General features: G+C 45.1%; 9 protein-coding genes; 5 read left to right on the forward strand and 4 right to left on the reverse strand.

Moving 5' to 3' along the window:
• The first annotated feature begins 11,553 nt into the window (after positions 1–11,553).
• On the forward strand, positions 11,554–16,930 carry GSTUM_00012035001 (uncharacterized protein). XM_002842299.2 has 4 exons: positions 11,554–13,037; positions 13,113–15,803; positions 15,855–15,969; positions 16,027–16,930. Exons 1-4 carry the CDS (start codon positions 12,630–12,632, stop codon positions 16,044–16,046), a joined length of 3,234 nt encoding a protein of 1,077 aa, XP_002842345.1. The 5' UTR covers positions 11,554–12,629; the 3' UTR covers positions 16,047–16,930.
• Positions 16,931–17,559: 629 nt separating this feature from the next.
• Positions 17,560–19,061, forward strand: GSTUM_00012036001 (uncharacterized protein). XM_002842300.2 has 2 exons: positions 17,560–18,216; positions 18,335–19,061. Exons 1-2 carry the CDS (start codon positions 17,622–17,624, stop codon positions 18,382–18,384), a joined length of 645 nt encoding a protein of 214 aa, XP_002842346.1. The 5' UTR covers positions 17,560–17,621; the 3' UTR covers positions 18,385–19,061.
• Positions 19,062–19,391: 330 nt separating this feature from the next.
• GSTUM_00012037001 (uncharacterized protein) lies at positions 19,392–21,662 on the reverse strand. XM_002842301.2 has 5 exons: positions 21,233–21,662; positions 21,098–21,169; positions 20,722–21,039; positions 20,124–20,660; positions 19,392–20,069 (listed from the first exon to the last, which is right to left on the reverse strand). Exons 1-5 carry the CDS (start codon positions 21,500–21,502, stop codon positions 19,767–19,769), a joined length of 1,500 nt encoding a protein of 499 aa, XP_002842347.1. The 5' UTR covers positions 21,503–21,662; the 3' UTR covers positions 19,392–19,766.
• Positions 21,663–22,064: 402 nt separating this feature from the next.
• On the reverse strand, positions 22,065–27,312 carry GSTUM_00012038001 (uncharacterized protein). XM_002842302.2 has 9 exons: positions 27,283–27,312; positions 26,597–26,977; positions 26,184–26,515; positions 25,518–26,104; positions 24,416–24,761; positions 23,903–24,353; positions 23,655–23,830; positions 22,928–23,197; positions 22,065–22,850 (listed from the first exon to the last, which is right to left on the reverse strand). Exons 2-9 carry the CDS (start codon positions 26,841–26,843, stop codon positions 22,584–22,586), a joined length of 2,676 nt encoding a protein of 891 aa, XP_002842348.1. The 5' UTR covers positions 26,844–26,977; positions 27,283–27,312; the 3' UTR covers positions 22,065–22,583.
• Positions 27,313–29,588: 2,276 nt separating this feature from the next.
• GSTUM_00012039001 (uncharacterized protein) lies at positions 29,589–30,919 on the forward strand. XM_002842303.2 has 6 exons: positions 29,589–29,741; positions 29,819–29,941; positions 30,021–30,129; positions 30,277–30,357; positions 30,421–30,510; positions 30,565–30,919. The coding sequence occupies exons 1-6, from the start codon at positions 29,676–29,678 to the stop codon at positions 30,744–30,746; spliced, it is 651 nt and encodes a 216-aa protein (XP_002842349.1). The 5' UTR covers positions 29,589–29,675; the 3' UTR covers positions 30,747–30,919.
• A 44-nt stretch (positions 30,920–30,963) lies between these two features.
• On the reverse strand, positions 30,964–33,113 carry GSTUM_00012040001 (uncharacterized protein). XM_002842304.2 has 4 exons: positions 32,790–33,113; positions 32,354–32,726; positions 31,513–32,296; positions 30,964–31,436 (listed from the first exon to the last, which is right to left on the reverse strand). The coding sequence occupies exons 3-4, from the start codon at positions 31,872–31,874 to the stop codon at positions 31,022–31,024; spliced, it is 777 nt and encodes a 258-aa protein (XP_002842350.1). The 5' UTR covers positions 31,875–32,296; positions 32,354–32,726; positions 32,790–33,113; the 3' UTR covers positions 30,964–31,021.
• A 2,536-nt stretch (positions 33,114–35,649) lies between these two features.
• GSTUM_00012042001 (uncharacterized protein) lies at positions 35,650–39,821 on the forward strand. XM_002842305.2 has 9 exons: positions 35,650–35,736; positions 35,809–36,130; positions 36,189–36,427; positions 36,494–36,570; positions 36,635–36,697; positions 36,769–36,876; positions 36,945–37,858; positions 37,908–38,138; positions 38,195–39,821. Exons 2-9 carry the CDS (start codon positions 36,029–36,031, stop codon positions 39,266–39,268), a joined length of 2,808 nt encoding a protein of 935 aa, XP_002842351.1. The 5' UTR covers positions 35,650–35,736; positions 35,809–36,028; the 3' UTR covers positions 39,269–39,821.
• Positions 39,822–41,034: 1,213 nt separating this feature from the next.
• GSTUM_00012043001 (uncharacterized protein) lies at positions 41,035–42,634 on the forward strand. XM_002842306.2 has 6 exons: positions 41,035–41,169; positions 41,253–41,317; positions 41,374–41,408; positions 41,469–41,563; positions 41,669–41,853; positions 41,965–42,634. Exons 1-6 carry the CDS (start codon positions 41,104–41,106, stop codon positions 42,323–42,325), a joined length of 807 nt encoding a protein of 268 aa, XP_002842352.1. The 5' UTR covers positions 41,035–41,103; the 3' UTR covers positions 42,326–42,634.
• Positions 42,635–45,910: 3,276 nt separating this feature from the next.
• GSTUM_00012044001 (uncharacterized protein) lies at positions 45,911–46,980 on the reverse strand (the record flags this gene model as incomplete). XM_002842307.2 has 2 exons in its annotated part: positions 46,203–46,980; positions 45,911–46,117 (listed from the first exon to the last, which is right to left on the reverse strand). Exons 1-2 carry the CDS (start codon positions 46,527–46,529, stop codon positions 45,911–45,913), a joined length of 534 nt encoding a protein of 177 aa, XP_002842353.1. The 5' UTR covers positions 46,530–46,980.
• Positions 46,981–68,752: the final 21,772 nt, after the last annotated feature.

Below are 68,752 nucleotides of genomic sequence, written 5' to 3' on the forward strand. Positions count from 1 at the left end.
TGCCCTCTGGGGGAGGCTACCTGTCTGCCTTATTGAGTACAACCTGTTCACCTTGGCAAACTTGATGAGTCGTTGATTGATGATCCGTTCCGCGATTTTGGAGAATGTCTGCATGAGGGCTATAACTCTGTAGCTTGCAAAAGCATCATAGTCTTCCTTCGCCGGTTTGGGTAGTAGTATCCCTAACGAGTCTTTTAGGGACGGCAGATGTATTGACCATTCAAGCATATGGTTGATCAGTGCAGGGATGACATGGTGATTAATTCCATGTATCCCTTTCCAAACGCCATAAGGAACCTGATCTGGTCCTGGTGCTGAGGTATTGCTGCATTTCTGAAGGGCCTGGGCCACTTCAGATACGTCGACCCTGTCTTTCTCCTCCAATTCCCGAAAGAGCGGTACCTGAGCATCCACTGGGTTGGGGTTTTGCGGGAAGAAATGTTGCATTATAGCTGAGTTCAAGGCCGCTGCGTTCTGGTAACTTTGGCCACCGAGGACTGTTGAACCTAGTTTTTTCTTAGTGAATTGGTGAGCTGTCCAAACATCATTTTTCTTAGCGTTTTCCAAAAAGTTTCTCCAGTGTGCCGCCTTGGCCTTTTTGACTTCGTTATGGTACTTCTTTTTGTTTTGTCTTGCTGTCTCGGCCATGTCGAGATCCCGTCACGCTTGTCTGGTCGCAACGGTGAAATCCTTCCGTAGCTGTATTAGGTCCAGTGTCCACCAAGGTTTGGACCATTTGCATGGTCTCTTCATTGGTGCTAATTTTCTTATCGTATGGACTAAAAGTGCAAGGTTGTGCTCGAGGTCTTCGGTTGCCTTTTCAGGTTCCTCCTGTTTTGTCCATTTGAACGTGTTTCTTTGTCCTTCCATTGAGCCTCCCTCTATCAGAGTTGCCAGTTACTTTTCGATTACCGTGTTGGGTTTCCCTTCAGTTCTCCAAACAATCTTGTTCTAGTTGGGAGATGGCTTCGTTGAGGTGAACATTTCTGACGTGATCGTCGTAATAATGGCGGTGTGGTCAGATCCAGCGTGTGGGTCGTTGGTTTTCCAGGTTTTGACATAATCAGCCATCTGGTGATTCGCAAGGGAGTAATTGTTAACTGAAGGTCTGGTGTTGTCGTTATCCGGTATCCTGGTGTAGAGTCCGGGTTCATTCAGTATGGTGTATCCATGCAGGTTCGCCACTCGGAAATAGTGTTCTCCCTTTCTTTGCTCAGTGCTTGACATGTCTCTCTCAGGGTCCGTGTACATAGTGTGCACGTTCAGGTCGCCCACCACGAGCGTCGGATTCGGGTTATTTGTAAAGAGTTTGTTAGGCGGAGACAACTTGATAGACATCAAGATTGTCTAGGCCAATCAAGATTCGTTTTTGTAGACGGAGATTGTCTAGGAAGGCTCAGACTTGGCTCATTTCGTTTATGACTACTAGGAGCGAAGTAAAGTAGGTAAAGTAGGATAGAATCGTAAAAACAATATTATATTATTAAGGTCTCTTCTCCGTTGCTTGATGATGTCTAAAGCTTGGGGGGTACTTCGATATTTATATTCCGCGTCTGAGTGTTCGCAGACTACATCTATTTATCATACAACTATGTACTTCTTCAATCGTAATTCACAACGTCGAGTTTTCTTCCAAGATGCGAACACCTGTAGACCCTGAAAACTATCACACTCTCTTCGGTAATTATGATATTTCTTTCTTAGGAAACGTACTGTTCCCAATAGTAATATCTCGATTAGCAGAGTCTTTAGACTTATGGCCTAGTTCTTAAGTCTAACTGAGTTGGCTCCAATTGTCTTCGCTATTGATAAAATGATCAGTCTTATCCATAGCTATATCTGCAAAGGTGGTCGTCATTACAACCATCGTAGGTCATTTGATTCCGACCCTTTGTAACTCCATACCCAACTAGTAGATTTTCTTTGAATGACTTCCTATTCACTCGCAGGAAGCCACTCCACTAAACTGATAATTAATTCCTCAGTCGGCAACCTTTGGTTGCTTTCTGGGTAGTAGGTTTCAGTAACCATTATAGTATTTGAGAATCACCCCATGACTACAACGTGTTCTGAAACCCAGTTGCAACACTCTGTGAAGTTCATTGGCTTCTTTGGTAGTGTCTTTTAGAGTTCTAGACTCTTCTGGTGTATGCAATTGTATCGGTCTCTAGTAGAGATCCTTTACTATTTGATACCATCTCATTGTGCGAAATCGTCCCGCTACTTACAGCTCATGCCAAAGGTGTCATATCTTTGAAGCCTAGTAACTCTCTGAGTAGTTGATGGAATTACTCCATTCCACTTCCCAGGCCTAGCCGAAGGTCCCCTCTCATATATCCTGCGAACAGGATCCGGACGGACAGACCGCGGCAACGTATACAGTGTTATTCTATCACCTTCAATTCTGTAGTAATGTAGTCACAGGACGCAACTGAGATTGATATATATGATGACGCGCGGGCCCTGTAAGGGAGCTGGAAGGGGGTGTTGGAGACCAGAGATTCCAATTCCAAGTGGGGTTACCCTACTTAGGGTGGTTCCTAGGTATCAGGTTCAGGTATTCCTAACAGAGTTCATGTGGGGGAACCGTATTGTTGCCGTCCACTTGTCTGTTGTAAGTATTTATCAAAGAAAATTTTTGATGTCTACCCAATGTGCTACCTCCATCGTTCCTTGACACTAACAAATGAAGTATATCCACAGCAGGGGACGTACATAAATAATTAAAAGTTTCAGCCAAAGAAAAGTTAACATAAATCGCTACTCTCTTCTTAAAACTAAAAATATTAGAAGTAAAACATTGATAACCGGGGGCCCTGGGAGGTTCCCCTTGAAACAAAGGAATGTCTTGCAAGCAAACAAAAGAAATATTTCTATTCCTAATGAGTGAAAATAAAGTTATAAACACCAAATTACTTCCCCTGCAATTATGCTGTACTATAGATAAATTTTGTAAAAGAGCGTAAGCAGTTGAACTAGTTCGTTCAGCCATATTTAATTCATGGTATCCATATCTTCCGGAGTTCGGGAAAGTCTCCTTTGGTCCTAGTGAGCCTTGGCATCCACTTTGGCCCTGATTTTGACAGGGCAGTCAGCGTGATATGCCGGGTGAGTCCCGCCACAAGCTACGCACTTGGACAGTGTAACAGGACAACAGTCTGCGACTATCTTCCTGTCCCCTTTCTTGGAGCAGGTAGGCGACGCACATTTGTGCTCCTTAAGTCTGTGTTCACCGGCACAGATTGGACAGGTGTACCTTCGTGTTTTACAGCCTTCTTCTGGATGGCCTAGAGGTAGCATTTCTTGCATTGTTTGGTCGGATTGGAGTGTCACATGACAGCGGAGGTCTTGTGACGTCCATGGACCAGTACGGTAGGGGTTATTCTCTCGACGTCTTCTGTTGGTAGGGATACGACCACAGATGTATAACGTTTCGTTTGTCTGATTTTAGCATACTTTTATAGGAATCTTGCTGAGCTTATGTTCACTTGTTGGCCGACAAACAGCGATTCTTTCATCATGGTGTATAGTGTATCGTCCTCATTGAAAGTAGCTTCGAGGGATATACCATGGATTACCACCTGGGTGTCTGTTGGTGCTCTTCGAAACTCTTTGCAATCTTTTGCATTCTCAGGGAGGGCAGGTGTAAGGGCTGCCATCATCGGTGCAAGGTAGTTAACATATTCAGTCGCCTCTGTGCTGGGTGGGGTTGTCAGAGAGACTGTTCTGTTTGTTGCGTTTATTTGGATTTGTAAGTTGGTGGGCGCAGAGCATCCACACTTCTGTAGTTCCTTAGTGATTGCAATGCTGATTCTCGGTTCCAACTTGGATGAGTCAGCCAGGGGTGCTGGTGTGACTCGAGTGGCGTAGATACGCCTCTTAGTTATCGTAATGTTTTTCAGGGCTGAGGTGGTGGTAATGTTGATCTTGGTGGTTTGAGTCTTTTCCGCGTCTTCGGTTACTCTGACCTCTTTCTGTTGCTTCTGCCCAGGATTCTGGGGCGGTGTGAGTCCTTAGGTAGCTGATCTTTTCCTACCCTTGGTTGGTGTCTTTAGTGGTTGTGCCTCCTTCGGGGCTGTTGCCACTTCCATGTACGAGCGTGTCGGTTGTCTCAGTGCGCTGGGGGCTTGTGTCTGGGTCTTTGCCGCCGCTGCAGCCACATTGGTGGATAAGTCTTTGGCGTTGTTTGAAAGAGTTTTCACAGTTGTCGCAAGGTCTGAGACTGTGTTATTAAGCTCAGCGATCTGCTGTTGCAAGCCTCCAATAATTGCCAGAACTTCCAGCTGGATGGTGACGTTCATGAGTTCTCCATCCGAAATTTCGGATTCTTCGGGGTTAATTATTTTTGCTCTGAGGGCAGATTCGTCCGGCAGAGACATCTTGGGTACCACGCTTCTGATACCTTGAACGAATTCAATGTACCATGGGCTAAAGTTTCTAGGTGTAGGGGAGTCCCTAGTGTCATCCTCCATCTGGGAAGCCATTTCAGGGGGGAATGTTGGTCGCTAACCGGGGGCAAAGGCAATTTGCCACCGGAACCGGTGATGATTTTATGGTGTTGAGGTTGGTTAAGATCTCGATTATGATTGGCCTATTTCTTTGCGCAGGTAAATAGGAGGGAGGGAGCTTGGGCTAAGGACCGGTATGAGTACTCGAGTATCATACTAGACTTGTGCGACCAAAGGCAAACAGCCTACCCAATCGGCAGCGCCCGGGGGCGCAAATACTTGCGCTCCGGGAGTGAAGAGGGAGCAAAGTAAGAGTACGGTATTCGAGTACCGGTATTATGGTATCATATCTGTGTCTCCGCGCCAAGAGCCGGCACTATTCCCGGAATGGCTACTGAAGGTGCCAGAAAGGACAAATGGGTGCACACTCTTGGCTCGGAGACACGAGGACCGTTATTTGAATTAGGGGATACGGCAAATCTTGGGGCTACTGATGGCACTCGCACGATACTCGAGTACCTGTACTCGTGCATGTACTCGTACGGCGTAGCTATGATAGGATGAGGGGCCGGGTTTTGTTTAAGTTGGTGGGCACAGCATCATCAGGCGCTAACTTGGTACTTTCAAATAGGATTTTTCTTCTCGTTCTGTCTCAGAGTCGCAGTGGGGTGCCGCGTCCTACTCGAGTACCGTACTGTACATGTAGCTCTGAGTTGCCAGGACTAGGCCTTCCAGGGCTCAGATCTTGGCGCGATTTTAAATTTCACCTCGGCGGCTCCTCGTTTCAATATGAAAGTGTCTCGCAGTTCTCGCCACATAGTGCGGTGTCCCTCCGAAAGCTATGTTCTTTCGGGTGCGTCCGGGGAGGGAAGTGTCCTATTCCCCGTGCGTGGCGCATGTGGCGCGCTGTGCTCGTGCTATGGGAGTGGCCCTGGTATCATCGGGAATTGTTACTCGTACGCTAAACCTACTCGTAGTTCCCGAGGGCCCCTGTTTTAAACCGTTTATGAAGACATTAAAGTTTCGTGTCAGACCAACCCATAGGGAGCCGAGCAGGAGATGGCAGCGAGCAGTTTGAATGAACCAGTGTCTTTCGTTCAAGTCAAATGTGATATGTCCTGCGGGGGAGGTGGTGGTGCTCGCTGCCCCGCTCGTGCGCCTCTGCCAAGAATACCGCCGGCGCATGGTACCGAATTCTGGTAAGAAACTCGAGGTTTGTTCTCTCACGAAAGTTCGGTAGACTACCCGGCGGTATTCTTGGCAAGGAAGCGCGAGTACCGGTACTGTGCTCGACACTTTATTAGGGGCCGGGGGAACTGGAGCACTTGTAATTGGACCAAGTGCTATGTTGTTGCAGTTGTTTCCTGTGGTAAGGGTTTTGCTGTGCTTTTCGCCCGTTTCCAGAGTGAGGAATCCCCAACTACATAGCGCATGGTCCAATGATTTAGGCTTCTACGGGTGGTCTCCCGGTATTCCTCGGAGGAAAACCCACTCGGGTGAGCGGTACCTGCGTACACGTTATGAGTAATCGCTCTTCCAAGATCAGCAAACCTCCAATTAATCGTTCAATCAACCAACCAAATTTAAGTTTAAAGATAGCTGGGTTTCGCGGATGTAACGGTAACTTATGATACCGACACAAGCAACATCTGGGGAGTGACAAATGATCTAAGTATGGTGCCCAGGAGCCGTGGAGGGGAAGTGTGTAAAACCCCTCCTACTTCGATTCCCTAATTAGCAGAAGGCAGCCGACTACCCGAGCAGACTGCTTCGAAGTTTAGAACCACGATGGATTCAATATTTGCGCGCAAGCCACTCTGTGGCTGGAATGTAACACACTCCCCTATTTCCAGCACTTGGTGTGGCGTGTCCCTATCGATAGGGTCCTACCGGTAGCCCTGTCAGCAGTTGTGGTCCTGGGTGACACAAAGCCAGGGGTATTGGAGAGTCAGGGGTGGATGTTCTGAGGCTCTGATTGTTGCGCTGTTCACCCAATATATACCGTAAAATCTGAATAATTGGCTGGTGTGCTATGTACTTGAGTGCGGTAGTCCAAAATTCCCCCTTCCGAGACGGGAAAAATTCTTGACCTTAGACTTCTGAGAGAGAGGAAAGCTCAATGACAGAGTACTCGTACACCGTCCTATCGTTCAAGTTTTTACGGCAGGACATCCGTTAAGAAACTCGGTACCACCCAATGCTTCCTGGCCACTCGAGAGTAATCGGTGTATCAAAACTGTTTGACCCTTGGTTCAAAAAAAAAAAAAAAATGTGGCATCCGTGAAGAGGTACGATGGATTCACCTCTGGAAAGCGTAAGCACGATGCTGCAGTGGTTAGTGAGGTGAGCAAGATGGTTGGTGAACCCAAGGGGAACAAAAGGGACCAAACTCCAAGTCGGACTGGTTCCAAACACGAAACCAGTTCCGACTTACACACACGTTGTGGTCAACCAATCGCCCAGGGTACTGGGATCCCGAACTCGAAAGGTCAAACCCTCCCTTTTGACAGGACCAATTGCTGCCCACCAGACCCGAGCAATTGGCAGAAAACAAACAAATCCGAGTATCACACACATATATAGGGGTGGGGCGGGACAACTCAGAATGTGGAAATGTAGACTGTGTACCGAAGTGAGATAGCATCATTACACTCGATGTTTATTAATTTTTTACGCTTAGTCATAGAATGTCACTCTGTTTTTTTAATCGTCATCGATAACCGACCTCAAAGCGGAAATGGGGGTTAGACTACGGTAGCTCCCAGCAGCCCCAGTATTCGGGAGCGTAGGGACCCACAGAGCACTGTTTAGTAATCGAAACTAGAGTATGATCCAAGATGTCCAACCGCCTTCCAATTCCGCCATGTTGTGCAGTACATCAGGACCCAGGCACTCTCAATCGTGACCTGGTATGTCCTCACGACTGCAATCACGCGCCTTCGCCGCCAAGAACGCCTTTCTACAGGCAATACGGTAGGTTTTCACCATGCTCTAGCAGCAGCGGTTGCCATCCCATCAATTACCTTCCATCCGACGGCTTCTGTAACCTCTCGGGAACCTTGACGTGCATTAGATGCACCCACACTACACCTGCAAGCTCTCGAGAACCGCCAAAACTAAACTACGGTAGGCGGGCGTAAAAACGAACGGCTTTCTCCCGAGGCAGCTAATGTTGAGTGGCTTGACATCACTGGCCAATTCGAAGTATCATATCCGGACAACTTCGCACGGATCGCGGCAATGTCTACTCGACGCCAAGGCGTCCGGATACTCTATGAATTGGCAGGTGAGTCGGGCAGCAAAGGAGTGAATAGATCCTATTCAGGCACTCCCTTACTTTAGCGCTTACATCCCTTACCGCAAAGACAAATTTCTCACGTCAATATCAGAGAGAAACTAGAAACCCCACAGCGGTCGGTATCTTTCTTTTCGCTCGAGTTTTGGAATAGGCGGGGGTGATTCACCGTTTGATAAAATAAACGGAATGCCCTCTCGGGTAGCGACCAGGGCCTAATCTGCCCTATGCAACCAGGATACCACTCCCACCACATTTCCCTAAGCACCCTAAGCATGATAGCAACCATCCCACAATGTACCCTGTCCGGCAAATACAATTTTTCAGAAATTAATTATACTATGATAAAGCTTTACTGTGTCCCTGGGGGCATATCCAAAGGACATTGTCTGAAAAGATTTAATTCTGTTGTTGATAGGCATAGTTCTTGAAGTATGAGGAAGGGTATGAGAAGTCTGCTTAGAATTAAACATTATTCCTTCCAGCAAGATGTAACATAGCTATTGTTTGGGTATCGGCCAAGGTCCAGAGAGGCTACTGGTACTTGCAACTCCAGTATTGTCCCCCAGAGGCCACCTCTTCTCTCGGGGTTGGATTCTAGGATGCTCAGGCAAATTTTGTCGGGGGGTGGTATTCTGGTCAGGAGGGCAGATTAGTCCCTGGTCACTATGATACCCAAGAGGGCATTCTGAGAGTTTTCTGTAAAATAAACATATAAGAATTCATGTTCTGCTTTCATAAGTAATCACTCGACCAATGTCTTCTGCCCCACCACGAAAATTGCATCCCGCAACTGACCTTGATGGCCCTGGTCTCTCTCCCAGTGCTAGCTACCAATTCTGTCCGAACTTCAGCACTTCTAAAGTTTTCCGTTGGAGACCTTGTTAGATGGATTGAATATTTGGGTCGGTTTCCAAGCGAGACTAGATGGCGGCCATCATCGAGCGGGTCAGCCCCAGGGTGCGGCTGATGGCCCGCGTGAGGATTTCATTACAAAGGGGTTGTCATCCCAATTACTCGAGTACACTTGGGAGGCAACACTTTGAGCAGGTACTGCGATCGCAGCTGTGGCAGGAAGAGACCTGGCTGGAGGCGCCGGAAATACCCCCTTGTTGGTATAGTACTGTACTGGAGATACTATGTCGGTGATACAAAAGGAGAGTTTATGCTTAGTCATCTGGATACGGCTGCTGGCTTGGCACCTTCATCCCTTACCTCCCTTGTCTATCGTTCGATTGGCAACCTGTTTCCTCGCTTTCTTCATACTTACTCTGACACTTACTCTGACACCTCTAGCTATCCCGATGTTTACCTGTTTTCGGACGACAAGAGTGAAACTATCACCTCGGCGACACGAAGTGCGACTGCAGAGGCAGACGTGCCGTTCCGCAGACCCCAGGTGTTCCCTTGATCGAGGGGAGGTATGATCCCTCCTTACTTTAAGCATAGCTGACCATAGTGCCGGTATTTACCTGATATGCGGGGGAAGAAGGGATTGCAAGGGATGGAAGCACAACACTCCAGTTTTCTGGTCGAAGCCTTTCCGATCTCTACATATGTGAAGTTACGACTTGGGGATCCGGGTTTGGGAACACGGTATGGGTGGGACGGCGGTTTTTTCTGCTCTTCTGGATGACTGCCCATTTTCCATTATTTGTGCTTTATCTGTTCTCCTCCCGTAGTTGCACGTGCGTATGTATTATAGCTTCATATCCCGTCACTCGCAGTTCCGCCGCGGAAAAACGAAAATTGTAGAGGTAGTAAGATCATGGGTTGAGGTGGGGATAAGGGTTTAATGGGGTTTAATGCTCCGGTATCTTAAAAGGACTCTAGGGATGGGAGTTGCGGTCGTATTTGCTCTTCTCAGTTCCTGCAAGGGAAGCGCGAGCGAACATATGGTGCTAGACACCTGAGGCCGGCCCTCTTGTTCCCTCATTTTACCCAGTAATAACGCAAGAATCAGTGCCTTGGCATGAATTTGTATGCATCACATGTTCCCCCGCCACAAAATGCACCCCTTAGTATTCTCAACCGGTGCTCACTCAATAAAAGATTGCGGAGTCAATAGAACTGAAGAGGAGCTGATTCTGAGTAGTTTTGTGGAGTTTGTGATTTTCGCTCTGGAGAGGGCCGATTTCAGGCGCCTGGCACCATCCAATCCCATCCCCGCAGAGGCGGGCAACACCGATGAGAGCTGAGAATTTGAAAAAAAGTAAACACAATCTTGCAATGAGAATCAAGGGACACCGCGTCTATTTCGCGAAAGCCGCCGCGTGAGACCATAACTTATTGCTTAGTGGCTGTCTTATAATCCAAACAACCAGGCGAGTGTGAGGTTGGGAGGAATAGGAAGGGTCCAGGCTATTTTTATTCATTCAATTTAAGGATCTTGACTCCCTGGAGTTACCCGTAGAAGACTTGTCGGTGGTCAATGTCGGGGTTCCGTCTCGTGGGAAAAAATTGTATGGTGCCGGTATTTTTAGCGGTGTGTTGAAAGGAGGAGGCTGAGAGGGCAAGCCGAGGTTACGCGATGAGGTTTGGTTTGATTCGGTTTGCGCTACGTGGTGGTGCTGCTGGGATGATAGTGATGGCCCACTTCATGCAGTGGGGTATCATCTTGGGGGCAGAGTGCTTCCGTGCTGTCCTGTTTTGCAAAAGAAGAAAAGAAAAAGTCTGTAAAAGTATTCGACGTGCCTGCGGGGTTTTAACTTACCGTACAGTACTTGTACAGTGTGATGCATTGCTGTGCTCATGCTTTACGAATGTATTTATGTACGAGTATGTATGTAGGTGCTCTTGGCTTATGAGTGTGCTTGAAAGAGGGATGCAAGTGGTGGCTGAGCAGCAACAGCAAGAGCCGGGGCAAAACTGATCACTAGTTCCTTGGTAACTGTCTGTGTACTGTACTAGTACTGTACTCGAAAATTATTGTGTTCATACTCTAAAGTGGGGAAAATGAGGGGTGTGGTGAGAATGAGCGCACAGAATTATCAGTAGTGAAGCGGAGGAGGAAAGTGAAAGGAAGGGAGGGAAAAAGGGAAATAATGTCGATACCCGTGCGCTTACTAACTTACAGTAGTTGCAAAGTTGCTGGGCGGTGGCCCTTTAATAATAGTAGTAGCTGATTGTGCCATATTGCTCTTTGTTACCGAATCTCCCGGGCTGAAGTTCACTCCTACTCGAGTACCGGTAGCCGTAGACTGGACGGGGGGCCCATAAAATGGATTTCTTGAGGACTGGTTCCAGTGTTTGCACCTTGCACCCCTCTTATCTTCACTTTCCCACTTTTCCTAGGATTGACGAGGGGACTTTGTTGCGTCGAACCTGGGCCATAACGGGTCATATTTGATACCAGCCTGCAGCGTCAAGATTGGGAAAGTACAGGTAAATTATAGGACAGCCCCAACGGCGTTCGGTTGCTCGGTTTATCAATGCAAGCCAACTTATTTTTTTCTTCTGCGATAACTCCACCTGCTTACAAGTAGAAGGAAGCCTGTGGGATAGCGAGGGAGGGAGTACCATAGAGCACTAATGACATGTCCATTACAAACGAGAGGCGTAATAATTTCAAGGATACCGGTATCTGCTCCAGTGCGTTAATTTGTCGGAGTATAGAGTGTAGGGTTAGGGGTCTTATACCTTGTTCCGACCGTGTCGCTTGTGGTGGGTTGTTACCGGTTGACGGCGGCGGGGGGCTCATGTTTTCATGTTCATGGGCAGCGGAAACCTTTTTTCTTTTCTTTTCTCCGCCAGTCCTTCTCTTGTTTGTCCCTTCCTTTATGTCTTCCCCAAAACGCTTAAGCCAGTGGCTTTTTGAATCTTGACCAACTGAAAAAAGACGGAGGCCAGGCGAAAATGGGTTAAGGCAGGGATGTTAGAGGCAGAAAAGGCAGTTTAGAGGGCTGGGGTTACCAATTAGGGTTAGCGGAATCCAATTTGAGTTGGCGTCTCCTGCGGTGATGGTCTCAAGTCGCAACCAGAGGCACACCGCTTGCTGCTGGGAGTCTCCTGCTGTTGCCCATTCATTCTGCTTCTGTCAGTTGCTTCTGTCAGTGTTTCCTGGCCACCACGCTTTTTTCGCCCCCTCCCCTCCTTCAGTGGTTGTTGCTGCTTTCTCGCCCGCCTGTTGGTCAGTCGGGAAGACTCGAGTGACTGAGCCTGTCTACCTTTCGAGCCAGTGTTCAAACGGAAAAAAGAGCTAGAGAAAGAGATAGAGGCTTAGTGTTGTGTGAGCCGTTAGTGAGAGTGAGGGAGGTTGAGAACGAGTGAGAGGGTGAGGGAAAAACCAATACAGTGCAAGACGGAGAAGTCCTGGATAGGCAGGATACGGTATTTCTGTTACAGCAGAAGACAGGACTACAGTACGGGTAGTGCAAGGGTCTTGTGGTGAAAGACCGAGAAAAGAGACCAAAGAAGTACAGTACCAACCCACCCTGCACTCGCCGCATTCACTACACTCCCCACCTCTCGCCATCCTCCTTTTCTCCCAGAGTTCATATCCAACTGCAATAGCATCCAGCACTCCCAACGGCTGGGCCCTTCATTACCATCTTTCCTCTTCCTTTCCATCAAAATTATCGGCCCCCCTTTCCTCTTTTTTTCCTCCGACATTAGGGTTGTTATTTTGCTTCCCGTTCCGTTCGTTCGTTAGGATCCTTTAACCCGTGTTTCTCTCCCTGCTTAGGGCATTGCGATACTACATTCTAAGGCGCTCCGCTCTTTCTATACCCCCAACGCCGATACCGTACGTGAGAGATACGCACAGGTTTCCATATACTGTGCGTAAAGATTATCAAATCGATACCTTACTGCTCCTTCACAATTTTTTTATTCGGATCGTTATTCCGGACCTCCGGTCACAGAACATCGACATATAAATTGTTCTCATGGAGCCGCCAACAGCACCTCATGTAAACCTCCCACCCCGAAGGCATCGTTCCCAGCAACAGATCCGTGGTATGGACATATCGACATCAGCATCATCAGGGTCGATGTCACAACCTTCCCATACACGTACTCATCGTGAGAATCGTCTTGCCCCCTATTCTACTATTGGGCAGTTTTCCCTTGCCCCTACTACTCAGACTACTGTGGTTACTACAACTACAACAACTACTACGTCCTTTCCACAACTTCTCATGAGGCCTCCTAGAAATCTAAACGAGTTGGACCCCAAGGAGTTTCCCCTAGCTGCTGTACCAACACCATCGAACCTCAAGAGATTTTGTTTCGATCTGAATGGGAAACCCACCCACTTTCGGGAGACGGATGACCCGGAGCAGTCTTTGAGAGAGGTGAGGAGTGAGATTCCAGCCCAGATTTCGGGTCTTCGGGGCTAACCGTTTGCTAATGGAAATATGTGGATATAGTTGGACATGCTTGTACATGATCTCGATCGGAGCAACGGCCTCATTAGAAAAGTTGTTCGAGGAGAGGAACGCGTGCAGGTCCAGAACCCTTTAACGAGTCCGCCTGCATCAGCCACCCTGCCTACGGCCTCCCATTCTTCATCGAGTCGGAAACGTCCCGCCTCCCCGGTATCGATCTCGGAGGCAGCCGAACGCGTATCCTTGTTACAGAAAGGTAATAAACGCCGACAAACAGGAAGACCGAGGTCAGGTATACCCTCTAGTAAGGCCAATACACCTTCACCCAGAAAGTGTCTTCGTTCAAGTCGTAACACTACTCCAGCCACGCCTGTGGAAATCAATCCTCCTACTACTCACGCTCCTAGGCCTGTCCGTCCTGTTCACCAGCAATTAAGCCAGCTGCAAAATTCTCAATTATTCACCACCGTTAATCTCACACCGAATCAAAATCATCAACAAGAGACCCCACTGACTTTGTCCCCACAGTTGGGGGTAAAACCGTTGGATTTGGAAGCAGAAGACTTGGAGATGGGCTCAACGCCTACCCCACAAGAGGATCTCGAGTTGGATGATGCTGAATCGGATTCAACCATAATACCTACAACCCTGTCACCTGATACCCAACATGCGGCGAACGATAACGTTGCTGTCGGGTCTGCTCAGCCACTGAGTCTTCCAAGTCCAAGTCTAAGTCCTGTGACTGCCGCCTTGACTCATGGAGGTTATTTCTCGGCGATGGATACTGATGAAATCGACTCACCACTTGAGCTGCCGCCCAGCGAGGAGGATGTAACTGACGAGTCAAACCAATTGATGCTGAGTCCGCAAAGACATATCATGCAACCACAGACCCCTCGAGAACAATATACTCCTGGGTTGATGGAAATTCCAAAAATGCTGGATTCCTTTGATGCTATGCCTTCTGCCGTCAAAACTTACGTTATGTATCAGCTTCTCCGCCGATGTTCCAAGAGCACACTTCAAACGGTTGCAGAAGTGGTCAACCCTGCTCTCAAGTGCGACTTCCTTACCCTTCTGCCCCCAGAACTTTCCTTAAACATTATCAAGTATCTAGACATCAGGAGTCTTTGCAATGCTGCTCAAGTATCAAAACGTTGGAGGATCATTATCGATTCTGACGAGTGGACATGGAAGAAACTTTTTGACAACGATGGGTATGTGCTGGGAGACGGTGAATTGGATAGGGCCATACGAGAGGGTTGGGGTTTCCAGGATCCACAAGGTGATGATGACTGCGAGAGAGATGTCAACGCCGGGACCAGATCCAATTGTTGTGCCCCCCCGACTCTTACGACCCCGCCACCGCATGGAAGGCAAAAGAAGAAGTTCAACACCAGAGCGAATTCCAAGAAGCAGCAGAAGAAGCGCGAAGCCGTTGAAACGCTTGGTAAGGAGGAGTTTAACGAGGTTATATTGGAGATTTACTCCAACTCTGTCGGCCCTGTTGCGGCTGCTAACGCTGCGGAAAAAGCTGGCTCCAAGGCTTTGGTGGGGTTACAGTCGCTGAGGAATCTACACCTGTTTAAGTCTATCTATCGAAGACACCACATCATCCGCCGTAGTTGGATACGACCGCAGGTGAAGCCGAGGCATATATCCTTCCGTGGCCATCAGAGACACGTGGTTACTTGTCTGCAGTTTGACACAGATAAAATATTGACGGGCTCTGATGATACCAACATCAACGTGTACGATACCAATACGGGAGCGCTGCGAAACAAGTTGGTGGGGCATGAAGGTGGGGTTTGGGCTTTGCAGTACGAAGGTAATACCTTGGTATCTGGCTCAACAGATAGAACTGTCCGAATTTGGAACATCGCCGCTGGTGAATGCACCCAGATTTTCCATGGACATACTTCGACCGTCCGATGTCTGCAGATTCTCATGCCAACTAAGATTGGCGTTAAGCCAGATGGTAAAGATTTGATCATGCCGAAAGTACCGTTGATAATTACAGGATCTCGGGACTCAACGCTGCGAGTATGGAAACTTCCTATGCGTGGCGATAAGCCCTATCTACCGGGAGCCAGTCGGGATGCGAACGATAACGATCTTTTCCTGAACCCTAACAACAATCCGTACTTCATTCGCACCCTCTCAGGCCATCAGCATTCTGTTCGTGCGATTTCAGCACATGGGGATACGCTTGTGAGTGGCAGTTACGATTATTCTGTCAAGGTCTGGAAAATCTCCACCGGAGAGACTCTGCATACACTGCGGGGTCATGTTCAGAAAGTCTATAGCGTGGTGTTGGACCATAAACGAAACCGCTGTATTAGTGGAAGTATGGATAACTTGGTCAAGGTCTGGTCATTAGAAACTGGATCTGTGATTTACACTCTTGAAGGCCACACCCAACTAGTTGGCCTGCTTGACTTGAGTCATGATAGACTTGTCTCAGCTGCCGCAGACTCAACATTAAGGATTTGGGATCCAGAGACTGGGAACTGCAAGCACACACTCTCAGCGCATACTGGAGCGATCACCTGTTTCCAGCATGATGGGCACAAGGTTATTTCTGGTTCGGATAGGACACTCAAAATGTGGAACGTTCAAACTGGCGAGTTCATTCGTGATTTGCTGACTGACTTGAGTGGTGTATGGCAAGTCAAATTTAATGAAAGGATTTGTGTGGCTGCCGTCCAGCGTGACCAGGTCACTTACATTGAGGTAATTTACTTAGTTTTTTTGTTTTTCTTCAGTGTCTAATTATTTTTTTAGGTGCTCGACTTTGGTGCTGCACGGGACGGTATCCCCGACGACAAGCGCGGCCGTAGAATTGTCGTTGACAGGAGCGGTCGGGAGATACCCGATGGAAACGACACTATGGATGAAGGTAAGACATATATTCATTATATTGGAGATGGGGATAGGTACCTAACTTTATTGCTAGCTGGCGACGATTTTGATTGATTTGCAAGAGTTTCACATCGGTCGTCGTACCTTTTCCTTTTTTCTCTCTCTTTCTCCTATCTCTATTATCAAACGCTTAAATGCAGAGCTGCATAGTGGCTGAGTATGTCGAGGCGTGAATAAGGTTGATAAAAAGCGCCTATCTTGGTTGAGCTTGGGCTACAAAAAAAGCAGGGGTTTAACTGCCGAAGTAGAAGAGCATTGCGGGAATTATTTTTAACAATCCTCCCCTGATTTGGCCCCGTATTAAACAAGTCCCTTTGTATTTCGTTACATTTCGATTGACTTGGTATTTCCTATACCTTTCACGAGCATTGCTATGGCTTTTCCTTGATTCTTTTTCTCTTCTGTTTTTTTTTTTTGGGGGGGGCGATCCGGTAGCTTAGGGCCGTTGATGAATTCCTTTTGTTTTCCCGCCTTTATTATTTCTTCTCTCGTACCTTCTCTACCACGTTTCTTCGGTCTTGCATTTGGTTTTTGCATTTTTTTTTGCACATATACGTCTCGTTCTTGCTCCAAAAAAGGGTTGTAATTTTTGCGCTTCTTTGCTTTTGGGTTAATTTTCTTGCTGGTTCAGACATTTCTTCTTTTGACTTTGAGGCTATAGGGAGATAATGAGTATGAGCTGGGAAAGGATGTATAACTTGTTTGTGTCTGTCTGGCGCACAAGTTTGGAGTTATCTTCTCGCACTCATCTTACACAGTGGGTTGGTTTTTGATACCTGAGAATGGTATTCTCCAATGCACGAGAAACATACATGGGTTGGTGTTCTCTTTTCTTGCCTCTTTTTGTCTATTAGCTTCTGGTTTGGATGGTGGGGTTTCTGGGAGATCAAAATTGTATGTACATGAGTCGGGAAAATGCTTTTTCATTTCCTTTTCCATTTTTTCCTCCCATTATGCTTTCGCTTTTGGGACTTTTCTCTGATCTGCGAGAATTTCGGGTGGTATCCCCTCATTTTTTACTCGATGACCTTTGCTGTTTCAGCTTCTTTGCGTTGGGGGTTGTGGTGGGTGGGACAGGACGGTGGCGGTTGGGATAATCCTTTCTGGACTTTGATATTTGAATTATTGGGAAAGGGCACAAAAAAAAGCGAATAACATCACATTATAGACTTCCATGTGCCAGGATAATATATTTGATTGAACTCGGGTCAGTTTAAATCGGAAATCTATTTCTGCTGGTCCCATAGAAATCTCTACACACCTTAGTATACGGTGGGTAAATTTAACTGTACTCGTACGAGTACATTATGTGCATTGAGATCAAAGTGTAACTCCATAGTCTAAATCCAGAAAAGCTTGGACGTCTTCTGTTACACGGGGTGCCATTAGTCTACTCGTACAGCCCAGAGTCCCGATCCCAGACCAGCAGCCTTGGATTTTTGATGCATCCCGGAATGTTTTCCATGGTGCCCGAGGATAATAGTATGATAGCAAGCACTTCCACGTGCTAACTCAACTAACTTCACAACCTCACAACAAACCCCAAATCGCTAAATCCCCTATCATACCCACAACACAACCACTCCTCCCCCACCACCACCACCACCACAAACACCTAAATTTCCCGAAATGCCACCAATGACCTCCCTCCCGCCTCCTCTCTCAACAATAATCCTAACCCTCCTGGGCGCGCTCACAGGCTACTACATCGGCAAAACCTCGGGTGTCAAAACCGCCGAGCGAATCAAAGAGCTAAAATCCTCCCCACCGGTGTCCCCCGACGACTCATTCACCCCCGCTTCCCCAACCGCCAAACCCCCCTCCGAGGACAACGATGACGACGACGACGACTGGGCAACCACCTCCTCAACAATAAACCCCTACACCAACCTCTCGGAGGACTGCAAGATGGTGTTCGTGGTGCGCACGGACTTATCCATGACGAAGGGGAAGATAGCAGCACAGTGTGGTCACGCGACGCTCATGTGCTATAAGAGCGTGCGGGAGCACGCTCCCGGCATACTGGAACGGTGGGAGAGGCTCGGCCAGGCCAAGATTGCGCTCAAGTGTTCCGGAGGTGAGGAGGGGGGTTTGGATGGGGAGGAGGAGCTGGAGACGTTGGCTGGCGTAGCGGCGAGTTTGGGGGTCGTGGCTAGGATCGTTAGGGATGCTGGTAGGACTCAGATTAAGGCGGGGAGTGCTACGGTTTTGGGGGTTGGGCCCGGTGAGTTTTTTCCCTTTCTTTCTTTCTCTTCCTTTGTCACTTTTGTGGGGAGGGGGGGGGTAGGAGTGGGAGAGATGAGAGGGGGCTAATGAATTGATTTGATCGATGGCGGGGTTAGCGCCTAGAAGTATTGTGGATCAAATCACTGGGCACTTGAAGTTATTGTGATTCTTGGCTAGATTGGGGCTACTGCTAGTAGTGTGATAGAGGGGATTGGAGAGTGGTTGGTGGTATATATCATGATGCACACCACAGGCGCTGCCTTTTTTATTTTCACTTTCTCTTATTTACCGTTCATCACATCGCGGTGCACTTTATCTGGCTTGGCTGTAAATCCACTCTACTCGAGTAGTCCCCCGGAAAACGTCTTCGTGAAACAGAGTTTCTCTTTGGCCACGATTACAGTAGCCTAAGATGGGCAGGCAGTTGCCTGTTCCACTGACAAGGAGAAATTCTGTTTTTCACAAAAAAAAACATTTCGTCGAGTGGCAAGAGCTAGATTAGATGTCTTTCCCTGTGGTTGGCACTAGCAGCGCTATGTGCCATGCCGATGTGCATGGCACGGCACGGGGAAATTCCAGAGGGTGGTGAAATTGATGAAAAGCACAGTTTGGCACAATTATATTGTCAAGAGAAGATGAGCTGTGGCTTTTACCAGTTCCCCTCCCCACACATACTCGAGTAGATAATATCATAGTAACTTACCGGCAATAATGTGTTTACTTGCTTCCAGACTCCACAATATTGTTTTTGTCTTCAAGTTATGATACTATATCTCGACTTTCCTTTCCTTCACTTTTTCCAAATATTTTTTTTTTCAACCCAAAATTCATTCTATTCACTTATGTTCTGCCCGGGCACTACCGTATAGTGTAGTGCCAGGCACATGGATCTGAAGGCTCGTGCCGTGGCAGAAATTCTCTCCAACAACGCTACTCGAGTACTATACCCGTGATATTATGATACCTGTGCTAATACATTCCTGCGCGGCATAACATATAATTGCGTTACGTGCATTGCCGATACCGTACGGAATACATCCCGCTTGTGGAGGGGAGTTATCTTACGGAAATTCCCAGATCTGTGATATCATTCTTGGGATATTTTCGTGAAATAAGGTTTTGGTCGGTAAGGGGTTCCTGGTACTTGCTGCCGGGGTATATCTCGCCTCATTGAACGTGGGATGTATAGTGTGCTACTTAGTGGGTGAGTGCTATGAGTTATGTACAGTACTCTTAGTCAGAGGTTTACACAAAATACTCGTGATAATAGGGTTGTTAGACACAGAATGCGAGAACACCCCAGTCTGCTCTCGCATGTTAGAGTGAAGAGTAGTCGTGACGTTCCAGCATTTCTTTCAATCACATTTGCTCTAAGTAAATGGCCAGAAGAAATGTACAGCAGTTCAATTCGGGTCGGGTGAATGGTGAAGCCTTATAGCAGCAGCAACGCACCAATGCAAAACCCCAAAATTGCACAAGAGGGTGGGGAGAAAGAAGAAAAAAAGAGGAAAAAGGTGGTGCCTTGGGTATTGGTCTATACTGCCTTGTCTACTGTCCAGGCGCAACAAGCTTGCCCTGCACCCGGGCGTTATGTTCCCAACCACCGGCCAGGGCCTCTCCACCCGAAGCCTGGGCGTGCGCCTGCATCCTTGCCTCCAATTCTGGTCTGAAGTGACGGATTAGACCCTGCAATGGCCAGGCAAAGGCTTCCCCCAAAGCACAGATAGTGTGCCCTTCAACCTGTTTGGTAAGTTCCTGGAGCATGTCGATCTCCCGTTCTCGTCCTTGGCCCTTTTCGAAACGTTCCATAATCTGTGCAGTCCATCTGGTTCCCTCGCGACAAGGTGTGCACTATGACTTTGTTGATAAATGATGAGGCGTAATATATTGAACTTAATAACTTACCTGCCCGCAAGACTCGTGCTTGTAAAACTTCGAAAGCCTTGAGATAGCTCTTACCACATCGGTGCTCTTGTCCATCACAATGACTGCAGCGGTACCTAAACCGCTTTGTACATCTTTCAGGGCGTCAAAGTCCATTAGGACATCGTCGCAGATCTTTCGGGGTAAAATCGGGGTTGACGAGCCACCGGGAATGATGGCTTGCAGGTTATCCCATCCACCCCTGACGCCACCGCAGTGTCTCTCGATCAGCTCCTTTAGAGGTATTGACATCTCTTCCTCAACGGTGCAAGGGTTGTTGACATGCCCGGATATACAGAAAAGCTTAGTTCCTTCGTTGCGCTTTCGTCCGAACGAGGCAAACCATGAACCACCTCTTCGGCAGATTGTGGGGGCTACAGAAACAGTTTCGACATTTGCCACAGTCGAAGGGCATCCAAACAGGCCGACGGAGGCAGGAAATGGAGGCTTTAGCCTAGGCTTGCCAGGTTTACCTTCCAGGGACTCAATAAGCGATGTCTCTTCCCCACAAACGTAAGCCTGTTAATCAAACTAGTCAGCATTTTCCGTCCGTCGTTGGAAGAGGAACGAAAAGACTTACTCCCATTCCTCTGTGAACGAAAACGTCAAAATCGTATCCACTGCCACAAGCATTCTTTCCAATCAACCCGGCGGAATAGGCTTCCTGAATAGCCCTCTGCAGGACGGTAGCCTCATGGTAAAACTCGCCACGGATGTAAATGTAAGCTGCCGTGGCTTCCATAGCTCTTCCGGCAACCAAGCATCCCTCGACCAACTTGTGAGGATCTTTACGCATGATCTCACGATCTTTGCATGTTCCGGGCTCCCCTTCATCAGCATTAACGACGAGGTACCGTGGTGTAGTTCCCGTGTTCCATCCGGGTGGGGTCATGAATGACTATAACAATGAATGTTAGCTAAAGCCGCTCTGTGGAAATCCTATAATTTATACATACCCATTTCATACCCGACGGAAACCCAGCACCACCACGCCCACGAAGACCGGAAGTCTTGATCTCCCCGATAATCTATTTCTTGAAAGTTAGTATTCAACCGACAACTCATGTAAGCAACAGCAGCGGAGCATATACCCAGTCATGCCCCTTCAAGAGAATCTCCTTTGTCTTATACCAATCTCCATATTTCATAGCAGATTTAAGGTCTGTGCCATGGTGTCCGTAGAGGTTCTGGAAAATCCTATCTTGATCCTTCAAACCTCCGTAGGACCTCGTCGGTGTGTCGCTAACAGTAGCTAGGTTACGACTGCCTTGTTGGCGATAAACAGCGATAGCAGAGGAGCGGGCCAGGTGAGAGGACGCCAAAGCTATCACGCCGCACTGCGGGTTCCGCGCTAGAAACATTGTTCGGTGATTTTGGCTTCGGAAGAGTTGATTGGCAGCTGAGTGAAGGGATTGAAGGATGGGGGAATTCGGGAGGGAGTTTCCTGGTGGAGGAGTCTTGATGGCGGCCCTCTAATTATTGTGAACCTTTCTCCGGGCAATCGTGCGACGACCGAAATCGGTGATGAGGTTATTCAATATGGGAGGGTCAAGGTGGGCTGGTAACTCTGGGCGTGGGGTGCTGAGATAATCGAAATGGGCAACAATCTACTTGAGTACGGTACAGTAGTTGCCAAACGGCTCTGGCATTGCAGCACCAGAAAAAAAAGGGCAACCAGAACAAGAGCGGACTTGGAGAGAAATCTCAGGGATTGATTGTCGCCAACTTTCATTTTTCCAAGTTCTCCACTTTCGCCACTTTCTCCATGAGTATTTCCCTCCCGTCACTGAGATTTCTTCCTGACCAGCGATCTCATTCTAAGATTTTGAGCTCTCGATCCATCCCTTCCAGGCGATTACTCTATTATGAAACAGCCCATTCTTTTTTTTTAGAAAGAAAGAAGACTCCAGCCCAAAAACAGAAAGGAAGGAAAAAGCCATAAAATTCATTCCCCTGTCCACCATATCCCTTCCGTATCCTTAACCTTCTGATAAAACTGCACTATGCCTAACCCGTGTACATGACCAAAAGAAAAGTCACCAGTATGGACCAATGCTACATATTACAATACATGCATCTGAACGAAAGGGCAACCCTAATACATAAATATTATGTGAGTGAAGAAAGGAAAGCCCGTTATGTTGTTGAATTCCATGATTGACAGAATAGAGGAATATGAGGACTGTGATGATGACAATGATGATATGGAGGCGCCGGCTTCGGACCCTTGGGAAAGAAAAGAGAAAAATACGCAAATCCCGGGCCCATGTTTGGGCCTACCGCCACTAAAAATCAAACTAGGCAAATGGGAGAAATGCGAAAAAAACTGTGGAAAGTAGACTCATGCAAAGTCGCCATCTAGTAAGAGGGAAAAAAAGCATGCTATCCAGTCAGCCCATTTACCATCTATGACCATAATACTTGTAAACTCATCATAGACGGTCACTTCGTCTCGATTTTTTGAGCTTCCCCAGCAGCAGGTTCCGATATCCTTTCCGCCTCAGTTGTGACTGATGCTGAGGTTTCGCTTGTGGCCTTGCCTTGATCTCCCACTCCGGCCAGGCTTAATCCGTGAATCTCATTGATGAAATCAACTTCACCTTCATCTTCTTCAAGAACTGCACGCTTCTCTGCTTTGTGAGTAACAGTGAGCTTATTTCTTCTTAAAACACCTCTAGAAATCAATTCATCATCGCCTTCATCCGAGCTCTATAGAAACCCATAAGTTAGTTTAGACTTGCAGCTACAGGCTGAACGCGAAGGGGAGCTAGATGAGTGATCCTCACATCTCCATCGCCTGCAAAGTCCCCAACTTCTTCGATCTCTTCAAATCCACCTTCTTCGCCTTCAATTTCGATACCAGCGTTAGCGCCTACGCTCATTGTATTTGTGGCTGTCGTTGCTGATGAGGGTCTAGTAATGTTTAGAGGCAATGGGGGGGGTGGCGGTGGCTCGTTTGGAGCGGTTGCGAATGATATATCATCGTCATCATCCTCTTCGTCTGAAGATCCGAACTTGTCGACATTGGTTATTTCTTGTGAGATATACGAGGCAAACTATAGGTATTTCGGAGAGTACCCGTTAGCAACCCTGTTTCTTACTGCCCACTACCCCCTTTCGACATCCCACGCTATAATGGACGGCACAGATATCTCTTTATAGAGTGGGAAAAAGGAGATAGAGAGGAGAATGAAAGATATTGAAAAAGTGGCTTTAATATTATGAAGAGCCAGGGGAGGAAAGGGAAATAATGTAAAAAAGGATTTTCTGTAGAAAGAGCCCTAAATATCAAAAAAAAAAAAGGAAAAAAGCAAACCAGTACTCCGTGCCTTTCTTCAAACACCGAAAGTGCACATTCGATGCAGCAGTAAACAGCGGGGGAAAGTAACTTTCCCCCATTTTGACAAAAGTAGAATTATAGACAGGTAATTTGCGGACTCATAAGAAAGTCATGTCCTCAAAGAAATCATCTTCAAGGTCATTATCAAACAAAAGATCGGTAAGGTCACCCACTTGATCACTGCTGCCACTGAGCCCTAACCTGTTGACCTCATCGTCGTCTTCATCATCACGTTCCATATCCTCATCCTCCTCATCGCTTGAGCTTCCGAAACCGCTTAGAAGACCTCCAGAGCTACCGCTAATCCCGGCTCCGCTACCTATGCCCGCAGATCCGCTGCTTCCGTTCGCTAAATCGATGGTTTCTAAGTCTCCACTCACACTATTCCCCAGAATCAAAGATCCAGAATCGGAAAAATTACCATTAAATGCTTGTGCCTGTACCGCGTTGAGAACAGCTTGTCGTGGTCCTACGCTCATGTCCGGCCTGACACCCCCTAGGATAGCGTTGTCCCTCTCTCTTGTGGCTGCTAGAGTCTCTTCGACGTATTCAATCCATAAAGGATCCGAAACCTTTTCAATGACTTTATGACCGAGGATCTCTGGGGGGTGGCGTTCAGCGAATTTAACTACTTCTTCTGCAATGAGTGTTAAGTGCCCCATGTATCCCAGCCGCATCTTTTTCTCTGCCTCCACCTTGTCGGATGCTTTCTGGCCCTCCACAATCCTCTCAGTGATGCGGCCGGTGGCAAAGAGGTCGATGGCAAGGGCGCGGTTATAACCCCTTTCCATCGGTCCATTGAAGACCTGCTGCACAACATCGTAGACGACATTGTGTAGAAAGTTATTCCAAGGGAATCGGAAGAAGAAGTCCTGTAAACAATAAGTATCGACCATCTTATAGGAATCTAAAAGTAGTAAAAACCGCAACACACCAGTATTGTAGGAACCACGGAATTCTCAACGAACATCATTTTCAAATAGTCACCTACGACGGGATTCCCTTCGAAATCCTTCTCAATCATAGTTTCGTATTCTTCAAAGCTTGAGTTCCCTGTAGATCTAAAAGTAGCAGTACTGTAAGGTGAACCTCCCCCAAGGTCAAGAAGGTCTTCTTCTGGGTCATCCGGTTGCTTGGATTTTTCGAATGCCTCTTTGGGGAGAGGAGGGAGGTCAGCGTCCATTCTATCTTGGGGTATCGACGAGGCTTGTGGGTTCAGGGGCGCAGCAATTGAAGCAGTTTTGAGATCGTCCACAAGCGACCTGCCACCTTTCAAAAGGCTACCGTTATCATCATCCCCCTCTGCAGGGGGTGGAGACGGCGCTTTGGGAACATCAGTTATCATAAGATCACCTTCAATGATCATTTCCGCTTTGCTGCTCCCCTCCTGTTGAGCCTTTTCCTCCAAGCCCTTCAGCTCTTTTGACATTGGAACCTTATCATCGTCCTTTGCTGGTGGTGGAGGTGGCGGAAGAGGTGCATCCTCCATTTTCTCATCTTTAGAATCTGATCCTTCTCCAAGAGTTTCTGTGGCCAGATCACCAGGTGCTGCTGACTGACCCAGGTCATCCGACGGCGGTGCAGGGGTAGGAGCGCCGCCCAGTTGGGGGATGAAATCTGTAGGCGTTGGCGCAGGCGCTGGTGCTGTGAAGCCGGATGCAGAAGCTGGAGGCGCATCAACTGCAAGTGAAGCGGGGGATAGCGGCTCATCAACAAAAACGTCTTCATCTTCACTCATTTTAGTGTCTTTGGGTTCATCTGTGACAACACCCTTGCCCAATCCGCCCATGGTCTTTTGACCGGCAGCCCCTCTAACTTCTTCAAGGAGTCCAGACACGGCCACATCTTCGAATTCGTCCTCGTTAATGCCATCCTCGTCAATCTCGGCTCCGCCATTCTGTACTTGGAGTGGTGCTTTCTCGACGACTACACCCTCAATCGAGCCATTAATATCATTGGCCCTCTCTACGTCCTGTCGCTCTCTCTCTCTCTCTGCCCTCAATCTATCTCTCTCTCGATCCCTCTCCTTAACATACCTCTCACCCCCTCGCTCATTCAAAAGGCCCATATTGCTACAATGTAGCAGTTCGGCCATCAGTTCACAAGTTTTGAACCTATCAAAGCCCAAGGGTTCGATTGTTTCCCCAAAAGCAGCTTTCAGTTCCCTTTGCTTTTCTGTCTTTGAGCCATCCTCACTGGTCACAACCATGCATTGAGTTAATATCAGTTTCATAAAATCCGGAACATGTTTAGCAAAAAGGCGCAGCAAAGTGCCTAGGTAAATGGGATCTCTACTAGAGGGGATGTTATCAACGCCAGTTCCGACATCCGGGTCGTAATCTGAATTGTTTTTGCGGATAACCTCAATGACAATTCCTACACCTACAGTGAGGGGGTTGCCGCCATTCAACATGTCCCGGATAAGACCTTGAACACAGGCCTCGGAGACTAACTGGCGAGTCAAATCGTTGGGGCCAATGCAAGACTGTTCATTTTGGGAAGCATTGGCAGAGATTGTAATGATTGCTTTGATAAAGTCCCCACTCGAAGTTTGAGTAGTCGCAGGATGGTCCGAAGAAAGGAAGGAGAGTAGCAAAGGTATTAGGTTTTGTGAATGGAGCCACTGTTGTGACTTAGTTAGTAAAAAAGTTCCCTGGTGACAGGAGATAAAAACATAGGTAATCAGGCGCAGGAAAGCCCACATCTACTATACCAGTCCCCCCTTCGCACTTCTCCATGCTGATGATCTTCAGTAACAGATCCATGATCATTGGGCAATCCACGTGCTTCAATATCTTAGGAACAATATTATCCAGGCCTTTGAAAAACTCCATCATTTCATCCGTTTTTCGGTCTAGTAATGTCTCGTTGACCTTCGTAAAATAGCCAGCCTGTAAAGGATCGAGAGGGGCAGGACGCTCTAAGAAACTCCAGAACATACGTAGAGGTTGCAGATTCTCTACCAGTGTCTCCGCCATGGACCAGGACTCGCTAGATAGAACCTCGCAGCAAACGTAGGCATACTTCAGCCTAACTTTCTCCTCCTTATCCCTCTCCGTGTCAGGGAGTTGATTCCATCCGTTTGGATTGCCGTCTTCAGATTCGTTTCCACTACTAGCTTCGGCAGCATTATTCCCTGCCTCTTCAGATGCTGGATCTGAACGCTTGGGTGCAACAACGTATTCGAGTAATTTCCACATAACATCTTCCCTCCGGAGAAATTCAATCAACTTCGCATTCTGTTGTTTAAGCTCTTGGATTAAATCTGATTCCTCAAGCAGATCTTCAAGCGTCACATCAGGTTTCTCAAGAATCGCGTCAAGGGTTGAGATATTGGCGTAGCCGCCGAATCGCCAAAACATGATAGCTTGCGTAGACTGTACTGAGCTGAGGTTTGGCGGCTGATAGGGCGTTATCGGGAGAACTTAATCTCACCCCTGTAGGGTGACGAGGTGACGACGATGTGCGGTATGAAGAGAAAATTCTAAGATGAGGTCTGCATAAGCTCGAGTGATTAGCCGTTGTCGGGGAAGAGCCCTTGCCGACACAGAGAAGCCTCAAAGAGGATGACCACGTGGGTATACAGTAGCCTGCTGCCATCGTCCTTTCGGGGAAGCGGGGAGAGGAGGGGAATGGGGGGGGGGTAAGCTTGATGAGACTGTCGATGAAGATGAGGAAGGAAGCCAGTCCCAGCAAGCAAACAAGAAATAATAGCAGCAGGTTGAAGCCGAGTCACAGGCCGGACTCACGTGGGGAATAGTAATAATTTTAAAAAAGCAGGTCGGATAGGGTGGTACTTACTTGAGAATACGGTAGAAGATATGATGTCTGTGCTGAGTTGAGGCGTGTAGATGTTCAGGAATGACTGGTAGGAAGGGTAGGTAGATAATCAGTGAGCCACTGATGGCGGAAAATTGTTGGCAGTTGGAAGCTGCGCCTAAAGGAGTGTCTAAATTTACGAGGGTCGATGCAAGCAAGGAATGACTGCTAGACTGCTGACAGCACCTGGCGCAAGAACAGAATGAATTTTCTTGCAGCCCTGGGTCAAAAAAATCTACCTGGAAGACCGAATTTATTACTGACTGCAAAGTGGTTACATGCAGAGGACGATGAAGCGAACAAAGGGAAAAAAATAAAAAATAGAAATAGAAGATGGTGAAAAATGAAATACTGGTAGAATAGGAAATTACCGAAGATTCTTAGTTCCACTAAACCTACTGTACAGTACATCAACCCCATGCGATGGACGCAGTGTGATATCAGCGTCGCTGGATTCCTCCCCGTTTGAGCTACTTCGTTAAGGGGTAGTTTGCTCTTTCCGATAACAAGCATATCGGCCTTCGGCCTCCGATCAACAAGGACTTTGGAGCGCTGCTGAAGTGCCTAACCCTAATATCCTCTATGCGAGTACAGTTGCATCAAGCCCCTTTCAATGATGGAAAATCACTTGCAGCGCCTGGTAGCAACATAGGTACAGTACTGGTACGATATCGTAGACTAAAGTAATAATTTAAGTGATAAAAGTAGGACATTCGAGACGCTACTAATTTTGAGTGGGTCATTTGCTCCGGTCTTGTGCTCAGGCTCATCAACGCGCACGTGAGCGGTTTCCTCTCATGGTTCCGAAAGAAAATGTCTAGAAGAATAATTTTATATTATAAGGATTGCTATTGTCATACCATGCCAGCAGAGACATGACCAGTCCAGATTGTTTGGCATTCCTCATGCTTAGATTACGGCAACGGGGTCTGACGACGCATTGTCTTCCCACAGCAAGTTGGAATACCGGTACCAGTAGGGTCCTTGGCGCCAGATGCCCAAACTAACCAGAGGTAATGATACGAGGCCGGTGCCAACAATGGAGGGTAGAATGGCGGAGCGACAACTCGAACCATGGTATACTTCACCGAAAGATCAATGGTATGGTCCAAAATTCTTCCAAAATTCTCCCCAAGTGCCCACAGATCACCAAAGGAGGACTGTTGGCTACCCTGGCATGCAACACTGTGAAGCCGGAGTCGAGAGGAGTGCCGAGCCTTGCCTTTTCCCATGTGAAGTCATCAGAAATTGTGCCAGAGCCAATGTATCAACCATAGCTCTCTTTAACAATTCCTCAGCTAGTTTAGATACGGAGTTGCAAAGGGTTGGAAAGTAAAATCCGGGGAACTATTTCACATATAGATAAGGTTTTAGTTTGGATTACTTCGCTATATCAATAGTTGAAAGGTCATGAACATGGCTGTTTTCAGTGGAAAATCATACACTGCCCATCTTTTTTGGTATAATACCAGCCTCTCATTATACGTGTACGATCTTGGCGACGAAATTCGTGGAGAATTTTCCCTCCACCATGATGGCTAAGCTTACAAGTACTAGTAGAGTCCAGATTGGATGCGGTACTGTTGCTGTACTTTTTGTATGTCAAACAAATATAAAATTGTAAGTACCCTTTCCCCACTATCATTGTTTCCGGTATTGTACCGTGGTCATTTACTAATAACTTATCACTTATGGGTGATAATATCTAGATGGCCCTAAAGACTCGAGCAAAATTTCCCATTTTTGTATCATAAATTGAGGGGGCACGAATTCTGTCACCAAGCTCGTATAGTATCGGGTGATCCATTTCTGAGAGCAGGAGGGCTCTCAGTTAATACCGGTAGTTTAAGCCTAGATGCTAGCTATCATTTTTACTTGGTTAGCTGTAATTAGAATGATGGTAGGGATTTAGTATTGAAAGGGGTTCTAATACTCCAGTCGTGAGCGCTCTTTGAGCGAGTATGATATCCCGCATATTATATCTCAGATCGTGAAATGAGAATGTAGATCAGCATGGATGTATGGTGTAGAAGTTATGAACCCAAAAGGTGCATAGCGCAGCATAGGCATATCCGATTAGAAAGTTATGATTCTCTCAGTTCTTATACATATATTTTTCTTCTTCTTTAGCCAAAGAAATCACAAAACAGTCTACTGTATTGAGCCCGGTAATTAGGACAGCATGAGGGACCCTTGTTCCTGATCGGCGTGATAGGGCTCAGGGTAGCCATTATCACGTGAGTGATTTTGGGGAATCGTCATTCAAATCTTAGCAGAGCCTGTCTGTTGCCACAAATCCGCCGCGCTCTCTCTCCAACCCACAGGGACACAAAAATCAAGCTTCACTCGAGAGAAACTTAGACAATACCTCCAAAATGAATCGTCTCTTTGGCTCCAAGAGCACTGCACCAAAGCCAAACCTCCAGGGCGCCATCTCGAACGTGAGTTTTTCCAACGGCTTCTATTATTTATTTGGGCGGAGCCTCATCCCTCACATCAAGTCTAACAAGCTCGAAAGCTCGAAACCCGGATCGAATCAATTGATGTCCAACTCTCAAAGCTCAATGCGGAGCTCTCCACCTATCAGCAGCGCTTGGCTAAAATGCGAGATGGGCCCGGAAAGAGCGCATTGAAACAAAAGGTCTCTAGACTCACATATTCTGTGCTTATAACCCGAGCTTCATCTTGGACTCTGTTCTAATTCTTTTGATCTCAAATAGGCACTCAAAGTCCTACAGCGCCGAAAGATGTATGAGTCTCAGAAGGACCAGCTCCAACAGCAATCCTGGAACATGGAACAGGCTGGAATGATGCAAGACAACCTCAAAAGTCCGCTTTCATTATATTTAATTTTCTCCCTCGTTCCCTTGCTTGCATCTAGAGATAATCTCTGGTCGGCTGTATCTCTCTCTATATTGGCTGCTTTGTGCTTGATCCCGGGACGGGGGTTGCTGATACGTAAGAACTCCAATCCAGATGTTATGGTCACGGTCGATGCGTTAAAAACCACGAATAAAGAGCTCAAGAAGCAATATGGGAAGATCGATATTGACAAAAGTGAGTCTCCCTATCATTAAAATACATTCAGGCAGAAACTTACCCTACCTTATTAAAAATCAGTCGAGCAGCTTCAGGATGAGATGGCGGATCTCATGGACATCGGGAATGATATTCAAGAGTCCATTTCTAGATCATACGACATTCCAGAAGGTACTTACGTTATTTGTTTCGTCTATCATACAGCTATTCTAATCAAACTTCTAGATGTCGATGAATCCGAGTTAGATGCTGAACTTGAGGCTTTAGGTGAAGAGGTAGAACTGGGTGGGGGATGGGATGCTGATACGATCGGCGGGGAGGTCCCGAGCTTCTTACAGGCCGAACCGGGAATTCCCGATTTTGTGGATGAGCCCCCTGCAGGTGAAAAGGTCAAGCAGGCAATTTAGAGACATATCCTGAAGCTTAAAGCTCCATCCCCAAACGGTTGGGCTATTTTTTGTAAATCCAACTATACCCTTCCTTCGATATAATTTGTCGGGGTTTCCCATGAATGTAACGGTATTCACGGGGGTTTCTTTACCTGTTTCTTTGGAGTTGGTGTTATCAGGGTTCAATTGGGTGGAGCCATTGGCATAAACGGGCGTTATAGTCTCTATGCAAATATGATAACAGAACTGCTTTCAGCGGTTTTGGTTTCTGGTATCCTAAAATTCCTACATGGTCAAACCATTGTCTGTTTTACTGACTCTACCCTTTTATCCACTCTCCCACCTTTTTTCTTCTCCCCCTTTGGCCTCGGAGGCTTCAATGAAACCCACTCAAACATGATATCACTCCTCATAGTAATCTTCGTCCCTTCAGTGACCGGCTCCCCACTATGCCACAACGTCCTCTGCTGAAATACCAATACCCTCCCACGCTTCGCCTCAACATCCATAAACTTCGCCTCGTCCGGGCTCCAGAATCTTGTCGATCCTCCCTTCAAGCTCGAAGACTCGTCATCCGTAAGATATAAATGCAACGTCAAGAATGACTTCTGCCTCTTCTCCCCGCCCCCCCCATTATATGTGGCGTCACAATGAAGGTTAAAGTGCTGTCCTTCCTCGTATCTTAAGAACCTCAGCATCTCGTTCAACCTGTTTATCCCGGACCCCGGTGCCCGTCAGCCAAGCTCAGTTTCCCAAAGTGATATAAAAAAGAGAGCAAACATACCCCGCCAACTCCCACCTCCCCTTCTCTCCACTTCCACCACCCTTCTTCCCAATCATACTCTCCAACTCCTTCCCGGGCCGCCTAACCTCGTCCAAAAATGGCTCCACCCGCTCGAACACCACCCTGGCAGTCTCCGCATCAAGGCGCAGGATCCGCATAGCATCCCGCACCTGCACGTTTTTGGCCGCCGGCATCCAGGAACCTGTGGACTCTGCAAGGGCGATTAGCTCCTCGCACTCAGTTGGAGTGAAGGCGTTCTCTATTATCATCGCGAAGCAGTTGTTCGGGTTGCCGTAGACTTCGTCGAGGCGGGTTTGATTGAAATCTATTCGGGTTGCCGTCGGGGGTGCCATCGCCGCCATTTGGAGTGGTTTGTTTTCCCGAAAAGAATAGGGTGTTGTGTTCCGTGTGTTTGTGTGTTTTTTTATTTAAATATGTGTATGGATGAATTTATGGGTGCGTATTTGTGAGTTGGGTTGGTGCCAGTGGGTTCTGCAGATCTCCCAGCAAGTTGGATGAATGACTCTCACCCTTAAGGCCCAAGAGCAGGGATTGCTTTACTCGGGGATTACTATCGAGCACTCACTGCCGGTACCGGTGCCGGTACTATAAATTCCGGTAATGCATAGAGACGTCCGTGGTGTGAGTCGGTTTCCTGAAATAAAGTTTCGGGGAGGCTTGTGTGATTGAGCATCCTCTGGAAGCCCCTTCCACTCAGTTTAGGAACATACAAGGATGGCCTTAATGAGAGGGTATGGGCTCATTAACCGGAATGGACAGGAATCTATTTGGTTGGTTAATCTCAAGTAACTGTTCCATAACATCTTGATAGGCTTAGTACCGATATGAGCAAGTGAAGATAGTTGAGCATGCGGACTCATCATATGTCACTCGGTATGTCTGTGTCTTTGTAAGGCTATGCACAGACTTTGCTAGTGTTTGAGAACAGGACAAGGCTTCAATGTGAGTTCTAAACAAGATAAACCCCGTTTGTGGAAATAGCGCGGACTTGGATGCCCGCCTAGATGGCAGCATTTCTCCAAACTCGTGATATTTCGCCTGAGGTGCTCGTAAAATCGAGACGTCACACCTAGGGATATCAACTCAGGCCGAGTGTCCGCAGGCCAGCACAACTATCCCCCACTCCTGGCAACTCACCATGATATTGGCTTCACCCAGAACTAGCTCTTATAGTCGGAATATATCCCTATAGCCTAGCCTACCGAGGATGGGCAACTGGTCAAGTTCAGTTTCCGGGCGGGAGAATCACAACTTACCAATACACACAGCAGGCCAACACCCAAGAAAACCGGTAACACCCTGCATCCCGATCCAGACAGTCTTGTGCATACCCTACTCACCCCCGACCACAAAGTATCCGAAAACATGGATTTGCAAAATACTCGCGTATGGCAATTAGCGATGAGATGGACAGCGGCAAGAGTGGCCGACGACATACGTTCACGGTGCGGGAACCCGCCAATACGCCCCCAGCGACCCGTAGTCTATCTCCCTATCCGTCTCGTCGCTAGCCTCCATGCCCTAGTGCTGTATATGGTAAAATATCTGTGCGTATCTGAGTGCCCGTACAAAATATTACCCCTCCACCCCTGTTTCCGGATACTTGTGGTCGGGGAAGAGCAGTAACACAAGCACATGTGTAACAGATCTACTCGAGTACCCCCGGGCTCTTCCCTGGTAACCGATAACGGCGATACGTAGTGCACCGTACCGTGCTCGCACCTTGTTTTTTTCTTTTTTTCTTTTTTTTGTTCGAGCTTGCACGCACGCGCGTTGAAAGGGGTGAAGTGGTCAGCGTGATCTCTGAGAAGGCATGTATCGCAACGGTTTAGGTGGGTGGTTATATTGTAAGTGCCGTAGCTCATTTGTCTATCCAGAATCCATATGACGGTACCGGTATATCCTCCTCACCCACGGTACCTGCTGGTTTACTTCGTGAGGAAGCTGTGGCACCGGGGTGGGTGATTGGACCAAACCCCCAACGGGTAGCAAAATAAGTTTTGATCCTGAAGCAAAGGTTGAAGTACCATTCTCGATTCCGGCATTGCCTTGGACTCTTAGTAAATGCGTTTTTTTTTGGAACGTAGTGAGTAGTCCGGTGGTGTATACCACCTGAGACGATTCGGCTAGTTATGTGTGTCCAAGCTTTTCTTCTTTGGGGCTCATTAGGGCTGGGCATGGAGTTATAGTTTATATCATAGAAGGATTAGCTCTAGAGCTAGATCGGTTTGTATGGGTTTAAGTCGAATATCTGTGCTTCACCATCACTCGGATGGCTCTAGTGACAAGTTTTTCTCAATAAATCTTGCACGAGGTAAATTTAGTTGTACGTGTAGAATTCTAACGCTGAGAGAGGCAATACTGTACACATGAGCATTCACTAGGTTTATCCTTTCAGGAAATGGTTTCAAGCAATACCTTGGGCTAGCTCTTCTCCCTACATATTCTGGAGTGACGGTCTAAATGTGCTGTGAAATCACTGCCCTGCCCCAGCGATACTATGATAGCGTCACGCCACCAAAATAGTCGTATATCACCTGCACACACGATTGCAATAGTGGTGTTTCCTCGACCGGAACCTCGCGGACACTTACACCTCACTCGTGGGCAATAAAAAGCCCTACCTCGCAGTACAGTATACTGTATGAGTAACAATCAAGCTTCAGGAAACTGGAAAGCAAAACGATAATATTAAGGAGAATTTTTCCTGGTAAACGACTACCTATTCCGCAGTCTTGATTTCATGACCTAATAGCTTATTGGATGAATAATTTTATGTGCCCACTTTGGACTCGCTTGGAGGTTAAATGGGCATCGCCTAATACCAGTGCTAGAGTTCTGGAGCAAGTGCAATATGCAACCGTGCGGTGCGACTCATACATGATCTCCCGAGGAGATTCCTGTGCTATCGAATTGCGTGTTTTCCTATTCGGGTGTTCAGCCGAAAACTTTATTTCCTGTCTTAGATACAAACACCATCCTGTGATTGGAGACAGAGGCTAAGCCGCAAAAAAAAAAAAAATATCAGAACAGAGCAGATTGTAGGTGAGCCTGAGGGGATCCGGAGGATGAATAGCGGGAACATTAGGGCGCCAACTGGGAGACCCCAGTATTACGGTTTGACAAAGCTAACAAGACAAATTTATATTGACAGCTCAACTACAAAATTGGAACATTGCGAAACGCCTGTAGGCAGAGCCCTTATATCTGTCTCTTGGACAACTATTTGGATAAGGTTATGTTAGCTATAAGATTTAAGTCTAGGAAGCAAGAAAGTGTAAAAGATAGGAAACTCTACCTTCCACTCGGAGTTGACAGCAAATTCAGTAGGAGCAACTGGGTTGTCGGTTTGTCCTCGTAATGAGCCAGTAAGACGTCGGTCTCGGTCCATCACTATCCCGAACAATCCCACATCAGTACGGGTGCCAGATAATTTGAGTGACTACTGGGCCGGGTGAGGTGATACTTTGCTGTGATGAAGACAAGCATATCATCAGCAATGTATCAAAATATATCATAGCAAGCATAGAGGTTCCTTACTCGATCCCAAACATCCAAATTATATCTCGGATGTTTCCCCTCATTCTTGAGTCTTTTAACGACAACAAGACCCTTGCATGATGGCAATTGTTGTCAATATCATTCTAGATGCACGTCTCTTATTGAGTGAGACCCGAGGCCATTGCAACTCACGACACTTGATACGCCAAACATCTAGAATAACCCATTGCATCAGCAGGTTTCGCGATGATTCAAACCCAACAAGCGCTCATTAAGGAGTATTACTTACACCAACCATAATGGCATATGGGAGAAAGGCTTCGAACGGAATAGCCATAATGCTCGAACTGCAATTCTATCCTTTGTGTTTCCAGCGATCAATCAGACAGTAATACTCGTGGAAGGCGGCCAGGGTGGTTGGTGGAGAAAGCAGGTTCATTGCCAAGCATTCTTGAATGTGCTCTGGAAGTGCGCATAGGGAAGAATGCTTGGCCCTCAATGCAGACTAGCTTGCCTTGTGCTACCCTAAGGTCAAGAGTTTGAACCGCGACTCCCACGACTTTCACAGAACGCCCTTGTGCAGGGGCTACCAACATGTTCCTGCTCTCCCATCCACTTTCCCTCAACGCGTCTTGGAATCGCCATCTCCGCTTATTTTCAACCGCAGGTTTATAAGTTTCCTGAAAAGTCAACAATTACAACGTTTGTGGAATCTATAACCCCCCTAAACCCACCCCCCTGCGGCAGTTTTTGCCTGACATCGGAAGCACCTAGCTCATAAATCGCAACTCTTGTATTCAAACTACCGCAACCGAATAATTGTCGCCGCCGGTGACAGCTTCCAACGATCAACCATTTCTACATCTAATACCGGGGAGGGAAGCCTAGCTGGAGGTTTAGATCAGTTAGTCGGATTTACCACGAAGCTGCCAAGTTGTTTTCTCTACATACACGGGTGTTGACACTCCTCGCCTCCGACCCCGGCTGCGGTGGTATGGAGGGTCTGAGGGGTGGAGAAGGAGAGGACGACAGTGACATTGAAAGTGTTGCGTCAACCAGATCCCGGAGGTCCACTTGCTCTATCGGGAGGCGGAAGGTATGACTAATTTTCATTCTAAGTTAATGGAAATCTTAGCTAATGGAACGTTGAATAGCGAGGTGACTTAGATCCTAGGGGCGCTGAAGAAGACGAGGAGACCGAAGACCAGTCCTCTGCAGATGACAGATCGCCTTCTGAATCGTCCTCCGCCGTCTCCTCTTCCTCAGACGATGATGACGATGAATACGGGGAGGATGATGAAGAGGAAGAGGAATGGCAAGCTGACAAGAATGGGGAGCCTTGGCAAGGTGTTGAAGACGAGGATGCCGAAAAGCCCACGAAGAATCTCTGCATGTCAGGACCCGCTATAAGCTCAGCTAAATAGACCTTTGGCCCAGATACTGATATTGACTCTGATAGACATTGCGACAAAGACGAAGATAACGATCCTAGCCCCGAATATGAAGATCCGCTTGAATGCATCTGTGGCTCCTTTGGTAATACTCTACACTCTATATGCACATGTACGATGACACACTAACACATATACGTAATGTTTAGCTCACAAGCAATGCGATCGTGAAGCTAATGAATGTGGTGGAGTAAAGTCAGCCTTCGACGAAGGTAACAAGACTGACCCATGTCCTCTTTAACTTCGGAGGATAAAACAGTGCTTTCTAACATATATTAATCAGAAACATCAAAATGGCGATGTCCATCATGTGCTGCGGGGGGTCATGAGCCAGTATCGAGTCAGAAAGGCTTATCTTCCCAGTCTAAGCATTATAGGCGGCCAAACACGGGTAAGTAAGAATATAGACCATGTTACGTTTGCACCTAAAACATGCTAATCTGTGATCATTCTTTGAAGCTAAAGAAACGCCAAGACTAAGGGAACGAAAGCGGAAGCGTGATGATTCAAATGAAGATGCAATAAACTCTCGTCGAAGAAAACGAGGAAAATTCGATCTCCCAAAGAAGAAGTACGGGAACACGAGCGAGGACGAGGATGGTGAGTTTGAGCTCGAGCCAGAAGATGAACATCGGATGGAGATTTCCCATGACGAAGAACAAGACGCTGTCTCGACAAGTTCGGATATACAGGATACACCTCCCAAAGGAAAACAAAGATTATATGAACCACGAACACCAGTTGTTACCTATAAAAAAACGGCACGCAAATTCCACTTACATATCACAAACCTCACACCAGGCAAATTAGCGACTGTCCTTGCAACAATTTCTAATCCAAATCTCATCCAGCCGAAACCGAAGTCAATACCGTCGGGCCCGAAAACAGAGGTTCATAAGCCAGAGAAATTGCCCGCCCGCAGGGGCCGGCCCCTTAAATCTGCGACTGCTAGAGCCCCGCCAAAGACCCATATACCCAAACCAGTCTTCCATAATTTCTCACCCCAAGATAATGAAAAGTCTAAACCTTATGGTGGGATTCTTACTGAAGAGGAGGCATCTACTGAATTAACTCTGCCTGGGGCCGAGGAAAGAGACCGCTTTGAAAAGGCTCGTGCTGAGGCAGAAGCAGAAAAAGAAACCCGTTTGGTAATATCTGCATCGCTCAACCCCCAACCCAAGCAAAAGAACAGGGACCGGAATACCAGATTTGCGGATGCTTCGAAGATCGAATGTATCCATTTCGGGGAATACGAAATTGATACTTGGTATACTGCACCTTATCCACAAGAGTACAGCGAAAACCGCGTGTTGTGGATATGCGAATTTTGCTTAAAGTATATGAACAGCGAGTATGTCGGATGGAGACATAAGGTATGTCCTTCTATTACAAATTTTCAAGCTACCCCTAACTTTTCCCCAGATGAAATGTGAGAGCAAACATCCGCCAGGCGATGAGGTATACAGAGATGGTTCAATATCTGTTTTTGAAATCGATGGCAGAAAGCACTCACTATACTGTCAAAATCTGTGTGTGCTTGCAAAGCTGTTCTTGGGATCCAAAACGTTATATTACGATGTGGAACCATTTCTATTTTATGTGATGACTGAATGCAATGAGTTTGGAATGCACTTTGTAGGATATTTCTCAAAGGTTTACATAACTCGAATCAACAATATGAGATCAAAAGCTAACTACCTATCCCATAGGAAAAACGCATATCAAGTCAGCACAATGTATCCTGTATTTTGACATTGCCGATACACCAGCGCAAAGGATACGGGAATCTACTTATTGCATTCTCTTATCTACTTACGAGACACGAAAATAAAACAGGGTCGCCCGAAAAGCCATTCTCTGATCTTGGATTGTTGTCCTATCGAAACTATTGGAAACTAACTTTATGTTATGAGCTCCGTAGCCAATCAGCGCCAGTAACTATCGTTCAGCTTTCACAACGCACTGGGATGACACCGGACGACGTCGTTTGTGGTCTAGAGGCATTAAATGCTCTGGTACGGGATCCAGTTACTGGAACCTACGCCTTACGCATTGACTATCCCGCCCTTGAAGCCCATATCCAAAAGTGGGAGGCCAAAGGGTATGTAAAGCTCAATCCAGACGCGCTTGTTTGGACGCCTTATGTTGTTGGACGATCCCAAGCTGTGCAACTTAACGAGCCTTTGCCGACAATCGCACCAAGGCCTGAGCCGGCGGCACTCAGCAATATTGGAGAAGACAGAGGAGGCAATGCAATTGGAGACCAGGGACGGAATGGTAGTAGATCTTTAACAGGGGACGCCATGGACATGGACAAAATCGTCCCGACCCTTCATACGTTTGATTTAAAGGTTCCCGAGACCCCCTTCACCCCCTTTGCTCCTCTGAGGGCAACCCCATTGGCTATGAAATTTGCATCTCCTAGCAAGTGGAACTCGCAAATGAAGTCATTCATGCAGGACGATAACACCGACGATATACCGCCCACTAGATTTGAAATTGTCCCCCCGCCGCCTGGAAGTTATACCAAGAAGATGCGTGCAGGGTCTTCGGTTCCCCGAGGAAGAACACCAGGCACCAAAAACCGGAGAGGACGGAAAACACTAGACACGCCGAACGGATTCTCATCTGGAAAGGCAAGAGGAGAGGGTACAAGAGATTTCCACGGAAGCCCCTCAAGCTCTGCTGGGCCCCACCAGGAAGGTGATCAGGAAGGCGTACCATCTGGTGTGGACCCCGGAATGCGCCCTGGTCCGAGTTTAGTGGTAGCATCGGAAGTGTAATACAATGGGTAGTAAAAGGGTTTTCTCAACCAGGAGTTTGTCAGTTCATTCTCCGCTGTCCTTGGGGGATTTGAAGCCTCTAATAAAACAATTTCATACTTCCACCGATTCAATCACCCTCAAACGTCTTTGGAGATTGTTTCTTTTTATTTTTATCTTCAGTGGGTCAGTGTAATTAAGGCTTCTGTATTGTATCTTAAACGTTTCCGGGGTTTGGGATTTAGTTTGCGGATGGAAATGGTATTTTCTACTGTCTAGGGTTATTACAATACGGGCGTTTCTCTCAAGGGTATTCTTTTTTTTTCTTCTCACAGGATCTGATAGCCTCGTTATATTTTCCCTCTCACAAGCCCCTCTTCTGTGCTCTTCTGAATGCGGGGGGACTGGTTTCACCGGCTGGTATAGGGAATTGTTTTTCTCACTTTTACCTTCTATACCACATGCAAGAGACTAGGGGGTGTCAAAAGTTTTTGCAGCTACACACTCTACCCTAGAGTGCCATGGCTGGTGTCTAGTTCTACATAATTCATATTCGGACTTGGGATATACGGTATCCTGTATAGACTATCTTCGGCCGTCGATTTCCATTGAAAACAGATGAGAGTTGACAAACCCCCATAGTATCTACTTCTGTTGTAATTATATTAAAATAAATTAAAATAAATTAAAAGTCCATTCCACAGAATTGCACGCCCAGAATTCAAACATGACCATCGAATAAAATGATCTGAAGGCTATATAAGCTAAGCATCAATACATACTGCACTAGCACAGTGCAGGCAACTCCGGGATATCAATTTGTGTTCAAAGCAAAAACGTGGATGGATATAATTGAGCTCAGAACTCGCGCCTAAAAGCTCTCCCTCCCTTCACTTCACCTATCGCCTAATATCAAAAGTAAGAAAACGGAGAAGTGAAACGTAGAATGAGAGAGCTAACTACACTGCAGCGTACTGTAGGCCGATCACAATGCCCATCTTCTCAGATTCGTTGGATGGAATATCGGATATTATATGTCAAGTACTTTTTAGTAAAGGCGTTTGTCCTGCCACAGACCCAAGGCTGGAGCACTTGAGAACCCGACGAATTCTGTCTCAGTTGTGTTGGTAGAGTTCTCCATGTGCACCAAGTAAACTTATGTGATCTGCTACATGGTCTAGTCAAGTGAAGGTTGTCCCTGCTAAGTGCCTGATAAAGGAGCCAGATACTGCAGCATGTTGCGTCTGCGGTGAAGCCGGGTGTACATTGTATATTTCACCGAGTGATGTAACATAACTACATCTACAAGTAACCTATATCGTGATCTCTGGGTGAAACTCTGGCCACGTAGTTGGAGCGGTAGAGGTGATGTTATTGTTGCTCCGTGTGCAATGGTTGGTGGGGGTTTTGGTATCTATCGTGGGCAACGGTCGGGGGGATTTTAAGCTCCTGAGTGATTAGTTGTGATCGTGTCTCAATTCTGTCAATCATGGAATCGGATGCGAGCACACCCGCCGTGGTTCCGTTGTAAATTTATTAGGGAAAGAACAATTGGAAGAGTGTATTCTCTTTGAGTTTTAGATATGATGCTCGATCGTTTCATACTTGGGTTAATTGTCTTTTATTTTATTTTATTTTTTGCAGCCTTCTTCAAGTTCATAATATTATCATAGAAAAGATTCTGTTGGGCAAAATGACATCACCGCCACACCCTATCTCAGCCTCATCCCGCTGGATTGGCGCCCCTAAATTACCCTGCAGAAGTTTGCAAGGGTGACAAAGACGAAAGACGAGATACACAAACGAACATCCCACCAACGTCAACTCTTCCAAACACTGCTTCAAACAACTCTACCATGCCGCGTCAACGCGCTGCTTCAGGTGCTTCAACTGAATCCTCTAGGTCCGCTCCAGAAGACCAGGTTCGCGCGATTCTTTACTTTCCCCTCTCCCCTTTTTCCCCGCTGTCACATTACTGACATACCTATCCCTTGTGCGGCTGCAGGAACTCGGTAGTCTGTACGATTACCTTGCAAAGATCATATTACTGGGACCGAGTGGGTGTGGAAAGTATGCATTCCCGAGAATATAGTTGTTTTACCAGGCTCGGCTAAAGACGGGGATAGGTCTTGTTTGCTGCATCGGTTCGTCCGGGGAGAATGTGAGAGAAACTCGAACCATGGGCGCAGATTTCGTGGGCACATCGCTTACTTTAAAACAGGGCGAATTCTATCGTCGCAAACCATCGGGGTGGAATTCTCTTCGAAGATAATCAAAGTTGGTACGGGCTCCCGCCGTAAACGCATCAAACTCCAAGTAATTCCTTCTATACGCTCTTTTTGTTATTTTCTTTTCCGCCATCACTTCACTTTTGTACCCGTTTTTTGTCTTTCACACTCCGGGCCATCGCTGACTCTGTAGCTATGGGACACCGCTGGGCAAGAGCGCTTTCGATCTGTTACTCGCTCTTACTACCGCGGCGCTGCTGGCGCTGTCCTTATCTATGACATTACGTCTCATCCAAGTTTTACTTCGCTGCCGACCTTCTTGACAGACGCCCGGGCCCTGGCTTCACCAAACTTGACGTTGCTCCTCGTGGGCAACAAGTCGGACCTCTCCACCCCCCCAGAAGGCTCAGGAGGACAACTCATTGACATACCCTCATCATCATCCACCACGCATTCTTACTTCACACCGATACCGGAAGAGGAGAGTAGACAGCAAGTGGAGGTAGTGGAGAGAGCTGTGACGACAAATGAAGCAGCCCGCTGGGCCTCCCTTCAGGACATACCCGTCACGATGGAAACGTCGGCACTGTCCGGTGAGAATGTGGATGAGGTCTTCACTAGACTTGCGCACATGATAGTGACCAAGATTGAGCTTGGGGAGGTAGACCCTGACGACCCGATGAGTGGGATTCAATATGGGGACTCGGGCGGGTGGGTGGACGCCTCCGGGAGCACAAGAAAAAGGAAGGGCCCCGGAAGAGTCATGGCAGATGGTTTCAGCGCCGGCTTGAGAGAGTGGGAGGATGTTTTTAGAGATTCGAGCGGCGGGAGGAGACGAAAATGCTGTTAGATGTATTAATTTGAATATAGCGTGCGCATGCGGAGTTGTACAGGCCGCACGAGAAGAGGAGTTCTATATCTTTCAGGATAATGTGAGCTTGTGGAGGTATGGTACAGTGGTATCTCGCGTTCCTTTCTTCTATATCCCCTTCTCTCTCTCTATTCCTCTGTTTTCTTTTATTTCCTATCCTCCGCGGGGTTTCTTTTAGCATTTTTCTGTTATCATTTTTCTTCATTCCGTCATGCTTTGGAGATGCATCTTATGACTGCCACTTATCTTATTCCATCCGTAATGCAATAAAACCTACTTCCCTATTTGCCCCCCCATTTAACAGGTAATTACGGTATTCTAGGAACTCCCGAATAAAGAGCGGGGAGTGGAGAAAACGCCCTAGCATTCATTGCGTTTCAATTATCTCTAGTCCATCCATCCCATATTCATATCAATCGATGCGCACGGAAGGAGCGAGCCAAGTAAAACACTAACTCTCTACATTCCTCGGAATTCGAGTGGTTCCAGTACGGCCACATAGCATCGCGTCCCGCGTGCACATATTGTAACATTGAAGCAAAGCGCCTCAGACTTCTTCCTTGATGCTGTAGCAGCAGAAGCCCGACAAGGTGCCAAATCGTAAAGGTGAACAGAAAGGGCAAAAAGGCGCGCGCTCATTTGCATCATGCACGAGTGATTGCAAGTGATCTGCAGCAAACCAGCTTTGAGTAGCGAATCCTCATGCAGAATTGGCGAATAGGTTGATCCAAAAACAAAACACCATAAGATAGACAAAGCTATGGCCTCTCCGATCCTGGCTCCCAACCACCCACCAGCCCCCGATGGGGCCGCGGGTGCAAGTGTGTATTCCTGGCTTAGTAGTTTGGTTTGAGAAACAGGTGACGTATCAGATCATGCTAGAGGTCACGCCGGCCAGGCTGGATAGCTCAATCCCTTAAAAAAGAAGGAGGCAAAGGGCCAGAAGCCGCCCGTTCACTGGGATAATGGATTTTTCCCACGAAATTCAAACCCGACCTTCGAAATACTATGCGTTGTTGTCGCACACATGTTAGCACAATGCAGTCGCAGTGCCGTCTACTTACCATTCCAGCCTAGTCAACCACAAGTTCTGTCTGGCCCAACTATGTGTAAGTATGTGAGCGTGCGTGCGTGCGTGCGCTTGTATGTTCGATCATGTATGATTGATTTGTCACTGCTAACTGTTACCATACGGGTACAGTACTGTACAGGTAACTCCACCAAGTGAACTATGATATGGTGATCTAAGCGCCAGCAAGACCAAGGTTTAAAAGAAATGAGAAAAAAAAAGAAAGAAAGAAAGAAAGAAAGAAATTGGCCCCGAATCGTGCCGGGCGGACCGCACGATATCGTACAGTACATTAACGAACTATTGTTCCCTCAAATGCGGTCTCAAATGCGGTACGAGTAGGATATCATACTTACCGTTATACGTGTGTGTGTGTGGCGGGGACGTAGACTAACTAACTGTACCAGTACCGGTACCACCAGGCTCGGTGGGAAAGGTGATGGGTAGTTCTTTTCCTTCTTATTATTATCATTATTATTATTATTATTTTTAAAAAAAGAACAAACTCTTGTGCCGATAATTACGATACGGTATCAGACCAGGTTTCAACCACCGGAGGCCCTCCCGTGTCCACGAGTATCATAGATTACTTTTTTAACTTTCTCCCTTCTTATTGTAACGGCCGCTTAACGTACGAGTGGTTGGACGTTATTATGTCGTACAGTGGAGGGAAGCCCCGGTTTTTTTTTTTTTCTTTTCTCCTTTTCTTCTTTCTTTTCCATAGTTAACAGAGATAAGTTACCGTGGGCAACCACCTGAGGAGAAAGGAAAAAAAAAAAATGAGGAGAATTACGGTAATGCTGAAGGGATGGGGGGGGGGTGGGGAATGAAGAGAGATTGGATAGGTCGATTTTATTTATTTTTGGACCCTTTTTTTTTTTTTTTCCTTTCCTTCTTCAGTTCCTTCTTCAGTTGTTTTGACAGATATGGGGAAGGAGGTGGGGGGAAGCTTTGAAGGTGACATTTTGTGTGAAAAGAAGCTTTGAAGGTGACATTTTGTGTGAAAAGAAGCTTTGGTCAGGTTTGTTTGAGGACTTTTTTTGTATGGGGTATTTTTCATCTCGTTTTGCTTTTCTTTCCGCTTCGTTTTTATTTTTTATTTTTTTCAATCGTTAATTATTTTAGATATCATAATGGTTATTCCACCAATTTTCGTCGATTTTTAAATTGGATATTAAATTGGTTGCTTTGCCTTGCTTGGCTCTCTCTCTCTCTCGGTTGGTTAGCTGGTTTGGGTTCCGTCTACTTGTACAGTACTTTGCCTGACACTTTGTAAGGTTGGTACAGTATTATAGGTTATAATAGCGCAGGGAAAAAGTCCCAAATACGATCATCATCATCCATCCCCCCCCTTCAATCAGGGGAGATGGGGAAATTATCAATAATGAATAAATAAATCCCGCCCATTGTAGAAACGCCCGATTCAAAGATAACTCTTCCCCCCCCTACGCCACCTCAAATAAAAAAATAATTGACCAATCTCATCAACTCCGATCCCACTCCCCCCCCCTCCTCAAATCCTGTCAGGAAGGTTTTACGATGCACAGCTTGACAGGCAGGCAGTCAGGCAGCCAGGCAGATAGGTAGGTAGGCGTAGTTGGCATCGTAGCATACGTACGTACGTATAACTGCCTCTGTGATAATGACCCTTGCCTCCCCGGGTTCAAAACTGTTTTCCGTGAGCGCGTCAATCCCATCCAGTCGTTACCCCCGGGGAAGGGAGAAAGGAAGAAAGAAAAAAATGAAAGGAGGGAAAGAATAACCGCCATCTGCAGACTGTGCGTTAGGTGGAGGGAGATTTCAGCTTTTGGGAAGAGCGGTAAGACGGATGGGAACGCCCTGCTCGGAGTCTGGCCAGCCTGCCTGAGCGAAAGTTCGTCCGCTGCTGGAGCCAATTCGAGCTGTCCGGACTTATCCCACCCCCACCACCTCTCGATCCCCCCCCCGCACTACTCACCTCTATAGGTAGGTATCATGGCTTAAGCAGGTTAACGGGTCTTGCTCTTTGATGCCTTGCTTTGCTTGGGCATGACTTGGTCACCTCTGAAATTCAGGGCGATTTATTTTCTTCCATCCATCACGCTGATCTCGCTGACCATATTGTACTCGTACTCTGTTATCTAGCCAACAGTCTACCCTAGTCCAGTCCAGCCTAGTCCACGCGGTAGGAAAGGAAGGAAGACAAGACTTTGCCAGTTACTCGATGATATGATAGATCCAACCTCCCTCTCTCAATCTCACTGGATATGTAAATTACGTGGTAACGCGCACTTGCCCAGACCTCTCCCCCTAATACTTCACTTTCACTTCACCTCTCTCCCGCACTGCCTGTTTAGCTTATTCGATGCTCTAGCACAATTACAGTATCCCGTCACCCCATCATACCATACTCGTACGGTATACAGGCACTATAACCAATTCGGCTAGGGCAGGCGTCCCACAAGCGTGCCATTTGCCAGTAAGAAGCGAGTGTTGACAACAATCTTCCAAGTTGTTTACCAGCCATACACTGTACCCCGATACAAGACCCCTTTCAAGATCCATAGCAGTAAGCAGGAGGAGGAGGTGCCCATGAAAGCCAAAACCAAGTCAAGTAGATTAAGAACTCCCACGCGCACTCGAGCGCACACACACACATATACTCGAGTAACCCCTCTTACACGCTTTCTCTTTCTCACCCACATGAACGGGGAGAAGAAGCACTATTCGCCCGACATAAACAGACAGGTATGAGAGTGGGGGGGGGTCATAGCAAACGCTAACAAGGGGAGGGAGGGGGGCCCAAACGTTGAGGTTGTGTCCAAGTGGAACGAGAAGAGAGAGAAAGGCTTTCCCAAAAACACTACCACAGTCATATCGGTATCCGGAAGGAATGGAACGGACGTGGGAAAAAGAGGTGAAAGAGTGGGTCATGAAAATCCTGCTTCTAGTAGTGCCATTCCTGTAGGATCCTTTCCGCGATGACTGGCGACCAATATGTCTTTCAAACAGGCCCGCGGGTCTGTTGGCGGAGTCACCCACTGTCACTCGGCAAAATTCTTGGGTGTTTTTCGGATCGTGTAGATCGTAGGTGCTTTTTTTTCTTTTCCGCTGAAAAGGGTAACTGTTGAGCATACTTTAAGGAATGAATACGGCTATTTGTCGAAAATGTAGGATAGGCCTTCCCGTCATCTATCGAGTTCCCCCCCCCTTCTCTCCTCTTCGTACTCGAGCACTGTGCGGTGCGGCGCTAGTGGAAGGAAAGGTCATTTTTTGCTGCTTCTGCCCCGCGTTCGGGGAGCCACCCGTACAATGTAAAGTTCTGCCGAGAACAAACATCTTTCTCTTTTCGATCAGTGCACTCGACTTAGATCGTGCACTGGTAGTTCGGTTCATACTACCGGTAATTGGTGGACCGCCAAGTCACGATAAAGAGGAAGGTAAAGATGGAAAAAAAAAAACAAGCTTCATCTCGAATACGGTTACAGGTATCGGGGAAGCCACTTACACTCCCGACACGCGCCCCCCCATCTCCTTCCCGCCTACTCACTTTACGAGTACTTGTACTCGAGTATGATACCCTACCCCGTTAAATCATGTGAGTTAACAGCTTTCCCTCAGTCAACTGTTCAAACAATCCAGCCCAGATGCGTTGTTCCAGATGTGCCAAACCTGGTATCGGCTGTTTAACCCCCCTGCCCTGTCCCTCTTTTCTTCCCTGCCCCGGAACCGCGTGTGTTGCACATCACAGATTAGACCTAGCCCTTTCGGCCATGCAAAGTCTCCTTTCTTTTTTCGCATTGGATTTGTAAAAGCCATTCCCACCCCCCTCTCCCAATCCTCCCGATATTTCGCCCTACCGGTACCCTTTTATCCCTCCCATCCGCTTTCGTTCCTAGGCTTGATTTCCTATTTGGTGCGGAGTTTTTACTTTTTCCTCCTCGCACGAACATCCTATTGGGCCTGCGCGTGAGTTCTGTCCGGTTTAGGTCAGGACCTTTTAGTTAGGAGAAGGGTTTTAGTATGATATACAGGCATATATAAGTTACCTGGTTTGCCAGGCAAACTGTACCATAACCGTACGTTCAGTATCGTAATCGTACTTGTGCGCATGGTTTTTTTTTTTTCTCACTCCGCCGCTCTGTCCGAAGGGAGAGAGATCACTCGGCATCACTGTGATTGGGTTACAGTAGTCGATGGGGGGAGCGAGTGAGAGGGCTTTGTCTGAACCAATCCACATTTCTGCAGCGCCACCCAAGGATAGACGTAGACGGGTGGACGGGGAGGCGGGAGCTATCATGTTTGTGCGAGTCTTTGTTTTAGTTTCCTCCTACTCGTACTGGACATAGCATTTAGTCTTGTGTAGAGAGCTAACTGAGAGAGTTACAAGTCGAGCAACACAACAAGGCAAAAGGGGGGAAAAAGAGCTATCATACCTACTTGAGTACCGCCGATCAGCCTCTCTATCTTACGGCTCTTTTAACCAAGCTCAGTCGTTTTGTCGTCCAGGCGACCATGTCTCACGGAATCCCCACGCTTCCCACGCTTTCTCAGCTTCAAGGAGAAAAGGAAAAAAAACCGCAGAAAACAAATAAATTATTGAGGAGAAAAAAGAAAAAGACAAAGAAAAAGAAACTAGCCGCCTGTGATCGACACCTTAGTGAGGTGTTGGGGGGAGGGGGCGGCAGCAGTCTTGCTGAAATGGGAGGCCGGGTCCCTGGTACGATGAGGAGAAATTCTTTGCTTTTAGTTTTGACAGCTGCCGCAAAACGCATGGGTAATTTTCATGTTTTTTTTTCTTTTTTTCCTCATTATTTAATTTTCATTATTTCGTCGCTTGTCGTCGTGTCTTTGTCTCATTTTTGTTTTTTTCGACCATTTCCATTTCTTTCTTTTCCCCCGTGCCCTGTGTTCCCCCCCCTCTCTCCGTTTTAACTGGTCATCTAATCTTCCGTTTGGGGGGGAATGTTTATCTATGGTCTGTGTATTGTATGAACCCAGCCTTCCTCTATTGCAGATAGTGTTCCTCGCCTCTCGTTCGTTCCTCTGTTTTGGTAGACTAGGTGAAGTGTGTTTGACAGAATCCGATGGCGTTGAGCAACCGTGGGAATAATGGGGGGCGCTTAGACCCATAGTCAAGGTAGAACCACTCGGACAAAGAATAATGACATGATTCTCGCAGGACAAGCAACCAGGAGAAGAGGAAAGGGAAAAAGGGCGAGCGTTCGCAGGGAATGAACGAACAGAGGAAGGGAAGACAAAGAAAAAGAAAAAAAAAACACCTCGTTCTTCCTACCGGTTGTCGAGTACCGGTATTCCTCTCCTTCTGTGTACGAGTACTATACTCACTCCGAAAGGGAGAAGGGGTTTAGGATACCATCGATTTTTTCTTGCAGGGGTGTTTGTTTAATATGATCCCGTCGCATACTTGGACCTCGCCTGCACCAAGACAAATCTGTTGTCGAAAGCATGTTTTTTTTAGAACATCTGTTGAATGGTGAGGAAAAATAAGAAAGAAAAGAAAAAGAAAAAAAAACAGGATTAAGCGGGAGTATACATATTTTAATTTTTAACAATTGCAACTGTTACTTTTCGGCGCTCATTGCTTTGCCAAAATGTATGATAAGTATTTCCTTTTTTTGGGCTGGCTCTTGGTGTAAAGAAATGACACGACCAGATTGATCGAAACTGGGGACCTAAGACATATTCCACATGGGTTCCCAATCGGGAACCGCATCTAGGATGCTTTTTAACTCCCAAGGCAATCACAACATCTGGCCCAGTAAATTGAGTTGAAAGCACACAAAAAATTGTGGGAAAAATAAAATAATAGAATCCTTTCCAAAACAGTACTTCACTATTTTCCACAGTACGGTACTCGAGTACCGGATATTGTTACCCTCTTGTTTCTATGTTTTCAAGCTAATGTCTTGGTGTGGGCGAGGTCCAAGTTTGTGTACTGTACTGTACAAGTAAATGGTACAATCAAACCATGATATTAAACATACACCCCTGTAATGGATGCCATCCTAAGCCTTCTCTCTCCGAAAAGGGTTGTTGGGATTGGGGTCTGGCAGGGCACAATAGAGAATGGAGACGATCATGACAGTCTTATTTTCGCGATGATGGGATCGGATTATGACCTTTTGATTAACGACTTGAGTATCGGTACTGTGTTATAATCACGGCAGGAGGAGAGGCAAAAAGGAAATAACATTTGCAGGCTGCAACGCCTTGCTGCCACCACGCATTAAGTTATCCATCTACATTTCTCCACTCGCCCACTCTCTTTATTCTGCAGACTCGATCCTAGTCGCAGTATAACTTTTGGGGCGGGAGAGTGGGGGTGAGAATCGGACCCACGGTACGTAAACTGTGGCATTTCGAATTGCCCCACACGAGCCCACACACCACTCTGGTGTTGGAACGAGGAGGTCTGCCTCGCAATTTCTGTATCACACAATGTACCATATGCCGTTTAGGAGGAGGGGGAGCTATGCACCAACCAACCGTGACGCGAACTAGAATGTTATCGCGGTGTACTCGAGTAGTTGGTTCCCTGTGTCTCCTGTCCGGCACTTGACTGTTTTCCCCCTGCTTGCTTTCTTGCTCAAGCTCCCTTATCTTTGTGCATTTGCGTCCTCCTCCTGCCTCCCAAGCCTGTTCTTTCTCGTGACAAGCTTCTTGTTGGTCATCAGTACAGCACCAGAATATGTACCGTACTAAGCTCTTAAGCACATACATCACTGCACTGTACCTAAGCTCTTTCAGGAGAGAGAGCAGAGAGAAAAGAGTCTCTAAGATTTGGTGTGGTACTTGTATATTCTACCGGCACTTTGTCGAATTATATTTGGAGAATAGTAGTGAGCTGTAAGTGGTTAGATCGGTAATAGAGCCGTGCCAAGTACGGGAGTCAAACTGCGGGGATGGAGGGGTATGAACCAAGTGTAGTGCATGCCTTGAACGCCCCGCCACGTGCATAACGGACCTTAAGAGAACAACTATCCATCGCAAGACTCTTCTTCTTCAGATCAGCTTGAGTTGCTTAAGGTTTGGGAAAATGCTAGAAGTCTCGGGTAAGCTTACCGAGTACTTGTTTCTTTCTTACCCCCACTCTGGTGTAGAAGTACCGGCACTGGGGTATGGAGGTTGGTCGGGGAACCAGGGATTCTGGAACCCCTTCGCCGTTGCTGTTACCCTCGTAGGGAATGGAAAGAGAAACCAAATCTGAACGGAAACTGCTTGATCAAGATACCTCCTAATCCCTGAGTGTCCGGTCACCCGCGTTCATCCCCGAGTACTGTCTGAGGTGATCCAGAAAGTGTGGGAAATGATTGATCCTCGTTTTTCTGTGATTTTGTGATGTGACCATGCGAGTTGCTGGGTACGGTAGAAGCCAGGAAGGGTGTAGGGGTAATTTTCTATCTGGAGAACAGACTGCGCCCGTGCTGCACCCGTACGGCTCTGCGAAAGGGTGGCATGGGGGTTGAATACAGAGACAGAGAACAAGGATGGGGAAGGGGGTGGTGGCGTGTGTATTAAAGTTTTCCCCGATTATGGATTGGCGCAGTACAATTATTCGAGTACAGGTATTCTGTGCATAAAACGCCCGATCCGAGGCTGTAATTCCGGGTCTACGGAGGGTCACTAACGTCAATCCGCAGTTTAGTGCCCGGGGCAGTATACCAGGTGAGGAATGGGATCTGTTCCGCTGCATATAAATCATTCTGATATACTCGCACCGGGGTACAGTACAGTACAGTACCAAGGGCGCTAAAATTTATCCTTTGATTTTCCCAGGATATTATAGTACCGGTAGTGGAAGTTGAAAATATAGCACAGGATGTACTCGTACTCTATGTATGTACGGGTGGATTGGGGAAGGGAGGGAAGACTGAGGATGGCGGATGACACCCTTGGTTACTGCTCCTAGCGGGCAAGAAGTACCCGAATACAGGGATTTGCCAAATGCTCGTCGTACATGGCAAAAATTCGTGCGCAACTGAACCCTCGGACGGACTCACGACCCCTGTTTTCGGGTACTTCCTTCCTACCTACTCTCATGTCTTCTTCAGCACGAGTACTTGTGCTCGTGCAGTATTCTTTCCGGTTGATGCATTTTTGCGTCGCGTTCTACTCGAGTACCGGTAGGCTCATCGGATGTGAACGATGAGGATTAAGATACGAGTCATCACTAGCGGTATAAAGAGATTAGAGTGAAATGAGACTGGGGCTTTTCGATAAGGTGAGAAAAGAGAAAAAAGCAAAGCACCGGAGAGAAGGACCCCCCCCTCCCCCTCGCAAATGAACATTATTGGTGGAGAAATTAGAAAGGAAAATGGAAGATGAGGGCCTGGATGAGATACTCCAGTAGATCATGGATGGTATTGGGGAACAACTTGGGGTCGGTGCAGATGTTTGGTGGCTGGATCACCCCGTTAGTGGGACATATTAAGCTTGGAAAAAAAGCACTCTTCCTCTCATTTTGCTATCTCCGATCCGCCATACTCCTACGAATATCGGGAGGAGACGAAAATTGCCGGGAGGGAAGGGAAGACCGGAAGGATTGGAGGGGTCTGGTAGGGTATTTTTCACCACTAAATTATCTTTGTTTTTTGGTCCGCTAATCAATGGTTGATCGTAAGTGATACTTATGCTGCAGAGCATGGATATTTATACGTGTAAGCTACGAACCAGAGTGCCGGTATCATACGGTGCCGAACAATTCACTATCTCCGTGATGCCTCTAATCTCCGCCGTCAGAAACGGAACGCCTTAAGAAGGAATAGAATTTACCTGATGTGGTATGGCTTGAGCAAGGTAGAACTTGTTGGATCTCGTTAACTGGTGTTGGTTAACCTGCTCAGCTAGGGCTGTCGCAGGTTGGCTCCATTGCTTATCGATATATCGATACGAGTAGTGGGTTGTCCGCGGTTGGAGGGGTTCGCTAGAGCTCGGTTCCCTCGTTCCCTTCCTCCCCAACCATGGATTGGCACTAACGGTAATCTGGTTTTCGTGCTTTCGCGCTCGCTCTAATGCCCTAAACCCACCACACAGTGCGAGTGGAATTCCGAATTAGTCTTTAACCTGGTCCTTGCATCGACTCAAGAACCCTAGAATGGTGAGCAAGCGAGTACGAATTCGGTGGCTAAAATCCCGGAAATCAAAGAGAAGGTGGGCTGGATAGTGCTATGGATAAGGATGCGGTATGTACGAGTATGTGATGTGGGTGGGTGGATTGGGGGAGGGGTGGGTTTGATGGATGGATGAAAGGATTTGGTGTGTGGATGATATGGATGGAGATGCGGGTGCGTCCAGGGCCACAAATTGGAATGGAGAGAGGCAGAAGCAGCTTTTCTCCACCGCTGCAGGATGAAAAAGACGATCGATTATCCCATATCCCATTGAGCTGACCCCCCGACACAACCTTGGTGGCCAGTATAAGTAACCCCGAATACTCCACACCACATTGCAGCACTATTGAACCTCTTAACTTCCCCTGTCACACCGTGCACGGGCGCTGTTGCATGCTGCTCACCAGGAGCAGAACTGGAACATGCATGGGGATTCTCGCAGCATCGGAAGCCTTGTCGCATTTTGCCACATTAAAATAAGATCGAATTGGGCATCGGGCGAAGGATATCTGATTGGAGAGAGAGAGAATATGTGCAGTTCTCCTCGGGTGTGTCCATAAAAATCGGAAAACATACTCGAGTACTCGTATTGTAATTTACGGGCTTCACCGTACCCAAGACGAAACTGCCCAAGCGACGAAGAAGAGTCTCTGGCGGGTAATTTTTTGTTACCCTACCTTGGGATTTCCCTCATCGCAGACCAAATACTCGTCCGGTACCCCTACTCATCACCCGCCAAGTATAGATGTTTCCACCAGTCAGAGGTTAAGCGACGGTCGAGGGGCAGCCGTACGGTAGTGCAGTCTACGAGTGCCGCCGATAGATATATAGGTCATGTGATAAGCTGGTGTAGAGCGGCATGTTAGCAACCATGGGGATCATGAACTTGATGACTTCATCGGGAGAGCAGCTCCTACCATCGCCAAGTTGAAATCTCTTTTCCATATCACCTTCCCATTTAGTGACTAGAATATTCCAACAACCTATCTCATTTGACTCTTTATAAGAAATCATGGGCCGTACCTGTGGATCAAGCCAGATCTCACTTGAAATGCGTTGTGCAATTCTGACTCTACACCTCTTTACTGACAAGACATGGAATGAAATATCCAGTTGTCTTCAGGTTCATCTAGAGTCTGCTTGACAAATCTGTGTAAAGGCAAAGGTAATATTAACTCTTGATTAGAATTTTGATTTATGATAATAATTATAATTATACTGATCTGATTAATCAAACAGGATCGTGCAAGCAATCTAAGCGACTTTCGTAATTTGTACGCAGTTTTAAGAAGCCTAGACCGCCCCGGACGTACTGAGTTGATACCTGAAAGCTCAGAACAATTCCTTGCTCTCAAGAGAGCCTCCCAGAGTGGTCCTGATAGTTACATCACAACCTTTCCACAGTTGGCAAAGGAATTGGGAATCAAGGCTGCAAGGTCTACTATCGAGCGCGTGATGCACAACCATCATAACATCTATCGGTTTCCTCCCAGTCAACCAAAACCACCTCTTGATATGTATTATAAAGAAGCTCGTATGAACTTTGCTTTTTGGGCAACTCGAATGGATCCAAGATAGTTCAATACCTTTATTTATTTTTGTTTATTTTTGTTTATTTTTGTTTTTTTAAATTTATTTTCTATTACAATAAAGTACTCATATCGATAAGTTGAAGTCAGATACTTTGTACAAGAGTTACTACTTTTAGTGTTTAGCTTCAACTTAATCTTACGAGTATAATATCTGTGTAGTATATTAGAAAATAATAAATTAAGTTAGCATTATTCTAGATGCTTTGCATATTCCGATGAAACATGGGTTGAGATAGGGCACACCTTAGACCCCCAAATATTTCCTGTCATTGTTGATCTAATCCACTTGATTACAGAAGGTATCAGTTCAAATCAGCCGGTGTATGAATCATGTTTTGGGGCTGCATGGCCTACGGGTATCGGGGTCCTTGTTTTGTATGGGAGAAGAAATCTAAGGAAGAGAAGAAATACTTTAATGATATGTTGGAGATTGAAAATAGGGTGAAAAGACAAAAGCAGGATCAAAAACGGGCTATGGCATGAATTGAGGGAACAGAAGAGTTCAAAATCTTACAAGATTTAAATACTAATATACAGCGATTGGATCAAACTGATCCACTTCTATCTGGATATCCTCGACAAAAGCATCACCCAGAATGGGAATTTAAGGAACAAATAAAAGAGCGGGGAGATAGAAGTAAGGAGGGTATCGATTGGGTACTATATAGAGAGCATATCCTATGACTGCTCTACTATCCATTTCTCCAATAGGTAGAACAAGAGACTGGAAGGGAAATGTAGGCTGTTGAAGATAATGCTCTAGCCCACACTACTGCACGAGAATTAAGTGAGGAGGAGCAGGAAAGAGGAGGTACACAATCTGTTGACTAGCCAGCCCAGTCACCCAATTTGAATAAAATAGAACCACTTGAGAACTATTTGAAAGACTCACTGGAAGAGTACGAGTTCAAAGGTCGAAGTCATACTACAAAGGATCAGGTAAAAGTAGCTTTAGTATTAAAATGGGAGAAGATACCAATTAATCTCACTAATTGTCACTATTTAGATCTTCAAAATAAGTTGCAACTTGTTATTAAGAATAAGGGGGATAATAATTTTCGTGGCTGATTTTATTTCTATTGATACTTTTCGCTCAACTCTCTCGTTCTTTTTATTTCACAATTTCTTATTAGCTCCTAGTTTATGACCTACTTATTCTTCTTTAAGTATCTTGAGTTTTAAATATATGGTGTTTAGTTTCTTGCACGTTGCAACCTGCCACTTTACACCAGCTTATCATCTGACCTATATATCTATCGGCGGTACTTGTAGAAAGTCTTCATACTATTGGATCACAACCAAGCAAATCCAATCACTGCAACAATCACCTCTACAATGATCTCTCCATATACATTTATCTTCAGAACCGGAGCGAACTAGAATAAGGAATAATATAAGGTCCTGTTTAGACGGAAGCTATTATAGCATGAAATTCTCCATAAAAAAAAATGAATGAGATAGAGGGAGGTTTGGAATAGTCTAAAAATTTATCATATTTTTTAGCATTTGAATTAATCAGAATAATCTATTCTCTTTACAATATATATGTTGTTTTTAACCTTAATGATTATTAATAATATGCAATAATATTTAAATAGAATATAAGCTATAAGTTTACTGGATTAATTGTTTATGATAAATAATAATTATAAGGAAAAAGAAGTTAGAATAGGAAACAACAATGATGTGGAATAAAGGAGAAGATTAATTATATAACATATTTGCTAGTTGCTAATTATATTTCTAGGTATGATAATTGACAGCTAGCTTGCTCTACTAGAGAGCAAGCGAGATCTGTGAACTAAAGGAAACTTTAAAAGATGTATAGGGAAAACTTAAAGAAGTAACTATTTAACCGAATATATTCAAATACTATTTGTCAAAGTCTGCCTTTTCCATCATAGAATTAGGTGGTCTTTAAATATACAAATTTGTTCAAGTCTAGTATGAATGAAATCAATCAAAAGTATCAAATGTTACTCTATGATAAAATAACTTAAGTATTAAATGATACTTAAAATTAAAGATAAAACAGGCTAAGTATCAAATAATACTTAAAATGAAATATAAAGCAAATTAAGTGTCGAAATTTAATGATACTTAAAACAAAAGATAAAACAGGTTAAGTATTAAATGATATTTAAAATGAAACATAAAACAAAATCCTTAACCAAGTATTTGTACGGGTTAAAAATTAAGGTTAATAATATAAGAAGCTAGATATTTGTAACAATTTCTTGAGAATAGCAGCAGTTACAAAAGATCAAATTTATGTTTATACTAGTATTAGGAGAAAGTTGGATAGGAATGATTAGTAGAGAAAGGCCTATTACAGTAGAGTACTGCTAATTAGGTACCTAATTTGAACATACTCTATCTTATATAACAGTACTTGGATACTTAATGAGAAGAATATTTATCCTACAAGTAATTGAAATTGAAGTAGTTGATTAAAGAATTTGTTAAACATATAGGAGGTAAGAGGTATATACAAATACCTGAGTAAGTTAATTATATATATACTCTTAATTTAGGAAAGTAAACTTCTACTTCTGGTACTATTATAGAAAATACATGTTTTTTATAAGATTTTGAAAAGCAGAGTTTTTTAACTAATACATTCAACCAATAGAGCCAATTTTATAGTAACATATATGTTAGTACAGTTAGTCTACTGTAACAAGACTCTATGGAGTACTATTACAGTTAGCAAAAAAATTATGCCCATACTAGTGTCAAGATACTACTGTAGTAAGAATGGTGGTTGATTAGAGTCTACTGAGCAGAGGTACTATTGGTTGGATACCTTAGTCGGATATTCTATGCTATACTAAGAAGTATAAAAGTACTAGTAAGTATAGGTGGTTACCCTACTGAGTAGGGTAATCCAAGTAGTCAATTTGGAAGTTACCTTGAATTACTCGATAGTGAGTGCAGGTAGAGTTACCCTACTTTGCAAGGCAACTTAGGGTACTATTACTCTATCTTTGGACCAGAGTTACACTGCCTTAGACTATGGGTTATTCAGCTATAGAGTCAAATTACCCTACATTGAAAGTAACTTGTTACGCAGGGCTTCACAGGAGGTTACTAGATTTTTTGTCATATGAGAATACATAGGGTATTCCAATCTCAAGTTGTGTGGATTACTCCTGCGCAACCAGTTAAGCTCTGAACAAGCTGTTACTTAGAAGTATGGTGGCTAACACTCCCATCCAGCCCCGTTATAAGTTTCTAGTATTAGGGGCTATAGCATACAGAGTTGCTGTGAGCCTAGTAACAGTATACAAATAGAGACGCTCATATAATACAGTATATGCTCATGCCGTTTGTCTGATCGGAAGCTGTCTACAGGATACTTGAGGGGGTAGAGGTGAACCTGGAAAATGGTCTCTAGGTGGTTTGGTATAAAATGGATCAGAATTGATGGCGTAATACCACTTTGAAGTTAGAAGTAGTACTTGAGGTTAATGGAGGCCAATAGGTGAGGTAACTGAAGTCTGTTAGCCCAAAAGTGTAATAGTATTAGAGAATTGTTAAGGGCTCTGAGATACTAGTCTGAGGTCACAATGAGACCTATTTCTAGGAGGGTTGACGATGGGTAGTGCCTATTGGTAGTTAACTTCCAAAGGGGTCCATCAGGGGAGCTACGTTGCTATTATTTAGAGTGATATAGAATAGAGTAGAACTGGATAGATGTTCAGGCACTCTGGATGCTTGTAGAACTTGTAGAAGACTAAATGTATATGGGTAGAGAGTTTCATAGTTGGTATTATATCTGCTCAGGCATGTCAGCTGACTACTGACATGTTTATTATAAGAAGAGCTTTTACTCCTGCAGTTGCATTATAGATGTAGCGGCTAAAATACTTCTGTTGGGTGGATGTTAGCGAACCACAGAGTAGTCTAGTTTGCTATGGAGAATCTTTAGTCCAATTCATAAATGTTAGCTAGACAGCCCAAGGGAGTTGGGTGCTTGTGAGCACAGAGTAGTGATGGGGAGCAATAGGCAGTATATGAAATAGGCAGTATATGAAATCTACTAAAGAATATACGAGTTCTGCTCTACTCTGACAACAACTACCTCTTGAGATCAGGACTTAATTGAGTAAAGCTGTTGCTTAACAATATTAAGTTTTACTGTTTTGTTTCTTTAAACTCTACTGTTAAAACTTTGAAATCTTATTATATTTGTTCTCAGAAGAATTCATCTTGGTGTAGTCATAGTCTCAGATTCCATCTTCTCAGAGAAAGCTCCCGTTACATCTATGGAGAATTAATTTACAAGTTTAAGTTATATAAGTGAAGACTAAGGACAATATGACAGGTTTCACACATGACTCGGTTATGAGTCATGAGTTTTATGCATATGACTAACTTGAGTTATATGACTTGTATTTATTAACATTTATTATGTTTTGTTAGAAATACCCGGATCTAATACCTAAGAATCTTCCAAAATTGGATAACCCTACTCGGAATTAGAATCTCTGCTCTCCAACACCCCACTCTAGCCCTATTACTGGCCCCACATGTTATCATATGTACTTCTCTAAATTGAGTACAGAAACTATACGACCTCAGAATTTATGGTGTAGGAATAATACCATAATTGTTGCTGCCATCCATTTAGCGATATCCTGTTTGTAGAATATAGGAGAGAAGACCGTTCGCTAAGTCTGAGCAGTAGAAAGGAGTATATCCGTCAACTATTCAGATAGTTACTAGACTTTGAAGTTTTAACAACTTTGACAAGAGCAGTAAGTAACAGGACATTTTTGCACAAAGAGATGGTATCTAGTATTATAGGATCTTTACAAGAGGCCAATACATTCGCACCCAACTTATAATAACTAGAAGAGTCTAGAATTCTGATAAACACTGCTATAAAAGTCAATATACTTCATGGAGTGTTACAACTAGGCCCAAGAATGTGTTATAGTTGCGAGAATAATCACTAACACTAGAATAATGATTGAAACCCTATTACCCGGAGCAACCAAGGGTTGCTGACAGAGAAATTATCTGGCAATCTAGTAGAATTGCTTTCTGTGAATTAGTTAGAAGTTATTCGGAAGATATCTATCCATTGGATCTAGAGTTATAGAGGTTAAAAGTCAGTGACCTAGGAGGATTGCATATACAACTACTGCTACAATCACAAACTCAAGATGAAACTGATCACTTCATAGATGAGAAAGACAATTAGGGGCAACTTAGTTCAACTTGAGAACAAAGCCATAAGTCTAATAACTCTGAAGATAGGATAATTACTATTGGGAATATTATAGTTCCTAGTTAGCTCTATTGTAATTGCAGAAAAAGGTATGGTAGTTTTCAGGGTCTCCAGGTGTTCGTACTTTTGAATAATACATGATATTGCAAGTTATAACCAGAGAGGTACATAGATTGTATGATAGATAGATGTAGTCCGCGAATACACAGATGCGGAATATAAATATTGAAGTGCCTCTCAAGCTTTTAGGTATCCTCAGGCAACAGAGAAGAGGGCTTAACAGTATAATATTGTTTTTACCATTCTAATCTACTTTACGTACTTTACCTTACTCTTTGTAATCATGAACAAAATGAGTTTATATATGTCAAGCCTACCTATACAATATCCATCTACAGAAATGAATCTTGGTTGACCTAGACAATTCAGAGTCTTTACAGGATGTTTCTACCTAACAGTTTGCATATGACTTGATTATGAGTCATGTGTTTTATGCATATAACTTGTTCCTATTATGATGTATTATGTTTTGCTCATGATTCAATTATGAGTCATGGGATTGGTGCCTTGTATGTATGCCTTGCATGTACACCTTACACACATGACTTGATTACGAGTCAGAAGTTTTATGCATATGACTCACTTGAGTCATATGACCTATTTATTAGGATTTCACATGACTTATAGTTATGAGTCATTAGGGTTAGGGTTGGAGGAAGAGTACTAGATAAAAAGTTGGGTACTATCAGATGGAGATAACCTGTAAGACTCAGAGTTGTCTAGGCCAACCAAGATTCATTTCTGTAGATGGAAAATGTCTAAGATGGCTTGAAATATATGCCCATTTCGTTTATGACTACTAAGAGCAAACTGAAGTAGGTAAAGTAGAATAAAATTATATAATAATATTATGTTGTTGAGGTCTCTTCTTTGTTACTTGATGATGTCTAAAAGCTTGGGAGACAATTCAATATTTATATTCTGCATCGGAGTATTTGTGGAATACATCTATCTATTATTCAACTATATATCTCTCTGGTTATAACTTGTAATATCGGGCATTCTTCAAAGATGTGGACACTTGTAGACTTTGAAAATCTGTTGGAAATACTGGGTTCCGATACTTAAGAACCATACTAAGTAAGGTAACCCTACTTGGAATCAGAATATCTGGTCTCCAACACCCCCCTGTGGCCCCGTTACAGGTCCACCTGTCATCATTCATATTAATCTCAGTTGTGTCCTGTGACTATAATACCATAGAATTGAAAGTGTAAGAATACCAGTGTATATGGTGCAGCGGTCTGCCCGACCGAATCCTGTTCACAAGATATATGAGAGGAGACCTTTGGCTAAGTTTGGAAAGTGGAATAGAGTAGGTCTATCTACTGCTCCAAAAGCTACTAGGCTTCAACGATGTAACATTGCAGGTACATGCCACAAGTACCAAGACATTCTCATGTAATAATATCATATTGAATGTTAAAGGGTGTTAATGAGAAACCAATACATTTGCATCCACTCTATAATAACTAAAAGTGTCTAAATCTCTGAGAAACACTACCACATAAGCCAATGGATTTCACGGAGTATTACCACTGCATCCAGGAATGTGTTGTAGCAGCGGGATTGGTTTCTAAGACTAGAACAGCAATCGAAATCCTGTTACTCAGAGTAACTAAGAGTTATTGATCGAGGGAATATTACCAACCTGATAGAATAGCTTCCTGCAAATCAGTATGAAGCTATCCAGAAGGCATCTATGGATTGGATTCGGAGATATGGAAGTTTAAAGTCAGGCGACCAAGGAAGGTTTCAATTACAACTATTTCCGCAGATATAACCCGCAGATGAAACTTGTTCTTTCATCTATGATGGAGACAATTGGGACCAACTCAGTTCAACATGAGAACTGCGCTATAAGTCTAAAGACTCTGAAGGTTGGATAATTATTATTGGGAACAGCATAGTTCCTGGGTTAGCAAAATGGTAAATATTGAAAAGGATGTGGTGATTTTCAGAGTCTCTAGGTGTTTGCACCTTTGAAGAATACCTGACGTTGGGAGTTATAACTAAAGAGGTACAAAGTTGTATAATATATAAATATAATCTGCAAATACTCAGATATGGAATATAAATATTGAAGTGACTTTCAAGCTTTTAGACATTATCAAGCAATGGAGAAGAGACCTTAATAATACAACATTGTTCATACAATTCTATTCTACTTTATCTACTTTACTTCGCTCATAGTAGTTATAAATGAAATGAGTTTATTTTGAGTCTTCCTAGACAATCTCTGTCTACAGAAATGAATCTTGGTTGGTTTAGACAACTCTGAGTCTATACAGGTTGTCTTTGCCTAACAAAATCACTACACACTCTTTGGTAATTATGATATTGCTAATAAGAAACTGTACTTTTTTCAATAGTAATTATCCAATCTTCAGACTGGTTAGACTTATGACCTAGTTTTCAAGTTGAACTGAGTTGGCCTCAATTGTCTCCCTCATTGATGAAATAATAAGTTTTATCTGCGGGTTGTATCTGTAGAGGTAGTTGTAATTTTAACCTTCCTAGATTGCCTGACTTTAAACCTCCATAACTCCGAATGAAACTAACAGATATCTTCCTGATAACTTCCTACTAGTTCGCTGATAGCTATTGGACTGGATTGATAGATAATCCTTTAGTTGGATACTATCGTTTGATTTGTATAATTCAGAAATGTCGTATATGGAGCCATTTTAGATTGCTGTCTTCAAAGCTCAATATCTCCTGATCCAACTTATCGATTCTTATCCAGTAACTTCGCTCATGTAGAGCAGAAGCTCTTCTATAGGATAAAATCATAACTCTTCTGTCAGTAGTTCTCTATTGTTGTATATGGAGGCTTGCACTTGCAGGTTATATTGGTTGAAAATCAAACAATACTAGAAATAACTTTGATGGCAATAGGAGGTAAACATGTAACCTTCAATAAAGATATCACGTGATTTTTCCATTGAGCTAGGGATGTGTGGGCCCTGTAATAGGGCCCGACGGGGGGTGTTGGAGACTAGAGATTCTAATTCTGAGTAGGATTATCCTACTTTGAGTGGTTCCTAGGTATTAGATCCTAGTATTCTTAACATGAGCTCCCTCCTCTTAAGGCTTCACCTCGAATGCCTTTTTTGGTACATATTAAACAAATTAAAAATTAAATTAAAACACTTAATTATTAAACTTTAAACATTAACTCCTTTAGGACCTGATGAAGAAAGGTTGAAAACCCTTCCAGGAATTTCCTTGGCTATAGTAGGAAAACTATTTCCTCACTGTTCTTCCTCTACCTCCTGTGGCATTTCCAGATTATCAATATAGAAATTTCCACTATATTCCGTACATTATCGATGCCTGTCACAGGTTCCAGATATTCTAGTCTTTAGAACAACTTTGCTATTTAACAAAGTACGATAGTTTGTATAGCTCTTCATAGTGACCATGTACTTTCTTTCACTAAGAGTTTATCTCGCTTCTTACAATTATATCTATTTCTTGTGGTAAGTTGCCTTCTGTTACGATTCCCCTTTGGATAGTTAGCTCTTGACTATGTGGAACAATAGTTCTCTTCTTATTCTTATGTATGATAGTTCTTAGACCTATGCCTACATTACTGCTAGTACAAGACTAATGTCTTTTATCTGTAATGCCTATTATATGCTTTCTCTAACTCTACTTCATATAGAGTTTTCTTGTTGTAATAGTAATAAAGGTCGTGATAATAGTAAAGAGTGTAAAGGTATTTTATATTTGTAAAAACATATATAATGAGTAGGAAAAGTACTTAGAAGTCAATCTAATTTTATTTAAACTTGTACTGCCAACTTTGACATACAATGAGCCCCTGCTAGTACAGGGATACTGCTAACTGGTATACCACTAACTCTAAGCTAACTAGGTCTATGGCCTTGCTGTTAGGTAGAGATAACCTGATAAATTTCAGCATTGTCTAGTCAAACTAAAATTTGTTTCTGTAGATGGAGATTGTCTAGAAAGGCTCAGACTTCACTCGTTTCATTTATGACTATTAAGAGTGAAGTAAAATAGATAAAGTAGAATTGAATCGTAAAGATAATATTATATTGTTAAGCTCTCTTCACTATTACTTAATGATTGGTAAAGCTTGGGAGGCACTTTGATATTTATATTCCATGTTTAAGTATTCGCAGATTACGTCTATTTATTATACAACTATGTACCTCTCTGATTATAACTCACAATGTGGGGTATTCTTAAAAGGTGTGAACACCAGGAGATACTGAAAATCACCACACTCTTTTCAGCAATTACGATATAACTAACTAGGAACCATACTGCTCTTAACAGTAATTATCAGATCATTAGAGTTTGTAGACTTACGGCCTAGTTCTCAAGTTGAACTGAGCTGTCTCCAATGGTCTTGGTTATTGGTGAAATGATTAGTTTCATCTGTGGGTTGTATCTGTGAAGGTAGTCATAATCACAACCTTTCTAGATCACCTGACTTTAAAGATTCATAACTTCTTACTCAACCTATAGATATCTTTCTGAGGACTTTCTACTAATTCATAGGAAGTTATTCCACTAGATTGACAAATAATCCTGCGGTCAACAATCCTTGGTTACTCTGTAACAGGGTTTCAATCCCTGTTGTAGTATTGGGAGTCATCCCTGCAGCTATAACGTATTCCAAAACCTAGTTATAACACTCCGTAAAGTCCATTGGCTTTTATGGTAGTGTTCCTCAGAGTTCTAGACTCTTCTAGTTATTGTATAGTGGATGTGAATATATTTGTTTCTCGTTGAGATTCTTTATCATTCGATAACATTTCTTTATGTGAAAATATCCCATTACCTATAGCTCATACTAAAGAAGTTACATCTTAGAAGCCTAGTAACCCTGTGAGTATGTGAAGGATTTACTCTGTTCTACTTTCCAGACATAGCTGAAGGTCCCTTCTCATATATCCTGCAAACAGGATCAGGTCAGATGGAAGGTGGCGACGTATATAGTGTTACTCTGACACCTTCAATTCTGTGGTATTATAGTCACAGGACTCAACTGAGACTGATATATATGATAATGTATGGGCCCCATAAGGGGGCTGGAGGAGGTATTGGAGACCAGAGATTCCAACTCTGGGTGGGGTTACACTACTTAGGGTGATTCTAAGGTATCGGATTCCGGTATTCCCAAGACCCGCACCTACCATTTCTGAGTCATACCTGCACGGAAACTAATTAGAAGACTATTGAAAAGCCCAGCACATTCCTCAGTCCAAGTCTGTAGCTCCTCTGATATGAAGCCAACCAGCATTAAGTGTAGCTGACACCGAACAAAAGACCAACCAGACCAATTCCCTTGTCTAAAAAACATAAAATACTACTACACAGTCTTAATACCACCTCGAAAACCTCTTCTCTACAAAAGAAAGCCAAAACAATCTAACTGCACAGATGGCACACTGGCTGGGAAAAGGGGACCAACATGTCCACCTCTCATACCTGCATGCCAGGCTATCGACTCTATGAACCAACTTTGCCAGTTGCCTCTGTAGAGTGTACGGGTGAGGAGGACCTGTACCCACTGCCTGTAATCCAACAAATACCCAAAAACAAAGAAAATAGATAGAGGTGGTAACAGACTGAATCAGTCAGTTGGGCCTATCTTCTATCTGTTGTGCCTTGCTCCCTCCTGCTATACCTGTAGTCAAATTAAAGAAACCAAACATTCTCAACAAAATCCAGCACATAAGATGCAAACAAGTCCAATCAGGTGCTTGCGATCCACTATATGGACAGGTTGCTATCAACTTGCAGGTCCATCAGGAAGCTTTGCAGTACTCAGCTGCTTAACCTTAACAGTTCAGACAGACTTGAAACACTTAATTAGACCTCACCTAACCTGATATAAGCCCAACTGGTACTTGTAGGTACCTCTTCCCCTCCAGCCAGCCACCTCTAAGTCTCACACACCAGACGCCACAGAATCCATCTAGCCCCCTCAGCTTCTCAGACAGAACAACTGTCCAATGGCCACATGACAGCCTATACCTGACCTATTTGGCAGCTACTGGTATTGGCCATACGAATAGAGCCACATTCTTGGCTACTGTGTAGCCAACCGAGGCCCACTAGCCCTAACTAGGAGCTACAAAAGGAGGTAGCACCAATACCCGAAGGCACCAGCACCAGCCATACCATCCAATCCAACCTAACCAAAGTCCAACTGGGTCGGAAAAGGTCAGGCAGAGCTATCTGAGGATGGCTTCACAGATGAGGTAGAACGTGCAGACTGAATAACAGGTAAGAGGGACACCGAACCGATACAACAGTAAGGGGGGAGCAGAAGTAGCAGGGGTAGATAAATGGAAGGGAGTGTTAGGCGGAGACAACCTGATAGACTTCAGAGTTGTCTAGGCTGATCAAGATTCGTTTTTATAGACGGAGATTGTCTAGGAAGGCTCGGACTTCACTCGTTTCGTTTATGACTACTAAGAGCGAAGTAAAGTAGGGTAAAGTAAAGTAAAATCGTAAGAACAATATTATATTGTTAAGGTCTCTTCTCCGTTGCTTGATGATGTCTAAAGCTTGGGAGGCACTTCGATATTTATATTCCGCGTCTGAGTGTTCGCGGACTACATCTAACTAACATACAACCATGTACCTTTTTCCAATATAACTCGCAACGTCGGGTTTTCTTCCAAGGTGTGAACACCTGGAGACCCTGAAAATCATCACACCCTCTTTGATAATTATAATATGATTATTTGGAAGTCATGCTATTTCCAGTAGTAATTATCCGATGGTGAGAGTCTTTTTAGACAAATGGCCCAATTCTCAAGTCGAACTGTGTTGGCTCCAATCGTCTCCCTTGTTGACGAAATGATCAGTTTCGTCTGCGGGTTGCATCTGCGAAGATAGTTGTTATTACCGACTTTCTATGTCATCTAACTTCAACTCTTCATAAATCCATACCCAACCGATAGGTCTTTTCCGGAGGACTTCCTACTTGCCTGCAGGAAGCCTTTCCATAGGATTGGTAGATAATCCCTCGGTCGGTAACCCTTGGTTGCTGTGGGTAGTAGGATTCTGGTTACTGTTACCGGTTTGGGAGTCACCCCTTCGGTTGCAGTATGTACTGGAACCTAGTTGTAACACTCCTCGAACTTCATTGGGTTCGATGGTGGTATTCTCAGGAGTTCCAGACTCTTCTGGTTATCGTAGGGTAGATGTGAATGTATTGGTCTTTCATTAAGATTCTTTACTATTCATCATCATCTTTTTGCGCGAAAACGTCCCGTTACTTACGGCCCATGCTGAAGATATCTTGTTCTTGACGCCTAGTAACTTTCTGGGTAGTTGACGGATTCACTCTGTTATACTTCCCAGACCTAGCCGAAGGTCCCCTCTTATATATCCTGTGAACAGGATCCGGTCGAACAGACGGCGGTGCCGTATACGGTGTTATTTTAACACCTTCGATTCTGTGGGATAATACTCACAGGACGCAACTTAGATCGATATGTATGGTGACGCGCGGGCCCCGTAAGGGGGCCGGAGGGGGGTGTTGGAGACCTGAGATTTTGAATTCGGGAGAGGTTACCCTACCTAGGGTGGTTCCTAGGTATCGGATCTCGGTATTCCTAACAGGGAGGCCTCACTTGCAATGGGTGAGGCTACTCACTATAGTCTACAACTAAACCAGCTAAACACACAGACAATGTGAGTGTTCGGCAGCCACTTGTCCTACACAATCCTGGACAACTATCAAAGCTACACTAGGAGGTAAGAGCTTTCAGGGTCAAAGCCATCCCCACTGAAGTGAGAAGGAGACACCTGACTGAACTACTCAAAATTGTATAAGGACAAATCTCAAAGGGAACGGTGTCAAATAACATCGTAGGATTCTGACTATACAAATATGTAGTAATGAGGACGAGGTGGGCAGGTACCTCCTAGCTCCCTGAGGAGTAATGCAGCCAGTTTGATGAGTTGAGTACATGGGAGGTCATTAAGTGAACTATTGGGCATTTTGTATCATAAGAACTAAGGAATCTGTTAAAATCCAACAAACATTAGCTGGCTCAAAGAACGAGATGCATTATCCTTTCAAACACAATATTCAATCCTCCTAATTGAATGTGTAACATAGGACTAGATGATAGACAGGAAGCCAGAGTCATTTTACTGAATCCAGCTTGTAAGCGAGTGTGATGAATTGCTCGTAGTGCCAGTATCTTGGTGGTGATAACCAGCAGGTGACAAAATGGTGCAAACAACTACACAAGTCTTCAACTATATGACAATCCTCAATACCAGAATACTGTGTGAACCCAGATAACTGTTCAGCATCAAAGTTCATGGTAGGTGCGGAAGCTTACCACTGAGGTGCAGTGAAGGCAAGGACAAGGAAAGTACTTAGAACAAATCGTGAAGAGTTAATTCTCCTGAGCTGGACTTGCCTCCTTATATAGTAATCTTTTTGCCCTTAGTCATGTGACTCCAAGGGGTCACATGTGTGAAACCAAATCATAACAAGCTAGTCATATGACTAAAGTGGTCACATGTGCAAAACACATGACCATATAGCAAGGTCATGGGAGAAAACTCATAAATCAATCAGAATACAAGAAACAAGTCATTTGACCCAAAGTAGTCATATGTGTAAGACCAATGACCACATAATGAGGTCTTGTGTAAAACATAAGTTACATGTGTAAGGCATACCAGCAAGGCATACTTGCAAGGCTTACTTGCCAAGTGCACGTCCCATAGCTCCTAATCAAATCGTATGCAAAATATAACAAATTGTAATATAACAAGTCATATGACTTAATGCAGTCACATACGTGAAAGCCTTAATATACTTATCTCTCATAACTGTAAGTCATGGTAAAACCTTTTCCTTACTAAGCCACCTTCGTGACATGCTCAATATCCTTGGACTCTCTGGCAGGTTGTTATCAGTCTACAGGTACCAACTTGTAACGATCCCTCCTCAGATGGTTAGTTCTTAGTGACGGGGAACGATACTTCTCTTCTCTTACTTCTTCTTCCTTCGTCTTACGATAGCACTAGGCCTCTGCCTACGTTACCGATAGTACAAGACCTTTGTCTTCTATCGGAGATGCCTATTGTAAGCTTTCTCTAACTCTTCTTCGTGAAGAACTTTCCTTGGAGTAACAATAACGTCACAATAAAGATAAAGATCGTAAAGATATTTTATATTTGTTAAAGTAATAAGTAGGAAAAGTACTTAGAACAAAGCGTGAAGAACCTATCCTCCTCGGCCGCATCGGCCTTCTTATATAGTATTCTTCCCGCCCATAGTCATGTAACCCAAAGTGATCACATGTGCGAAACCAAATCATA

The sequence above is a fragment of the Tuber melanosporum genome, assembly GCF_000151645.1.
Source record: "Tuber melanosporum whole genome shotgun sequence assembly, scaffold_94, strain Mel28".
In the NCBI taxonomy this organism is placed as follows: domain Eukaryota; kingdom Fungi; phylum Ascomycota; class Pezizomycetes; order Pezizales; family Tuberaceae; genus Tuber; species Tuber melanosporum.

Coding starts and splice junctions, on each gene's coding strand:
- GSTUM_00012035001 (XM_002842299.2), top strand. CDS start 12,630: ATGGAGCCGCCAACAGCACCTCATGTAAACCTCCCACCCCGAAGGCAT. Junction 15,804..15,854: donor ACCAGGTCACTTACATTGAG/GTAATTTACTTA, acceptor TTATTTTTTTAG/GTGCTCGACTTTGGTGCTGC. Junction 15,970..16,026: donor AAACGACACTATGGATGAAG/GTAAGACATATA, acceptor CTTTATTGCTAG/CTGGCGACGATTTTGATTGA.
- GSTUM_00012036001 (XM_002842300.2), top strand. CDS start 17,622: ATGCCACCAATGACCTCCCTCCCGCCTCCTCTCTCAACAATAATCCTA. Junction 18,217..18,334: donor GGTTTTGGGGGTTGGGCCCG/GTGAGTTTTTTC, acceptor TGGCGGGGTTAG/CGCCTAGAAGTATTGTGGAT.
- GSTUM_00012037001 (XM_002842301.2), bottom strand. CDS start 21,502: ATGTTTCTAGCGCGGAACCCGCAGTGCGGCGTGATAGCTTTGGCGTCC. Junction 21,040..21,097: donor TTCCGTCGGGTATGAAATGG/GTATGTATAAAT, acceptor TCATTGTTATAG/TCATTCATGACCCCACCCGG. Junction 20,070..20,123: donor AGCACGAGTCTTGCGGGCAG/GTAAGTTATTAA, acceptor ACAAAGTCATAG/TGCACACCTTGTCGCGAGGG.
- GSTUM_00012038001 (XM_002842302.2), bottom strand. CDS start 26,843: ATGTTTTGGCGATTCGGCGGCTACGCCAATATCTCAACCCTTGACGCG. Junction 24,762..25,517: donor AATGAGCGAGGGGGTGAGAG/GTATGTTAAGGA, acceptor TGATAACGGTAG/CCTTTTGAAAGGTGGCAGGT. Junction 23,198..23,654: donor TCAGTGGCAGCAGTGATCAA/GTGGGTGACCTT, acceptor AAATACCTATAG/TTTGCCTCGTATATCTCACA.
- GSTUM_00012039001 (XM_002842303.2), top strand. CDS start 29,676: ATGAATCGTCTCTTTGGCTCCAAGAGCACTGCACCAAAGCCAAACCTC. Junction 29,742..29,818: donor TCCAGGGCGCCATCTCGAAC/GTGAGTTTTTCC, acceptor CAAGCTCGAAAG/CTCGAAACCCGGATCGAATC. Junction 29,942..30,020: donor AGAGCGCATTGAAACAAAAG/GTCTCTAGACTC, acceptor GATCTCAAATAG/GCACTCAAAGTCCTACAGCG.
- GSTUM_00012040001 (XM_002842304.2), bottom strand. CDS start 31,874: ATGGCGGCGATGGCACCCCCGACGGCAACCCGAATAGATTTCAATCAA. Junction 31,437..31,512: donor GGGAGGTGGGAGTTGGCGGG/GTATGTTTGCTC, acceptor CGGGATAAACAG/GTTGAACGAGATGCTGAGGT.
- GSTUM_00012042001 (XM_002842305.2), top strand. CDS start 36,029: ATGGAGGGTCTGAGGGGTGGAGAAGGAGAGGACGACAGTGACATTGAA. Junction 36,698..36,768: donor AAAGTCAGCCTTCGACGAAG/GTAACAAGACTG, acceptor TATATTAATCAG/AAACATCAAAATGGCGATGT. Junction 37,859..37,907: donor ATGTCGGATGGAGACATAAG/GTATGTCCTTCT, acceptor ACTTTTCCCCAG/ATGAAATGTGAGAGCAAACA.
- GSTUM_00012043001 (XM_002842306.2), top strand. CDS start 41,104: ATGCCGCGTCAACGCGCTGCTTCAGGTGCTTCAACTGAATCCTCTAGG. Junction 41,170..41,252: donor GGTCCGCTCCAGAAGACCAG/GTTCGCGCGATT, acceptor GTGCGGCTGCAG/GAACTCGGTAGTCTGTACGA. Junction 41,564..41,668: donor GTAAACGCATCAAACTCCAA/GTAATTCCTTCT, acceptor CTGACTCTGTAG/CTATGGGACACCGCTGGGCA.